The 61868-nt window shown below is 46.1% G+C and overlaps 5 protein-coding genes across 7 annotated transcripts; 1 reads left to right on the top strand and 4 right to left on the bottom strand.

Annotated features, from left to right (window-relative positions):
* On the top strand, positions 1177–3520 carry LOC8062875 (deSI-like protein sdu1). The gene is made up of 4 exons (XM_002467545.2): positions 1177–1587; positions 1734–1995; positions 2778–2845; positions 3061–3520. The coding sequence occupies exons 1-4, from the start codon at positions 1453–1455 to the stop codon at positions 3331–3333; spliced, it is 738 nt and encodes a 245-aa protein (XP_002467590.1). The 5' UTR covers positions 1177–1452; the 3' UTR covers positions 3334–3520.
* Positions 3763–7392, bottom strand: LOC8062874 (uncharacterized GPI-anchored protein At1g61900). Of its 2 annotated transcripts, none has more exons than XM_002464980.2 (8): positions 7004–7392; positions 6570–6708; positions 5112–5951; positions 4765–5010; positions 4652–4666; positions 4417–4557; positions 4225–4272; positions 3763–4135 (listed from the first exon to the last, which is right to left on the bottom strand). In XM_002464980.2, exons 2-8 carry the CDS (start codon positions 6601–6603, stop codon positions 4068–4070), a joined length of 1392 nt encoding a protein of 463 aa, XP_002465025.1. In that variant the 5' UTR covers positions 6604–6708; positions 7004–7392; the 3' UTR covers positions 3763–4067. The 2 variants fall into 2 exon arrangements, with proteins under 2 accessions (XP_002465025.1, XP_021304848.1); XM_021449173.1 differs by having other exon boundaries at positions 6570–6703.
* LOC8062871 lies at positions 15693–16959 on the bottom strand. Its single transcript, XM_002464977.2, has one exon. It carries the CDS (start codon positions 16840–16842, stop codon positions 16069–16071), a length of 774 nt encoding a protein of 257 aa, XP_002465022.1. The 5' UTR covers positions 16843–16959; the 3' UTR covers positions 15693–16068.
* LOC110434298 (probable RNA-binding protein 18) lies at positions 22316–24148 on the bottom strand. Of its 2 annotated transcripts, none has more exons than XM_021458123.1 (5): positions 23942–24148; positions 23361–23376; positions 23212–23285; positions 22991–23117; positions 22316–22902 (listed from the first exon to the last, which is right to left on the bottom strand). In XM_021458123.1, exons 2-5 carry the CDS (start codon positions 23361–23363, stop codon positions 22603–22605), a joined length of 504 nt encoding a protein of 167 aa, XP_021313798.1. In that variant the 5' UTR covers positions 23364–23376; positions 23942–24148; the 3' UTR covers positions 22316–22602. The 2 variants fall into 2 exon arrangements, with proteins under 2 accessions (XP_021313798.1, XP_021313800.1); XM_021458125.1 differs by having other exon boundaries at positions 23859–24142.
* LOC8062870 lies at positions 29428–31833 on the bottom strand. The gene is made up of 3 exons (XM_002464976.2): positions 30106–31833; positions 29869–29998; positions 29428–29794 (listed from the first exon to the last, which is right to left on the bottom strand). Exons 1-2 carry the CDS (start codon positions 31609–31611, stop codon positions 29888–29890), a joined length of 1617 nt encoding a protein of 538 aa, XP_002465021.1. The 5' UTR covers positions 31612–31833; the 3' UTR covers positions 29428–29794; positions 29869–29887.

Raw genomic sequence — 61868 nt, 5'->3', positions numbered from 1 at the left:
GCTCTATTGTATTCTTGTAAATCATGTTGTGACCATGATTATTTCTACGTGTGACCAAATATGGTATGCTTTTTACGATTTTGTTATTATTGACCAACCAAGCTTCTTTTCATTTCCTTGACACATTCTATTTAGCTGTTCTCCTTGTTGATTTGATGGTGATGCTAAAACTTTCCAGACATGAACACATGAAAAAAGTAGATCAACAATCTTAGGGCTATGACTAAAGAACAATTTGAGATGGCAAAGCTTTACTACACTATGGGGGAATGAATGACATAGGAATTTAAAGCGCTTGAATGTTTGTTGTCGACATGCCATTGCCAAAGGTATTGGTGGCTGGCTTGGATAGCTCTTTTGCATGCGTTTTATCCTCCCGTATAACATTATTTGTATTGTATACCACGAAAAAACAAGTTGTAATGCTATTTGTATTATATACCATTGTCTCACTCTATACTTGAATTCATACTAGATTATCCTTTACGTATCTTTTATTAAATCTAGATGGTTATAGTCTTGACCTAGCAATTTTTTGATTAATATGGTGGTTTATTTTAGCACTTGAGAGCGAAAGAGAGTGGGGATTTCTATTCCTCAGCCCACTGAATTTTGTGATCTTTTCAGGCAACGATCAACAACCCTTGGATATGAAACGAAACTTCAAATTAGATCGCGCACTATTCATCTTCTTCCTTGCGTCCCTGTTTCTCTTCCTCCTCGTGTCTACACCAGCCGCCGTCCACCACCGCTCATCGCCCTGCGCGGCATGGTAGGGTCTTGCTGGAGCTCCGTGCCGTGGAGCTTCGGCGAGACCCTACCGTGCCTGCAACGACCTCCCCCTCCCCCTTCCCCTCCCCCTCTTGCCGTCGCTATGGCCATCGTCGCCCCCGCCCCCTAATCTGATCCGACGCCTCCTCTACCACTAGAACCCTAACATTGACCTTTTGCTCGTTCCCACCTCTTGTTCGACCTGCCTTCTCCAGTCCCCTCCTTTCTCTAAGGTGTGAAGATCTTAGCAAAATCGCTACCACTACTCTAAGCCCGAGAGAAGACGTTGGGAGAAAGAAGTCCCCATCTCCTGAGCGTGCCCCAAAAACCAGGCGACTGGGAAATGTGAAAAAGATTATAGCAACACACTAATATTTATATGTGCAGGCGGGCCCAGTCGTCATTGACTCCAATCCAACAAGATCAAGCCTAAAAAAGGGTTGATAAGAGCAGACCAACCCGACCGGCTCTCTCCACCACCACCACGGCACCACCGTCTCCTGTCTGTCTCTCCTCTCCTCTCCTCTCGGCTCTCTTGCAACTGCAAGCGACCACCACCCACCCGCCGACGCTTCGATCCCCTCCCTTGCTTTTCCGTGTTCCCGCCCAAACCCCATAGGCGCCGCCGCAGCCGCAACCGCCGCCGCCGCAGCCGCCGGAGGCCGGGCCGTGGGTGCTGAAATGAAGGAGGTGGTGCTTCACGTGTACGACGTGACCAACAGCGACTCCGAGAAGACGAACAACACCATCCTCCAGATCAACCGCATCTTCAAGGACCGCATCGGCCTCGGCGGCATCTTCCACAGCGCCGTCCAGGTAGTGGGTCTAGCTCCCGTCTCCCCCGCCCTTCCCTTCCCTTCCCTCGCCACCCGCTCAGATCCCAGGGAGCGACGCTTGCGTGCAGCTTCTCCAGATCCCTAAATCTCACGCCCATTTTTTTTTCTTGAACCCCTCAACGCCAGGTCTATGGCGAGGAGGAGTGGTCGTTCGGGTTCTGCGAGAACGGCAGCGGCGTGTTCAGTTGCCCCGTGGGGAAGAACCCCATGTACACCTACCGTGAGCGCATCGTCCTCGGGGAGACCGAGTGCGGCATCGCCGCCGTGAACCGGATCCTGCGGGAGCTCGGCCGCGAGTGGCAGGGGCAGTCGTACGACCTCCTCTCCAGGAATTGTAACCATTTCTGCGACGTGCTCTGCGAGAGGCTCGGCGTCCCCAAGCTCCCAGGTAAGGACCACGGGGGGGCATTCCATTGTTTTCTTCTTCTGAATGGCGACAACCTGTGCAAGGTGTACCTCATAGTGGCATTATTACATTTCTCGAGTTCAAAAAAGGACACTGTGTCCTCGAATTGGTAGGAAGATTGCAAGTTCCAATTAGATGGCGATTTACATTCTTGCTAGGAAAAGAATGAGCAAATGTGTGAACTGAGCATTGCAAATAAAGCATGTGTTTGCTACCACTGAAGTATTGAGCAATTTAACTGGTGTTCTGTCACACTTGAAGCTTTGATGATATGGTTAATGTAGGACTCAACTTTGGAGCATAAGACCATGTACAACACAGACGTTTAGCAGGCTCTTAGAGGCAGTTTCATTGTTTTCCTTGCCACTGTGGACCTGAGCACAAGCTCATGTGTGGGTGACTGGCGTTGCCACTTGACGAGGTTTTTGATGCCTGACTTGGAACTTATATGCGTGACGGATGTCTCCCAAGAACAGTAATTAGCTTAATTATTTCATTACCTTAGCAAAATCGTTTAGTTTCCATTTGAGACAAGGCTCTTTTATGTGTGCTTCATGATTCATGTCCTAATGCACCAACTTGTGTGACAATTTGAAGAGGCTGAAGATTCCTGTAGGTCAAGTCGTTGCTAGTCATTTCTGGTCATAATGTTGAATCCATTGAATTTTTTTGTCTATGTTGCTAGCACTAGCAGCCTAGAATGATTGTGTTACTTAGGTTTGAAATGCCATGAACTTACTCTTTTATTCGGTCTAACCTTGCAGGTTGGGTTAATCGCTTTGCCAACGCAGGTGATACTGCTGTGGTTGTTGCTGAGAACACAGCAGTTAAGGTAATGTCAGAATGTGTTGCTGTGATACAATGTGTTATCTCCAATTTATTTAATCCTAGCATGAAATTATGATTGCTCCTTGCTTTTTTATTATTTTCCCTAGTCTGTTACTCATGTTTTAGATCTTTTTTTTCCCGCCAATACAAACATCCCTTGTATGCATAGGGTTTTCTGTTTTATCTTCATTGTTTTCCTTGTGAATTTATGTTTTGCAGTTCAGGCAGGCTAAAACAGAAATTGTGAATGCCAGTAGAGTAGCATACAGATTTATGGCAGGCCTGGCTTCAAAAAATCAAGCCTCACCCGAGTCCCCGGGTAACAACCAAAACAGAGGCAGCCCTACTTTCCAGGGGGCTTGGTTCAAGAACATCATCTCAGCTGGTGCAAAGCCTTCATCGAGTGAATCAGCTCCCTCACATTCACAGGATGCTGACGATGGCACTCCTCTGCGGCGGCAAAGTTCAACAGAACAATCAACACAGTTGTAGCTGCTTTCCCAGCAGATCAATCAACAGTTGAATTGAATCTGTCAATCTGAAGTGTAACATTAGATAATATCTGTTCGAAACCTGTTGTTAAATTGAACTTGTAGTGTAACAGTTGCTGATATTTGTTGAAAAACTGTGATTTGGCATTTGCCCAAGAATCTATTCTTCCCAGCATTGTTGAACGCCATGGTGTTAAGAGAGCTACTGATCTGGTTTTATGTATTGTTTAGCGTTGGGCAAAGAGATCTCTGCTTTATTGCTGTGATATCAGCCATGCAAGAGGGTGCTGGCTAGAACAGGGAAAGTGGCGGTGATGATCCCAACCAAGATCCAGCTGCTCATTCTGGTGGTGATTCGTTAACAGTGTATCTGGTAATTCGATAGGGCATTTCAAGACATCTGGCGGCCAACGTAACCTCGGTGATGGACTTTTTTTTTTTTGAAACTGGGTGGATTCCATTACTCAGATGCTAACAAATCGTTAGCAACACATACATGAACGCCTTCAGGGATAGAGCTCATCTCTGGTGAAGCTCCAGACCTAGCTTACTCCAAAATGGTACAACAGTCCACTCTAACACAACAGTTATAGGATCTATCCACTGGACCAAAAAGAGACAGGGGAAGGCTCATTTACAAGAATGTAATTCATACAATTTACATGCGGGCCTGCACAGAAGGGAAAAATACAACAGGCGATAAAGAAGCTTCTGGCTCACTAGATGAAGTATTCCTCAGATAGTGATGGTCGTCGTGAGGAATACAAGCGGCAACAAAACACCAATCCCAGTTCTGGAGGGCCCTACAGGTGAAGAAAAAGGATACAAGTTCAATTTGCTGAGAATGGAAAACAGTAGATGATACCTCAGCAGCAAATTGTAACTTAAGTACCTGAGCTTTCTGATTTCGGTGAGACAGGCAAAGCAGGCAGCGACATTTCTGGATCCAAAAGAGGATGCCAATGTGATTAGACAAACAGTAGTACTGAACGTGTTAAAGAAAGTAGTGAGAATCATGTTGTGATTTCGGAAAGTGTAGTAATGTGTTGTTTTTGTGGCCCAAATTAGAATACATGCTCCTTACCTGGAGCACAAAGTGACAATGATTGGACAGAAGATGAGGAGGGCCATGGTGCTGCAATATTGTCACTCAAATCGCATGTAAAGCTAATGCCAGTAGTGTTGTCAAACACAATATCTGTAGGTAAGCTCCGAAGTAGACAGCCTACAATAGTGAAGGTTGGAAATTAGCATCAACCATCAAGTCACGGAAGTCCATGGATCAAAGTACCAAACAAAGTTGATTGATTGACACTGACCTTGCTGTCCAAAAGCTGCTTCGGTTAAGTGGTGCCAAGGGGGGGAAAACAGAGTTATAAGAGGGTTCGATGATGAATTATTGAAGATAAGTAAACAGGGCTTCAGTGCATACCTTGCAAGCTGAAATCTTTCAAGTCAATGTCACAAAGCCCATAAATATCATCCACCACACCAGCTTTCTGTAGCATTGATCCAAACTTTGTTGCGCAATTAATTGCTTGCAGGTTTGTGACAAATATCTGTTTCTGCCTAGTTCCGATGTAAGAGTGCAATGCTGCGCAGCATGAAGGCGTTGAAGATGATGCCTTGCCACATGCCTTAACGACTGAGGAAGGTTCATCAAACTCCAATGGACAAACTACAACATTTAGAATAAGAATCAGGCAATTCACTTGGTTTTGTGCATGATAACAATGAAACTTACAGTATTGACCACCTAGAGAGTATGACATCACTTACCTTTGTTCACCTTACAACCAGATAATACTCTGAAAGCACTATTAGCTTCCTCTGATGAAAGCTTCATAGATAACCAGGAGTGAACTACCCCTTTACAGTCACTAACAACATCAATCCCAACAGCGCTCCCTGGCATGCTAGAACTTCCAAACGTGTTAGCTCCACCTGAAGATATGTGAATAGCTGCTTCTGCTATAGCAGGTTGGCAAACTGGCCTACAACACTCTTTCAGTGGGTCAACACTGCTGCATGCATCTAGGAGTTTACTGGTGTTGACTATTTTCTCAAAGGAGCTAACATCCTTCACAGGACAAGAAGCATCAGTAAGATTTGATGGCCTCAGAGTACATAACTCAGGGATGTTGGTGTTTGCCCCTTTGCTTGCAAGGATGTTCACAATGTCAGAGAAACAAGCATTTGCTGAAGCCTGGTTGAGAACTAGGGTATTGTTTCCACTGCCATATGCAGCTTGGAAAATATTCATCAAGCTATTAACTTGGGGGCAACATATAACATCAGCAACTAGTGGTGCTAAAGGAATGGAGCAATCATATGCTGTCTTCTCCATGACATAAGAGAGTGCAGAAAAATTTACATGGCATTTTCCAGTCAAGACTGGATCATAGGATGTGTAATTTGGATACATAGGTGACAGTGGCTCAACAGGGTTAGGATTGTGTGGAAGAACAGATGGTGAAATCTCTATGGGATCAAAGAGGCCAATAGGTGGATCAGACAGAAGGAATTTATCTTTTGGTTCAAGTGTTGTTTTCTGAGACAGAACATGCTGGGTGCCACAAAGCCAAACTGCAAACAGCACAAGCCAGTGATACAATGTACCTGCAATGTGATGTTCTATTCAGCAAAGCATATCAAAGACAAAAACATAGAATGCACTTCAATTGCATCACTTTCGCTTAAAAAAAAACAAAATATGTAGCATGTCTATAGTATTTCCATAACAATCCACAGTAAACTCCATCTTATTTCCTCATAAGAAAGGAGTTATTTACCTAGAATGACTAGCAACCCAGCCATACTCATCATATTAGATAAGTTGCAAGGAATATCACTATATATTGTGTGTTAAGTTGCCAAACCAGCTTGTCCTCCTAAATGTATATCCATGTTGAACCATTTCCCATTGTAGCATGAAACCAAAGACTTTGTTTAACTATATCATTGTGAAAATCAACCCCAATTATTAGCGGAACATAAATGAATTCCAAATTAATGTTAGTACATGACTCTAGAACAACATACAGCTAATGGCAAGGTTACAATTAAATCACATGTCTAGCATTCAACAAGAATCACTGGAGATAGCATCAAACTTTCAAGCAGAAATCTACATTGTATTGTTAACACAATTAAACTTACTTGAACCTCACAAATTTGATTCCTGTAATCATTGTGAGTAAACAACTCCAAACAACATAATGGGGAAAAACTACTCACCCTGGCCACAAGAACCAGAACTGGAACTCTCCATTTCCTTTAGCCTGAAGATGTATGTGCATGCATGAGCCAATGTGTAAAGTCCTCAGTTCACTTCAATCAAAGGTCCACTCAGGGGATCACAAGAGAGAACACTGCACTTGAAGGGGATAAAAATAACCTAGATATAAGTAAACTGGATGGTAATGCACAAGGTGGGAAAAGGATCTCAAGCCAGTATGGCTAATAACAACATTTTTGTGAACCTAACTCAGTGGTGGAGCCAGGATTTCATAGCTGGGTATCCCATATACTAAAACAAAATCGATGCAAATGTGCAATAGTAATAAGCAACTATGCTAAAACCCTTCTTCTTCATCTATGTTACAAGAATCCAATAAAAAAATATAAAACGAAAACTCCAATTCTTACTCAGTGGATCTGACTGTGCTCACCTTTCTTCGACCTTCAAGTCGGAGCTCGAGCTGAGACTGGGAGGGCCGGAGGGGGGCCTAGGGGAAGGGCCGGACCGCCGGCGGGTGCTGCTGCTCTGCTGCAGCCTAAAGAAAACCCCAGCGTCGCGGCGTCGCCGCTGCCTCCCGGCGTCGGCCGCTAGGGCTGGCCGGCTGGGCGCAGGTCGCGCGGCCGTGCAGGGGCGCTGGCCCAAGGGGGCGAGGGGGAGAACCGGGGAGGACCGATGGGGAGGCTACGTGTCGCTGCGCCGCTGGCCGCCGCGGCGCCGCCGCCGCCGCTTCCGTCCTCCTTCTGCGGCAGCCAATGCGAGCGAGTACAGCCTAGAGAGCGACGCGAGCGTGGTGTCGTGATGGGCTAATGGGGTTTCTGTCTCTCCCTTCATAGGCTGCTACTGCTGCTTTCTACTGTGCTCATGGACATATTTGCACAAACTACATATGCTGTATACATATATTTATGTCTCTTAGCAAATATATGGATATTCCATGAGGCTTTCACTAAGGCCTTGTTTAGTTTACCCAAAAATTAAAAACATTTTAAGATTCTCCGTCACATCGAATCTTGCGGCATATGCATATGACATTAAATATATATAAAAACAAAAACTAATTGCACAGTTTGTCTGTAAATTGCGAGACGAATCTTTTAAGCCTAGTTACTTCATAATTGGATAATGTTTGTCAAATAAAAATAAAAGTGTTACAGTGTCAAAATCCAAAAACTTTTTAGATCTAAACAAAGCCTAAATTGTGTTGCCTACCTACTCTTTTTTTAGTCGTGCCTTACGACTAGAGCATCAATGACAAATGGAGTTTTATTTGGGTAATGCCACTTATACGTCCAGCAAAATATACACACTATCTTTTTAAAACATGGACACACCTCCGATCTTTTTTCCGGATTTGGAAATCAAGGTGCGCAAATTGAATCAAATTCTTTGCATGGTTGGTCAGGAGACAATATCTTCTCGTTGTGAAAGATGAGAACTATGTCATGTGTCCAAATAATGAGGAAGAGGACATTGATAAAAGCCCTAGTTTGGTTTTTAGAAATTGAGGGACAACTAGTAGACTAATGCTTTCAACAAGTTTGATTAAGGTAGGGTCCACATACTGGATTTGAGCCCAGATGGTGGAGATGATAATCATGACCATTAAGCAAGTGCTCAACCATGGAGCCAAGATGGAAAGCAAGCCCGAAGAAAAATGTATATTCATATGGGTTTTGCTTTCAACGACCACGATAAAAATAGAGTGTACGGTTAGGACGAGTATTAAGAGAGAGCTTTATTGTTTTTACAGTGGTCTAAGTGTCATTAGGTGAGAGTTAACAATGCATGTGCATTAGGCCTAGCGCTGTTGTGAGGGAGCAAAGTGGGAATACTTTGAAAAATGTTTTTGAAAAGCTCACTCAGTGCCTAAGGTGACGGTGTTCTTGTTAGAACACATATGAGGTTAGCAGTTTTGAAAAGCATTTAAGAAAAGCTATCATGATAGGATTTTACTCTCACTGGAATTTTTTAGTGCCCTAGCTGGGCTTCACCAAAGAACAAGGTCAGTGCATGTGCTGTGTTGAGTGTACTATGTTGTGGGCACCAAAATTCCGGTGCTCCCATAAAGGGCAGCACCAGAGAAAAGCCCGTGCTATGCTGTGTTAATTGCGGACCACCTAATTTCTAGTGGTACCCTTGTGCTAGGCACTAGAAAAAGTGACCCTGGCATATTTTTATGCAACACACAAAAATTCAAAATGGTTGACACTTGTTCCGGTCTGAGACACCAAACTTTTCTAGTGACCCCCTAGAGCTATTGATGTAAGTTTCTAGAAAGGTTCTGGATGTACCAAAATATTTTCGTGAGGGCCACAAAAGAACCATTGGAAGGAGGGTTTGACCATTGCTTTCTAATAGTCGTCTACATAGCGGTTAGAGCTTAGTGGGGGCTACCATATTCTCGAATAGTGGCCCATCTATAGGCACCAAGAGAACCTGATGAACACTATGCTTGAGATCAAAATATGATCACTGGATCTCTAACATTTTTTCGATGGTCACTGAAGTTTTTGATGACCCTGTCCTTTGCTCCCAGTGGTTAGTTGAGTGGTTGAGGCTATAAATATATAGGTGGCTGGCCTTGTGAGTTCTTTTGGCATCCTTGGTTGATATTCTTGGGTACCTAGAGCTTGAGAAACACACTCCACTCACTTGCTTTGCTAGAGATTGCATTTGTGTGAGATTGGGGAGGATTCTAGTGTTTTTGCAATGAGAGTTTGCACCTAATGCCACTTGGGAATCATATTGGCAGTGAAGTTCTTGTTACTCTTGCTAGTTACTGCCACTTAGATGGCTTGGTGTTGTGGTGGATCATGAGCACTGCTTGGTGATTGTGCGAGGGCTCCGACCGGTGGGGTTTTGTGCTCATCCCTGCAAGAGTTTCGCAAAGAGTAATTCTATTGGAATGAAGAGGCTTAGAAAGGTCCTTGGTGATCCACCGACTTCCGCACTAGTTCCCATGTTGTAGGGGCTAAGTTTGTGTGCTTATGAGGCTGGTGAAGTAGTGATCTAAAATCTAATAGGATCTGCCTCAATGCTAGGATTAAGTTGCTGACAAGCAACTGGACCTTGGGATAAAAATCTTACGTCACTCGCCTTCGTTGGTTTGCTCCGTTACTACACTTGTATTTAGTTTCTTACTTGTGCTTGTGTAGTAGTTTGTGTAGTTGTAGCTGTCTAGCCAAGTAGAAGTAGTTTGCTTAGTTGCTTACTCGTGTAGCTCGGTTAGTAGTACTCCTAGCTTCGAGCAGCTTGTGTGGTTTAGTTGGAACAAATAAATTTGCTACGAGAATTATATAGGAGAGCTTGCATTAAAGTGAGATAGGTTATGTTTGTAGTGGCTACTAGTATTGTTCGTAGTACTAATCACTTGCCCTAGTATTTTGTCTTGATGGAATTTTTAATATGTTTTCATCCTGTAGGCATCTGATCAACTTTTGTTCTTATGCTCGTTTGCTCGCTGAGGCTGTCTCCAAAACGAGACTCATTGCAGAACCCAAAACCAAAATAAATCTCCAACACAATACTTATAGCCTCCAACAGAATACATAGAAAACCTATTTTGGTTGTTAGGAGAGCTATAACCTAAATTTGGGTATCCTCTCTCCTCAAGACTCATTTGCAGACGGTGTTGTCTTTTAGGTGTTGTTGTTGGAGAATACTAAAAACAGGTACGAAACCTTTTGTCAGCAACGCTACCTAAAGGACGAATGAATCTTGTATTTTGGATCATAGTTGTTGGAGATAGTCTGATGCAAGTAAAGAATTAAAATGTCCACTAGGATGATTCACCGAGCCTAATGCCCTGAATATCTTTTACCAGGAGCCACCACAACCTACCATTCTTCGGGGAAATTGTGCTCACTTCAAGCTCGAATATCGGGAAGATGAGAAACAATAGGATCTTAGAAAAAATGGATGAAAATCTGTTTGTTTGAACTTATCAGCCGAATCTATCTGTCATTCAGCAATATTTTTTTCTTTTATAATAAATTAATGAATAGTACTTTCTGACATGACACCGTTCTTCATGGAAACCATGCTCATAGCAAGCTAGGGAATCTAGAAGATGAGAAGCAACGGAATCTTCAAAAATGGACGAATCAGTCACAACACTTGGGGCTTGTTTGATACAGCTCAACTTCATCAGTGAAGTTGTTTTTTTAAAAAATAGCTTCATGAACAACTTTATAGGTGAAGGTAAGCTATTTTGAAAAATGTGTTTAGTAAAATAGCTTCACCAACTACTTTATGCATAGATGAAAGAGAGAAATGGGAGAGAGTTGCAATAAGCTACTTTTTTCAGTTTCATTCCAACTCATGTCTTTCTGAGAGGAGAAGAAAGAAATATATGTCTTTCTGCAGCGCTGCTGGTGCTGGACGGTCGAAGAGGTGGCGGGAAGAGAAGGACTAAATTACCCTTAAGTACAATCAAGTAATTTTCGTAATTAGTAGGTGCGGTAAATATTTTTCACGGTTCCTCCCAAGCACCGTAACAAAGCTCTTTTTTTTTTATATAGAAAAGTCCTGAAAAATACAAAGGTCTAGCCCGTCGGTATCACCAGAGAAGCCTGTTCCCGTCGAAAGCAGAGCACGTCCACGCTGCCTCGATGGCGGACCTCCCTGCAGCTGCAGGCCGTGGCCCGCGCCAACTCCAGCCCAGCAGCACAAGTAGTTCACGCGCATGGCCAGTGGAGTGGGAAAGCTAGGCTCGGCGCGGTGCCCCGAGGCAACGACGCTTTCCCCTCACGCGCATGGCTCCATGCACCGGAGGAGCCCTCTGCTCACCCGTCGCCATCCATCCATCCCGGAGAGGCGGAGACCCGGGGCCAACGACCGCCGCCCCAACGACCATACACGCCGGACCCAGCTCGGCCATGCCCACCCGCGCCGTGCCATCCCTGTCCTTTGTCCGCATCTTTTGGCCGCTCGCGACGACACGATCCGGACACTCCACTCCACACCCCACACAGAGAAAGCACGGCCGACCTCGAACGTTCAGATGATAAGGTACGTCGTACACCGTACGTGTGCCGATGCCGATACGATACGCATGGCGCCATCTCATCTCATCTACGATCGAGAACGATCGCCGCGCCGGTCGGGAGCCGGGCGGCGGGGGCGATCGATACAACAACCCAAGCTCCCATGCATCGGCCGGCCGCCGGCGACTCGTCGTCGCATCGGCCGGCTGGCGCCTGGCGGACGCGTCTTCTTGAAGATTTAAACGTGGCGAGCAGACGACCGTATCAGTGAACGACTGGCCCCGTCCGTCTGCACGTCCTCTCATGCTGAATTGCCTTCCGGACATAATGCGTTTTCACTGCACATCAGAGCATACATGTACATACATGCGACGACAACCGTTGTGCTGTGCAGGTGCAGCAGCAGTGTGTGTGCACGACAGGACCGGAGCCGGAGGTGTCCAGCGTGGTAGTATGTACAGAACGTCTTGGTGCTTCGCGCGCGGCAGCAGGCGCTGGTGCAGATTGACACGTAACGCAGCAGGGTCGTCCATGCGTGCCCCACTGCTCCGACGACCGGCACAATGATTTCCGCGCGCGCAGCCGTGCGGCCAGCCAGTGAGCGGCGAACCGGTGATAGGTGAGTGACCGGCCGTCGTCGCTCCATGCAGTCGCGCGCCAAGGCATCAATCAGTGCGCCCAGCAGCGTACGGATAGATCAGCATCGCCACACTGTTCACAAAGTCCTCCCACGTTATCGTCAGGACACCGTCGTATCACATCCTATGTTTGCTAAGCTCCAGGTCTCGTTTAGGTCTAAAAAGTTTTTGAATTTTGATCCAGTAGCATTTTCGTTTGTATTTAGTAAAATTCTAGATTCAAAAGATTCGTCTCATAAATTACAGACAAACTGTGAATTAGGTATTTTTTTATCTAAATTTAATGCTTCATACATGTGCCGCAAGATCCGATGTGACGGAAAATCTTGAAAAAAATTTGGATTTTGGGATGAACTAAACAAGCCCAAGAGTAAACTCGTATCCTGGTCCCTGGAGTAGGCTGTAGGTAGATTTGCAGGGTAAGATAGATTTTCTTGAGCTGATGAGCGTTGGGTGAGAAAATCTGCAGCTCTAGCAGCTAAGCATGTGCTCCTAGGTTTTAGCTAGGTGGCATCATCATCAAGAAGAAGGTTGCCAAGTGAAGCAATGGTGCCAATTGTCTTTGAACACTCGACGTTCCTCTTGAACGTTGAAAAGTTCGATAGAAAATGTCGGGGGAGTTAGAAAAATATCTTTTCCTTTGGTAGGATAATCTTGGGTTTCATGTAGGCGGTTCTTGATTTTCAAACATCATTTTTACACGAGTAAAACTTACCGCTGGTCCCTAAACTTGACCGACGGTGTTACAAAAAATAATACTCCCTCCGTCCCAAATTATAAGTCATTCCAAGAATCTTGGAGAGTCAAAGTTTTTCAACTTTGACCAAATTTATATAGCAAAATAATAACATTTTTGGTACCAACCAAGTATCATTAGATTCTTTGTTAATTATATTTTCACAGTGTACCAATTTTATGACATAAATCTTTATATTTCTCTCTATATTTTTGGTCAAACTTGAAAATGCTTTGACCCTCCAAGATTCTTGGAATGACTTATAATTTGGAACGGAGGGAGTAGTAATTAATCCTATAAATCTACGAAGTTGCTAAAGAATTAACTATTCTTCTTAATTAACGATTTCTTATATAGCGAGAACGACCCTCAGAAATTGTAAATACTAATTTGTTAAGAATTAATCGAATTGAAGTCATAGTGTCATCATTGGCAGGAATCGACATATTCGCAAGATCTGGATCACAATTTGTATCGACTAAAGAAATAGTAAGAATCCCCAAAATGGCACATTTCCGAAGAGCTATATACTCCCTTTGCTGATCAAGGACGATCACAATGTCAGGCAACCTTGTCATATATTTGATCCCGCCGAGATATCTTTGCAAGTTAGATAATTTTCTTTAAGATTGCCGAATCTCTTTTTGGAAGATGGTGGAATTTTCCCATTTTTTCTTCTGCTCTTAAGTCTCTAAATTGAGAAAGTCTAGTTTTGGTAATCGACCAATTCGTTAACATACCGCTGAACCACTTTTTATTAGCATAATGATAACAAGACCTTATTACAGCTGATGCTACTAAATTCGTTGCTCTTTTTTTGGTACCAACAATTAAGAAGCTTTTACCTTGACTTGCTGCATCAAAAACTAAATCACAAGCTTCTGATAAAAAACGAGTTGTTCTAGCAAGATTTGCAATATGAGTACCTTTACACTTTGCCGAGATGTAAAGGGCCATTTTGGGATTTTATTTCTTAATACCATGACCAAAATAAACTCCCGCTTCTATCATTTCTTTCTAATTGATGTTCCAATATCTTCTTGTCATTTTTCCACACTTTCTTTTTCTTTTTTTCTTTTTTCATCTTACCATTACGAAATTAATTTCTTTTCGAAGATTAAGAAAGAGCCGAAATAGCTTGAAATAAATAATAATTGTTCCGATGGAACCTTTTACTCATAATTGACCATTGATACACGATATAAACATAGCCTTAATAAAATAACTGACTTCTTTTACTTATTAAAATACAATTCAAATTCAAATACAAAATCGAAAATCCGACTTGTTAGCATTCTAAGATCAAAAGTTAGTTTAAATTAAAGTAAAAAATTGCTTTATGTATACTCAAATCGTATAAATAGGGGTAACAAGATCTTTGATGTTTCATAGAAATTGTTTGTTACGTCAAAATCAGAAGAAACTAATTCTGTATGGAGAAACAAAATATCTCTTATTTCCGACGCGAATAGATTTTTTTTGAATTTTGAAATAAAGGTTCTTGTCTTGTGGGGAACGATGCACAAATTTTTGGAATCCGGTACCAACAGGTATAATCCCCTAGAACTATGCTTTCTTTCAGGCCTTTCAACCAATCAATACAACCTTGTAGGGCAGCTTTTGCTAAAACTCGAGCAGTTTTTTGAAAACTTGTTTCAGATATGAAACTTTGGGTATTCGGAAAATCCCTTATTATTTGCAATAAGATTGCCCGATAATAGATCGATTCATCAATAGCCTGCCCTGCTCGTTCCGCTTACAATAGTTCTATTAATTCCCTAGGTAAAAAAACATTAGACATTCTATCTTCAGAAACCCTTACTTTTGATGTTACTTGGCGTATAATAATCTCTATATGTCTATTATGGATCAATATCCCTTGGGATTGATAAACCTTTTGGATCTTATTAACCAAAGAGATACGACTTTAGGCTATGATTAGCTCAGCTCCAATCAAGAATCCCCATGGAACCCCAAGAATTCTTGGTATATGTTCATTCTAATCCTCAATTCTCCTTTCAAGATTCGGCGACAGTGAATCAATTGAACGTGCTTCGAAGATTTGTTCTATTTTTGGAAGACCTTGCGTTATATCACTAGATCTCAATTTTTCATATATAAATGTAACTAACTTATCTCCTTTGTAAAGGATTTTTTCCATAATGACCATGAACAGTTGCTCCTATAGTGGCCAAATAAGGCTTAGCTGCTCTTACAACAAAGGAGTCCATATTAACAATGAAAATTTGACCAGATTTTTTTATGTGTGATTTAAATAGACATAAATTGTCCAAGGTGAATTATTGTCAATGTCTCTTCCCATGAGACATGATGGAGAAAGTGTCAATTCAAATGGAATGGCTCCAACATGATGTTACTGTTAAAATTCGAAATCCTTTTATTTTCAACCGGCGGTGTGAGCTTCTAAAGTGATGTCTGTGAGTCGGTTTCGAATCTCATATGCGTCAAAATAGTTACATCAAAAAGTAATTCATAACTTTTTCATATGAATTTGGGACCATAAACAGTTTCAATTCAAAAATTTAAAAGTTTACAAATTCTGAAATTTAAAGTTATCAATTTAGTAGAACAAACTTTGAATTTCAAATTTCAACCATTACATTTATCAAACATTAAATTTCAAAAAAACATTAAATTTGAACATTAGACTTTGATATTATTGTAAGTTTATCAAACATTAATATCAAATTTCATACATTAAATTCATCAGCTTCATGCCAGGGAAAAACACATGGGTTTGGTTTGTTACAAGAAATGAGATGTTTAACAGATAATAGTCGAATTTGTGCTGTTAATGCATCGTTCCAGCTCTTTGCCCTGGCCCGATGCATGCATATAGTTACACAGAGCCAGGGCGAAGACAGAGGCACAGAGCACAGAGAAAGCCGTACCTCTACTGTACAAAGACAGTAAACTAAATCGCCTCACAAGATCAAATTCCCATGGGCACAATTCCTCACCACTGTACTGCATGTACACACATGCGAAATCAAAATTACGTGAAAAAAAAGACTAACGAAGTATTATTATATTCATCTTCCTCTTGAATCATGTCGCTTCACCAAAAGTGTTCTTGCAAGAGGCCATTCTTGCATGTCCCGGCCCTTAGCGTTGTTCAGCATTCGGTGCGAGCGGTCAGCAACGACTTCTTGCAGTGGAGGATGGCGTCGCGCACGTCGACGTCGGCGTTGCCGTGGCACCAGTACTCCGCGGCGCCAGACGAGGAAGCGCTGGACGACGTCGATCGGCGCGCTGGCGTCGTGGCCAGCGCCCTGGAGGACCGTGGCGCGGAGAACACCCGCCCTGGCACTGGCACTGGCAGCCGCCGCAGCGCCCTGGCCTTGCGGCACAGTGGCACGAGGAAGCGCAGGTACCTGAGCAGAATCCTCCGCGTCGCCAGCAGCGGCTTGCTGGCGCCGCCTGCGCCTGCGCCTGGGCGCCGCGACCGCGAGGCGGAGATGATCACGGACGCCGGCGTGCTGTGCGCCGTGTGGAACGCCGCCGGCGACGAGCACCCCGACGACGCGGCGTCGGCGTACGACGATCCGCCAATAACGTCACGGACGCCGCCCTCGCAGGGAAGGTGAAGGAGGCTGTCGTCGGAGAAGACCGCGAGGCCGGCGCTGCTGGCCAGCAGCGGGGAGCACGCGCGCGGCGGCAGGCCGAAGTGGAATCCGTCTTCCTCCGACGTCGTCCACCGCATCGAGAACAACAGCTCCTCGGGGTCCATGTCAATGAAGGACGCCGTGGAGCCGCTGAAAGACTCGCCGAGGGTGGCGGCGGCATCGACGACGACGTCCAGGCGCTCGAAGGACGACCGCGGCTTCCACCTGGGCCATCCGCCGCCACGGGAGAAGCTGTCGCTGCGAGACGGCGACGAGGCCTCCATGGAGATAGAGAGAAAGAGCAAGCGCACAGAGAAGCTAGGTGTGTGTGAGCCGAGACGAGGCTAGCGGCGAGCGAGGGAGTGAGTGGGGCGACGAGGATGATATAGGGGCAGGGCGGCAGGCAGGCGGGTCGCCGATGGGTGTGGTCTGTGGTGTGGGGGGGCGCGACGCGAGCTGGTGAGTGAGAACAAACAAGTAGACGTCTGGCGGGGACAAGGCGTTTGGTGCCTTGTCCATGCTGTCTCCCGCGCCCCCTTGCTCTTCCAAACAGTGCGCTTTCACGGTCCCAGACCCTAGGTACTACATTCTGGCCATGTGATTTCCTCAGCATTCGAACGATTTCATTCACTTTTCATGTAAAAGTTCGGCAAAACTTGTGCATTCGATGCCAGGCCGATGACATGTGGAGATGCACTCAGTTCAGACTTCAGACTGAAGCTTGACGTGCTAAATCTGGTGCAAAACAAGAACTGGGCTCCCGTAAAAGTTGCTGCTGGTGAAAGATGAATGAATATACCCGAGACATGCATGGTTGGTATGTTGTGTTGTGTCGTGCTGGAGCTGGGACCAGAGCGCCAGACAAATGACAAAAGTGTGTACTACACTAGTAGCAATAAGCAGTGCTCTTCCAAACCCGTCAGAGACAAAGGTCATCAATGTTGGCAGCAATAATACGGGGATTAGTCGGGTGGGTGAGATAATCCTGACAAAAGACCGGGGCAGCATTTCAGCAGGCAGCATCCAATCCAACCCATGCATGCCACTGCAGCCTCCCACACGGAACAAGGCTCAACGCTCGTCGGCCTTCATCACATCACAGATCTGTTAGCAATTCAGCAGGGAAGATTAGATAATCTATGGTTCAAGGCAGCACGCCAGCAAGCATCGGGCAAGATCCATGGTCCTCACATGCGAAGGGAGACGGTCTCTGCAAGCCGCTGCAGGGCATCTTTTATGCGGTTTTCGTCGTCGTGTCGCCGGATTCGAGCCACACCTGCAATATTCAAACCATGGAGCAGGAGCAGTGTAAGCTGACTGGGGAAACAAGTTCAGATTCTCAAGGGAAGATCAAAATGGAGTTCCGTGAACCTGGACCGACCAAGGGAGACAGGGTTCAAGCAGACCCTTGAACAGGGGACAGTGGTCTCTGTAAGCAGCCAGGGGAACTACTGCAATAACGACATGGGGCTACAGCAGCAGCCTAGACCTCAAAGTTAACATGACATGATCTACTAACTGCCTAACATAATACAATAAGGTTTAGTTTATTAGTGGCGTAGACCTGCTTGTAGCACACAAAACAAGCACCGGTCTTGACTCGTCAAGTAGGCCACATGGTGCGGTCTTAATGCACATGGAAGATCACACATAAGTATACACAAAGGCGCTGAGCATGAGCTAGATCATACAATCTCTAAATAAAACCAACAGTATTCCTGTAAATGAAGCATCGAAAGTTCAAAACTACACGAAAACGAATAGAATGTATACTCGACAATGGTTTACTTCCATGTTCCTTTCTTAAACTAGAAGATTCTACACCCTTAGCCCTTGGGCAATGCCAGAAAACTCTTATTGTTTACTATCAGCATCTCAGTTGCCTACTCTGGTAGGTAATGTCTAAGCCACTTTATGTTTACTATAAGCATCCCGGTTGATTAAAATAACACTCTTGATTTTAAGGAGCAATGACCTCTGTTACTATAAAGGTAAAAGGTGTCCATGATATCATAAAACTTAGGCCTTGTTTAGTTCCGAAAAGATTTTGGATTTCGGTACTGTAGCACTTTCGTTTGTTTGTGACAAATATTATCCAATTGTGGACTAACTAGGATCAAAAGATTCGTCTCGCGATTTCCAACTAAACTATGTAATTAATTTTTGTTTTCGTCTATATTTAATGCTTCATGCATGTGCCGCAAGATTCGATGTGACAGGGAATCTTGAAAACTTTCTGCTTTTTGGGTGAACTAAACAAGGCCTTAAAATGAGACGCACAAGACACAGTAGCTATCTAAATGATTCATGTTAGGCCTTGTTTAGTTTGAGAAAAATTTTGGATTTCGCGACTGTAGCACTTTCGTTTGTTTGTGGCAAATATTATCCAATCATAGACTAACTAGGATTAAAAGATTCGTCTCGCGATTTACAGATAAACTGCGTAATTAATTTTTATTTTCGTCTATATTTAATGCTTCATGCATGTGCCGTAAGATTCGATTTGACAGGAAATCTTGAAAAATTTTGGAAACTAAACAAGGCCTTAGCCGATACACAAAAGACAGCTTTGCCACGTATAGACATGAATGACATTGCTGCTGTGTTGTCATTGATCTTCTGGTCTTTGTTCCGAAACTTAGAAACAGATTAGACAAGGCAACTATGCATCAACTACTGTCAACCATAATATGACAGATTCTAAACTTCTGATTGTACTTTATCGAACATCATAGTACATTTTGCCCCCACCAGTCTTATCCCAGTAGCACAGATCTGGAGCCCTTTCACTCAAAGAACACATCATCATTAAGACCATGACCCTGGATAACCCATGGATGTCAATGATCGCATCATTACCATTATAACCATATCAAACAGAAACTGGAGCAACAAACAGTCTAAACCACTCCACCTAAATACAAATATAACAGAACCAGATAAACATTTTTTTGCCAAGCACTACTAATACCAAGTGTCAGTTTATAGAACATCTAGTTCATAATGTGAATTTGTCATGGCTTGAATTTTCATGAAAAGTATTCCAATAATGTACTCCCTCCATCCCAAGTTATAAGTCATTTCAAGAATCTTAGAGAGTCAAAACATTTTAAGTTTGACCAAATTTATATGGTAGGATAAGAACATTTATGACAACTACTCCCTCCATACCCATAAAACAAGTCGTTTTGGACAATGACACGATCTCCAAAATCTAACTTTGACTTCTTATTATTATAAAAAATATTTATCCAAAAGTGGTATAGATATATTTTTATAAAAGAATTTTTCAAGACAAATCTATCCATATAGTTTTCATATTTTTAAACTCAACAACTTCATGATTTATATTCCTAATGTTTAATCCAAACCTTGTCTAAAACGACTTGTTTTATGAATATGGAGGAAGTAAGTATCATTATGTTCTTTATTACTTATATTTTCATAATATATCTATTTGATGCCACAAAACTTTGTAATTTTTTTATAATTTTGATCAAACTTAAAATGCTTTGACTCTCCAAGATTCTTGGAATGACTTACAATTTGAGATGGAGGGAGTAATTTGCAATTTGAGGTAGCAGCAGTTAAACTTTACCAGGATGCTTCCAATAATTGGACGTTCAACATTACAGAAGTGGTGACAAAACTCATTTGTGGTATAAAAATTGGACACATATAGATTTCATCTAATGCTACTCCAAACATGCATACAAAAAACCATGGACATTCTCTATTTGAAACCAGACATATGATATATATATCTAAAAAGTTGAATATTTGCCAATATCGTCAGATGTCAAATTTTGTAACCGAGCAAGTGCCAAAATCAACTCAGTATATTTGAAGAGATATACTAGTAAATAATGGGACTGTAGCACAAATAGGACAATATGAAGAAAACTGGTTAGTCGAACTTCGCTAGATACTGTTCAACTTTCAGGAAGTAATTGGAAATTGCCATGGATTCTGTTCGCCTAAAAATTATGGCAGTGGTACTCGTAAATGTAAGGATTTCACTGATATTGAATTACTGACTGATGCAAACACACATTTTTGTTTGTATAACAGTAGCAATGTAGCTTGTAAACAGTAGCAATGAACTAGAACTCACAGATCAGCACATTATCAATGCCAACTGCCATGTCAATATATTGTCACAATGCTTTTTCAGAAACAGGTAACACGCACAGACCATCATAAAATATGGAGACGACCTGCGAGGAATGTACACATGTGACTTGACTAACTCCCTAAAGCTAAAATTATAAAATGGTAGCTGCTTTAGGATGTCACCAGCATGACAGGGCACAAGCTCCCAGCATTTCGAGGAATGAAAAAAAAACTCACTTCAAACCTGTTGTGCGTCGCCTGGTGTCTGTCAAGTCATTCGGTGTAACACTACAACTCTCTTCCTCCAGAGATTCTAACTTTGTTTTAGTTCTAGCTAACTAGCTATCGTTGCAGCAAGATCAGTTCATTTGGATGTGCCTACCGAGCAAAGTCAATAATTCAATGCACGGTAAAGATGTGCATGATGTCATAAAACTCAAAATGAGATTCATAGTACATAATTAGCTGTCTAATTATTTCATGATGGGCAATGCAGAAATGACAGCTTTTCCAGGTGGAGACATGAATGGCCACAATTGCTTCATTTTGTCAGTGATTTGCTGGTGCTTGCTCCAAAACTTAGGAACAGATCAGACAGAGCAACCACATGTCAATTACTGTCCATGATAACATGATACCATCTGAATGAACATTACAGTACATTTTGCCCCCACAAATCCTAGAGTTTAGAACTATAGATTTATTGACCCTTTACTCAAAGAACTGTGCATCATCGTTCAGAAGATGACCCTGGACAACACATGGATGTCAATGATGGCATGATTATATCCATAGCAAACAAACCCCCAGAGTACAAAGGCAAAGGATAGTTGATACTTGATAGTTTAAATTACTTCATCCAATTGCAAATGCAAGTCATCACATTTTTGGTTTGGACTGCCAAGTATCAGTATACAGAAAACAAATTAGATTAATAATATGCAATTGGTATGACTGTTGTATTTCAATAATGTACAACTGGTTTTTAAATATCGATGATCAAAGTGATATACACGGTACCAAATAAATTAGTGGTCAAAGTGATATAATGTCTCAATGGTCAAAACGATATACACTTGCAATCAAACATATATACCTACATGCTTCAAAAAGAACCTGCGAGATTCCAACGGACTAATAAATATGAGATTTCACCTAAGGATGCTCCACTCACATATACACAAAGAAGTAAAGAACAATAACAATTCTATGTTTGAACCAGAGAGATGATATAAATCTGATTACTTTTCAATATGGACCCACATACTATCATTGAGCAAGTACCAAGACTGATTCAATGGTACTCAGAGCATTTAATGCATGTCAGGAACTATAGCACCGACAGGGCATTGCGAAAGCAAATGATACTCAATCTTTGCTGGATGCTATTATGCTTTCAGTTTTCAGGTTATCGTTGTGGGTTTTGTTCTACTTGCAGGTAGACATGTGCAGATGAACTAGTTTCTCACAAAACTTTACTGTACAAGAATGTTCTTACAAAACCATGAAAGCACATAAAACCCCAGAGGCCTACCTGTAGAATCATAATGCATTATTGGAATGACAAACAAAATGGTAATATAATATTTCTAGAGAAGTGATGTCAGTGATTTCAATACAGGTGGATAAACTAATGCAACACAATTAAGTTGAGGAAACATATCTTCCACAGCAGCACACTGATAATATGTTGTCAATAACAAGACAGTATGTAGTCACAATGATTCCCCCATCAAAAGGACGATTCATTCAGGAAAAAAAGATGATTGGTACAAACTATTGTACATATTTGAGGCACTGTGGAAACGCTACATTTGTGACTTGACTAACTAACTGAAGCTAGAATTATAGAATAGCAGCAGCTTTAGAAGTGTCACCAGTATGAGAGGGCACAAGCACTCAACGTTCCGAAGAATGAAAGAATCCTCGCTTCAAAACTTCTTATGAGACTGTTCCCTGATTCCTGTCAAGTTGTCTGGATTAAGTCTTGGTTTTTTTGTGCTACATCCCCCTTCCTCCAGAGATTTCAACTTGTTTTTTATAGCAGCTATCTTTGCAGCTCGATCAGTATATTGTGATTTGCCTCCTGAACCACCCGTCAGCTTTTTGTCTTTGACTGCTCTATGTGAACTTGAAGAGTCTAGAGAACTTTTCTCACTAGCAAGGTGAACTACCATTGGGCGTCCGCAGACTAACTTTCCATTCATCTTCTCCTTTGCTAACTGAGCTTCCTGCATGCTTACTTCAGGTGGCAAAGGTGAGAACCGAGAATACCATAACCAACTGTCATTTGCCACAGGAGATGTATACTACAATTACCTCTTTAGTGGTGTATTGAACAAAGGCGTAGCCCCGGGGCTCGCCTCTCTTTGGACCACGTGTGTGCCACAGGAAATCCTCAGCTGTAATCTTTCCAAAGGGGGAAAACATCTTGATTATTTCGGACCTGAAAAATTAACACAACAATGTTAATTTGCAGAACACAAGGGCAAACCTTGAAAAGAACAAGCAACTAGATATACAAGAAACAAGTAACCCACTCTGATATCCTGAAGTCCAGGTTCCCTACATAGAGCCTGCAATCCAGTTTATCTGCCTCAAGACGTTTAATGTCCTGCAACTTAATTTGGTTAGAAACAGCATTTATCCACGCTGAACATCAACTATCTTCTAATTCAGAGCAACATACCATTTCTGCTTGCAGCCTAAGATAGCCAATTCAGTGAAAATACATCCAGGGGTGGATGGCGTACACCCGGTATTTTTTGCAAAAATATCAAAGTTAGTAGGCAGCATAATACATGTATATGCTTGAATAATTAGATAAGACCAATGTTATCAGATCGTCTAACCAATCCTAGTGCATAACTGATCGTCATGGAACTGATGACTTGATAACACTGGATCAGGCGCTTACGTTAGGGTTTGGGTTCTGGGTTGAACCACCCAGCTCATATACCATAATTCATAATGCTAAGGATCAAATGAATACTTTAGTCGATCACTCATTTTGCATTGCTAGCTCCTGTCCCGACTCCCAGACTGTTGGTTGTTCTTCTACGCCTACTGTTTCAGGTTCTTATATAGAAGGTTGGCTTCACCGGCGGAGCCAAGGCCCGGCCACACTGGGTAGCTGGCCGGGCTCCCACGGTACAGCAGAGGCGGGAGGGGAGAGGGAGATGCGTACGCCAGGGTCGCCGGCCGGTGCGCGGAGGACGGAGGCGAGCGCCGCGACTGGCGAGAGGCGGGAGGGGAAAGGGAGGTGCGTACGCAGGTTCGCCGGCCGGTGCGCGGAGGGCGGAGGCGAGAGCCGCGACTGGCGAGAGGCGGGAGGGGGAGCCGCTGACGCCGCCGCCGAGCCAGGGACTGCCCCTCCGTCGCTGAGGGCCGGAGCGCCGCTGGGCGCGAGTTGGGGAAGGAGATTTGGAGCGTCGGAGCTGCGAGGAAGGGGAAAGACTATAGTCTTGTTTTCCAAAGTTTTCCAAGATTTCCCGAATCTGAGGCTAAATACATAGAGCATTAAATATTAATAAAAAAAACTAATTAATTGTATAGTTTATTTATAATTTGTGACATGAATATTTAAAATCTAATTAATTTATAATTGAATAATAATTATCAAATATAAACGAAATTGTTATAATAATTAAATCTAAAAATTTTCACGAATTAAACAATGCCTATGCAACGGTGTCTGAGTTTGGACTGACTGAATGGATTTATAGATAGACCACTAAATGAAAGCCTATACAATTCTTTTTTACTTTTCTTTTCCATTTCTTTTTTAGCAACTTTGGGCTGATTGAACGGATTTGTAGATAGGCTTTATATTGGTTGTAAAACAGGTGGAGAAATAGGAGTAGAATACAAAATTGACTTCAATATCTTGGTCTCCTTCATTCTACAATTCCAATGTTGCACAAGTCCAAGAAAATTGAGGAATTTAGGAGCGAAGTAGATATTGTAGTATCCAAAGTGGATTATAGTACTTGTCCCCTTCTGAAGTTGTTGCTGGCTTCCTGCCCAGTGGCCTCCCGCTGGCCGCTGGAGTGCTGTCATGTTGCACCCTTTAGTCCTTCACTGCTGCCTGTCTGCCCAACCCCGGTGTCCGATGCTCCACGCACTCCAGCGAAACCCTAGCAGCCTCCCGACGCCCCCTCGAGTCCCCAATCGTCGATCCGTCCTCCAACGGACTGCCTCCCACTTGCCAACTGTAGATTTGGTCACCATGTTGGTTGATTTGGCTACTCCGGCCACCGAACGCCACTAGGCCACAGGGTTTTTGACGGTCTACAAGGGCAGGCGGGCAGTCGCCGCGGCCCACGGGAGAGGACGACTACGTGGTGCACGCACGCGAGGGCAATGCGAGAGAAGGGGAGAGAGATGAAGAAGTTTGTCGATCTTGAATGGAACGAGTTTACTCCTGCACACTTAAGCCTGGCCGCACATATGGCCATATCGAGTTTGGGCTAAACTTTCAAGGGGTACTAGGGGTTTTATTTAGGTCATGTCTCAATGTAAGGTTCCACCTCCTGGTTTTTATTAAGACATAAAACATAACGTGAAATGAGTCTTTCTCCACAGTGCAAAGTTTCATTACATATTTTCATATGTTATTTTATCCTTTTTGTGGGTTCCACCATGCGCTCTATCTCTCTTTTGTTCCCCACCGCTAGATGGCTCTGCTCATGGCATGGCTTTCTTTCCTGCCACCGGCAAGGCACCCGCGGCAGGTGGAGCCGCGGCTCACGCCGCTTGTCCTCACTCTCGTGGCCTGGTGGATCTCACCCTCACGCCCGCGGCAGAGCTCGAGCTCATGGTAGGCGTAGCCGCGCCCGGTGGTGCTCGCACCTGTGGCTGGCAGGAGCCCGCGTGGTTGAGCTTGCCTGCTGGGAGGGGCGCTCACACTTGTGGCCTGCTGACACTCACCCTCACGCTTGCAGTGGAGGTCGAGCTCGCAGTAGGCGTAGCCGCGCTCGCGCTCGCGACCGGCCAAAGTCCACTGGGAGCAGAGCTCATGCTCGCCGTGCTCAGGGGTTCTCCTACTCGCCACACTAGGAGGGCTGAGCCTGCTCGGCACTCGTGCTTGCCGCGCTTGGAGGGATAGATGCCGCACTAGGAAGGGGGCGGAGCCGCCCGCTCTCACCGCGCCGGCAAGACTCGTTGCGTCGTGTGTACCGTCAATGGCGTGCTCGCCACTCTTCGCCAGCTCTGCGTCAGCAAGGCCAACTCGTCCCCAATGAGCGCCTACATTCGTGGTTGCGTATAGATCCACACGCCCTCATGCAAACTCGGCCTCCTGTGCCGCCATCCCCAGTGGCAGCGGCGGTCTCGTCCACGTCCGGTGGTGACAGCCTCACCCGCGAAGGAGAAGAAAGCACACAGATGAAAAAAGGGAGTCTCTCAGTGGGAGTTTCACGCGGTTTCCAACTTCTTGGAAACGAGGCTGATACGTTTCATGGGGACGAAACATTTTCCTTCCGTGTCCTTGTTTCATGCAAAAACTTTAAATCTACTCATGTGGCAAACCTATTTAATGTACATGACACTTCCTATAAAACTCCATTGAGACTGGCCTTACTGGCCCTAACGAAGCCTACTAAACGTATTTTGTAACAACAAACTCAATTTATTTCAAAAACAACGAATTGTTAGGAGTTTGAAGAACTCCTAGTTTACAGCAGCAAGTGCTTCCCTTAAGGGTCATTGAGAGTCCAATTTCAATACGGCCAGTCTCAATGCATGTTTCATAGGAGTGTCATGCATATTAAATAGGGTGCCACATAAGCAAAATTGCTGACTTGACAGAGTCATTAAATGAAGGAGTTTCATCAAATGAGAGAGGAGTTTCATCCCCATGAAACTCTTGTGGCTCGGTTACCTAGTTTATAGTCTTGGTAACCGTGTCATAAAATTATACATTGAGACTGGCCTACTAAATCGTTTAACGGATTTAAACTAGACAAACGATCGGACTACATGATCTCTCCTTCAGGCACGTCCTTTCCTTTTCAGTCCATAGGGAGTCTATATTTCTGCTTAGTTTTCACCTAAAAACATTTCACCCTATCACATTAAATTTTTGGATACATGTATAAAGTATTAAATATAGATTAAAAAAACTAATTACACAGTTTGTATGTATTTTACGAGACAAATCTTTTAAACCTAATTAGCTTATGATTGAACATTAATTGCTATAGTTACAAGTGTGGTACAGTATCCAAAAAGCATTAGATATAATTAAAAAAACTAATTATACAGTTTGTATGTATTTTACAAGACGAATCTTTTAAATTTAATTAGCTCATGATTGAACATTAATTGCTATAATTACAAATGTGGTATAGTATCCATAAACTTTTCTTTTCGCCGATCGTGCAATGAAAATGATGCGGTGATCCATTGGATCAACGATGTCACTGTTGATGTAAGCGAAAAAAGCAAAAGATTTACTTTCAGTGTGTTCTATATGACGAGGCGAACAAAACTAGACCTCACTTGTATATGTTTCGAATAATTTTTGTTTCTAGTAGCAACTTATATGTATTAACTTATAACATATAACTTATACATATATAACTATATATAATAACTTATATACACAAGTTATGTTTGATAACTTTTGTACATACGTTATATTTCATAGACTTTTTGTTTCTAAATTCAAGTTTTGGTATAAGATTTTCTACTTAACTTATTAAAATTCATTGGTATTAATGTTTTTATGAGATTCTTCGATCGATGGTGTTTTTTAATTTGCTTTATATATTTGTTCTATATAGTTTTTTGTGGTGCTACGTTAAATAACATAGTTTTTAATTTGTTTTTATATTTCTATGTTTATGTTGCCTAACTTAGTCTATTAAGTTATTCTACATAGTTATGTATCAAACTTGTACTTTTATATATATGCTACCTAACTTATTTGATTAAATAACTGTACAAAGCTATGTATTTAACTTGTGTTCTCATGTGTATGCTACCTAACTTATTTGAATAACTTACTTTTCAGAGATATATTTAACTTGTGTTTTTTATGTCTATATGCTAGATAGTCATCTTACTTTTCCTATTAACTTATGTAACCTAAAGAGAATGTTATTCTCGGAGCTATTTTTAAAATGTAAATTTTATGCTAAAAGAAAAATTAATATTGTATAACTCAGCTTCGTCGAAGTTATGATGTGTAACTCAGTTATCTAAGTTATTCTAACAGGTATTTTTGAAATGTAAATTTTGCGCAAAAAGATAAGGTATGGTAAGTTATTCGTTGAAGTTAGTCTGTGTGATTCAGTTTTCTAGGAGCGTGTGAGATCTAGCACGTTTGCCAAAAAACAAAGAGAACTAAAAAACTTGCGTGCGCCCCCACATCCGCCCCAAAAGAGAGCGAGAAGTGCTTCCCTCCATTTTTGTTTACTTGACACATATGACCACTTTTTTTATTTGGTAATACTTGTCACCAGATTTTATTATTCCAATTTTACCCTTTGTGGGTCCATGTGAAAATAGTTAGTATTCTTATAATAGGAAGTTTCTAGAGGTGAAACTTCTAAAAGGTGCTTACGTGTATGAATAACAGGACAAGTGGTATTATGGTAATTTTGAATAGGACAAACGTCCACCGTAAAACGAAGTGAAATGAGAAGGGAATGATTGATTTTCTTTTAAGGTGATTGAGCTGGTAGGAAATTGACAGCTCGTTTTCCCTCTATAAGGGCCCCTTTGGTTCACAGGGTAGGGCAAAGGAATTTTGCAGGATTCAAGATCCTAAGGAATTTTGCAGGATTCAAGATCCTAAGGAATTTTTCCTTTCCTAGCCTTTGGTTCACTGCAAAAGCCAAGAAATTATTCCATAGGATTGAAATCCTATAGGTGAATTCCATAGGAAAGGAAGCATGAGCTCAGACTGCATGGAAAAATTCCTGGCGGGAAAGAAATCGTGCGCGTGCATGTTCCGGCAGCGGGCTGCGGCAAAGATGAGCGCCAAAATCGCTTAAATGAATGTTCATGATTTAGTGGCGTCGCATTGAGAGGCATGAGACGGATTTAACGTAGTATAGAGTATCAGGGAGAAATTAAAGCACATGTTTATTAAAAAAAAAGACAGAAAGCACATGGCTACGCGAGCTTGCGCTTAGCTAACGGGTGAGGCGTGTGATTAAGGTTCCTCCCAATCTTGAAGATGTTGTATTGGTTACTCTGTTGCAATCGATGAACTTCTAAGTACGTACTTTTATCCTCCAATTTGATGCTGAAGAGAAATTTGTATTGTTCAAGGACACTAGTTCTTGATTATCCGATACGTAATTTGGGTTTTGAAGATTGATCAAAGAAGTAACTGATGTAACAAAAGCTAGAGTTGCCGCCTCTGCCATGATCATTGATGTGGTGTTGCTCATCCTTACCTGTATGCATATGGATTGTGTTGTTTGAACCAAGAATGTCGATAAGCTAGAGCCTAGCAGCTTCAACACATATAAAGGAGCGCCTCTAGGAAAGAGTACATGCATGGTTTTCCACCTCATAGAAGATAGTGGCGCGGTGAAAGTTTGTTAAAATTCTTCAAAGGACACCTCATCAGGCTTCGTTATCTTGATGAAGTCTGAGCTTTTTCATCAGTATATCTTTCTTGCCTGGCCCCAAGACTTCGATGCTCTGTCTTGTTTTTGGCAGCTAAATAGGCGCTGCGCTTGGGATGGCTTGACAGCGAGTTATTGAACACATTGCATCTCATATTAGCACTTGAAAACGAATTCGTCATATAACTGCTTCGTATAGAGTTTTTCATTCCACAAACTGGTTGCTAATTAAACACAATCCGTCCCCGGAATCCGGCACACAGGACGGCTCACTAAGACTAAACACGCATGAAGTTAAGCACCATCCATGCTCCTTCCAGCTATTGCAAGTCAACTCAAAACGGGGGGGAGGCACAGCTGCTGTGACGTTTCAGACAAGATCGACCTGCTCGATACGCTGAGACTACTGAGCTACGGAGTATTACTAATAGCCTATTAATTAGTCGGTCCAAAATTAGCTAGCTCTCCCTGCTGTTCTCGTTCCGGCCGGGACCTCTTCTGCCGCCGCTAATTCCTCTTTCCCTCTCCTAATCCCGTCCCACTGCGAAGCAGAATGTTAGGCCAGAGGACTAGGATTATCATGCATGCACAGCTGTGTGATTGATTGGCACTTACCTATGAATTAATCAATTAATTAAACCTTGGCGAACTCGCCGTCCCTGCACACACCGACGTCGATGGTCATCGACCGGTCCTTCCCCTGCTTCGGCGACGACACCACCCTGCAGCAGTTCCTCCTCGGCGACTGCACACCACAGGGCCATGCATAATATGTAACCAACTTAACGAACCAAACCAAACCAATCCGGGGTCAACTGATCTACTACTGCCAGAGCGCACGCACGCACGTACCCTCTTCCAGAGTTCCGGGTCGGGCTTCTTGAGCACGACGATGCTGTCGAGCAGCGCGCTGGGGTCGGCGATCCGCCACCTGCATCCGGGGTGCTTCACCCGGTGCCGCTCGTACTCCGTCACCGTCGCGTTCCTGCGCCGGTCCATCCTGCTCCCGCGCATGTAGTACACGTGCGGCTTCTGGCACGGCTGCCGCGCCACGGGCCGCGTGTTGAACGAGTAGGCCGTGTAGTCGGCGCGCTTGTACCAGTTGAGGAAGCTCCGCATCGGCGTCTCCATCTCCCTCGGCGACAGCACCCCGCGCACCACCATCACCGCGAACCCCCACGACACGGACACCGTCCACTGGTGCACGTCGTCGTAGCACACCGACTGCTGCGCCACCGCCGCCGAGTCCAGCCGCACGGGGCCCTCGAACAGCCTCCGCAGCGCCCCCGCACGCGACGGCGTCGTCGGGAACACCGGCTCCAGGAAGTCGAGGTGGTGCAGCGTCACCAGCGGCGCCACGGGGTGCGCGCCCAGCAGGCCCAGCACGTCGCCCCACAGGTCGCACTGGTGGAACCCCGGGTGCCGGGTCAGCGGCACCCCCAGCTCCGACATGCACGCGTGGATGCGGTCGTCGCTCCCGTACAGCGCCGGGTACCGGTGCAGGCACCCGTCCTGCATCTTCGCCAGCTCCGACGCCAGCGCGCGGCTGATGGCGAACCCGCCGCCGCCGAACGCCATGCCGTACGAGAAGATGAGGTTCTGGATGTGGCTCTCCGACGGCGAACCGATGTAGTACGGCTGCCGGTGGTCGTACTGCGACAGCACGTGCACCAGGTTCTCCGGCAGGAACACCGTGTCGTCGTCGCCCATCACGAACCACCGCACGCCGGGGAGACCCAGCCGGAACGTCTCCGAGACGATGCGCGAGATCCGGAGCGCCGACCGGCTGCCGGCGCCGTGGGTGTAGGGGAACTTGGACGTGTCCGAGCTCACCATGATCGCCGGGAGGCCCGTGCGGGAGCTCTTGGAGTAGAACTCACCCACGGGCTTGTCCATCCAGACGAAGCCGCGCATCCGCCCGGGACGCCACCACAGCTTGATGTACTCCTTCCGGCTCTCCCACAGCGACGCCGACGCGCCGATGCCGAACACGATGTGGCGTAGCCCGGTGGGCGCTTCCTCTGCCGTCAGCCTCGTCGTCTTGGACGCCGGACCGGCCGGTGGTGGAGGAGCTGACGACGACGAAGCGTTCAACGAGGAAGCGTTGGGCTTATTATTAGCCACCACGAAATGGGTCGCCGCCATGGCGTTGCCCTCCGGCGAGCACCGAGGGTTGTAGAACTGCGACGCGGCAATGACGACGAAGTACAGGACCAGCACCGGCAGGACGACGTAGAGGAGGAGGCCGTTGAGGAAAGATGTCTTGGCGGCGGCCCCCTTCCCCGTGGCGCCGGCGCCGCCGTGCGCGGCATTGGCCTCCTTGTGGTGGAGCTTCTCTCCAGCTCCTCCTCCCCTCATGCCAATGCCGTCGTAGTCTGGATGGGTCGAGGCTAGCAAATCGCGATGGTGGATGCTGACGAGTTTCTAAAAAAGGGCATGGTAATTGAGTGGGTAGACGTTCTCTTCTCTACGGTGCGGAGGACGCCAAGCATGCTTGCATGCATATATTTTCCCACTCGTGTGATCGTGTCCTGGTCAATGGCTGCATCACTTATTTTGGATCTTTCTCATACAGAGGCAGAGCGCTAGTGTTGATCAAGTCCATACCGAGACAGCATTAAGCATATCCCAATGTTTATATTGGAGGATATATATATATATATATATATATATATATATATATATATATATATATGCACATAACAAAACGATGAAAACATCTTTTGTTTCACTATATATCTAGCATAATCTGTTGCAACCTCCATTTATGTTGTTCACAGTTTATATAAGGCGTCTATTCTCTTACTCCGTCTGTCTCATCCCTTGCTCCCATCCTTCTTGCTTTGAGTTTAGAATTGCAAAAAGTATTTATTAGTCAAGCCACCCATGGCATGACTTGGCCACCCGAGAGCATTCATGTTGCAGCGCCCGGGCCAAGCGTGTGTATCGCCTTCGACTTTTCTTAAGCTCACAATGTGCACGCAATAACCATATGTGTTTAAGTTTATCAATATTCTCTAAATTCTCTGTACATTACTTTTTTATTCCACTAACATTTATTATGGATCTTAGACTTTATTTGATTTAACATTTGTTCAGACCCAATTAAATTGATCCAAAATAGGTAGCTTATTATTATTGGCACGAGCATCATGCAATAAACTATACTCTCTCTATCCTATAATAAAAAACCTTAGACATGAGAATTAAGAAGAAGGGAAGTTATAGAATTGAGTATGACTAAATGACCATAAGCTACATGCGTGTTTGGATGGTGACTTGGGCTAGGCAGCAATCTGGATCCCAAGCGGACAAAATCGACCGTCTGGATCTGCTGCCTTCGCCAGGTAGCTTTGCCAGGTCCCGAGCAAACAAGTCTAATATTGTACGGCCTCAGGCAGTCCCAACAAGTTATTAATGGTAGTTTCTATTCCTCTTAATTACACTGATAATTTAGTAATTTGCTGACGTGGCGAAAAAGTTAATGTAGAGAGAGAGTATAAAGACGTGGCGAAAAAGTTAATGTAGAGAGAGAGTATAAAAAGAAGAAATCGTTTCCTCATCAGGAAATGATGTCCTCACGCGGATCAATGTACGAAGAAACTAGAGAAATCACGTTGGGGGAGAAACCACCGGTTTCCATCGCTCTCCTCCGGATCCGGTGCGCTGCCGCAATCTGCCAAGGCCCTGACATCGCTTCGCGCAACCTGCATCTCCCGGCCCCCTCTGGTGCATGCTCTGTTGCTTTCCTCTCGGCGGGCCATTGTGCCGGTGGCCAGCACTTGCGTGGCAGCGCGATGGAGAGGTAGGTGCAGGGGAACTCTCTCCGGTGCGCATGCTCTTCTACTTTCCGCACGATGGCCGACGACATCGTTGATAGCTTTGCGGGGCTGGAGCGTGCAGTCGCGGCGGCCATCACTACTAGACAACTGGCTTTTCGTTGATGTGCCCAAATACCTTTAGTATCAATATTTTTAGGGATCGGGACAAAAAGTGTCTTTAGTCCCGGTTGGTAACACCAACCGAAACTAAAGGTCCCTATCCAACAGCTCTGTCGTCAAACGCTGTCGGGACCCGGTTGGTGGAACATTTAGTCCCAAAACTTTTGTCTTGACTTGCAGCCGAGACTAAAGGCTTGTTTCAACCGGGATAACAAGCCCTTCGTGCAGCGGCTATGGATGGGGCCATGCCCAAAACCGTGGTGTCCGTGAAGCAGCAGCAACAGTAGAGATTCGCGCAGGCTTAAAGCAGTAGTAGCATCAGACATTTGCATAGGCTAGCTTGAAGCAGCAGCAGCAAGCCAGCAACAGAACTTGTGGCAGGCAAGTTCATGAGTAGAAGAGAAGCAAGTAAGATTTGAGAAGATCCGAGAGAAGCTGCATACAGCGAACGGACACAAGCAACAGAGGACGGGAAGAATACATGAATGATTGCACAGAGGATCCGGTGACGGAGAGAGAGAAACGAGGTGAACGATGATTGGGTAATTTTTTGTCTCAGCTTAATTAGTAGAAAATCTTGTATTGTGAAGAGTAGTTTCTTGGTATGGTATTCTATATTATAAAAACTGCTATAGTTTTTTTTATTGGGACTGCTCTTAATAATTATGTATAATGACTTAATGACCATAACTTGCACGTATATTGTACTGTCTTATTGTCACATTCTCTGCTTATGTGTATCAGTGTATACTGTGTGCGTCACAGGTTACTACACGGACTTGGAATATCCATGTTATGTGAACTGAAGCTGATAGGGGGATTGACAAATCTAAAGTAACATGCTCTTCCATTTTAAGTCACCAGTGCCAAAAACGTTAGATTAGGACAATGATTCAGACATAGCATACATGCATCTGAGACTGCCAGACATGTACCGTGAGCTTGTATAGGAATATAGGATGAATAGGTGATACACTTTGCAATCCTCGTTGAAGCATTGAAGCCTAGTTTGAAAATGCTCATAAAGTCATAATGGCACATAGAGTCTAAAGTTATTTATTATCCCGAACAACGTGGACTTAGAGTTTAAATAAGACTTGGAGTTTTATTTTTTCTACTTCTTTCTTCAATAATTATGCTACCACATCAGCAAAATATCATAAATAATATATAATTAATTGTCTTGGACTCTGTGATAGAGTCTTGCATTGTGAGTGCCCTAAGGCAGGAGTAACAGCCGTGCAGGACGCGGCTCTACCCCAACCCAGTTATTACCAGTACTACGGGTCCCAAACGCACTAAGGTCAGTCTTAATGCATGTTTTATGAGAGTGTCATACACATTAAATAGGGTGCCACATAAGCAAACATGCTGATTTGGCAGGGTCATTAAATGAAGGAGTTTTATCAGATGAGAGAGAAGTTTCATCCCCATGAAACTCATGTGGCTCGATTACCTAGTTTTGGTAACTATGCATTGAGATTGACCTAAGTGTAACGCCGTATCAACCTAGCGCAAAACTGCAAACATCAAAGTGATACTCTGTCAAACGAACAAGTGCTATGTTACTGGAAGATATCTTACGCGTTGCTGTGGAGATTTATCGAGACATGTTCACTTCAATTTACAAGCATTACTTTTTGATGATATTTTTCTCTCACAATAAGTCAATATCAGCAGCAACAACCGAAATTCAGCGAGCCTAACAGGGATAGAGATAGTGTGGATAGTTTGTATTAAGAGGTTGAATATTAATGACGTGACATGGCTATTAGTGAAAGATAATATGGATGGTTAGTGAGAGATGATATGGATGTCTTGCATATTAAGATAGAACTTATAGTAGAAATTAGCTTTATAAGAGATATATATTAGGCAAAATTTGCTATTGGACATACCAAGTGATGACTCTTTGCTAATGGACACATATTTTTGAGAGATTTCTAAAAAACACTCTAGTTCTTAACAAATCAGACACCATGCCTAACACAATACTTCTATAAAATGGCAAAATTTGCTATTGGACATGCCAAGTGATGGCTCTTTGCTAACTGACACATATTTTTGAGCGATTTCTAAAAAACACTCTAGTTCTTAACAAATCGGTTGGTGGACACCATGCCTAACACAATACTTTTATAAAATAGACATAAAATCATATAAATGCCGCAAAGTTATACTATAAAATCTTCTAGACTCTACATGATGAGAAACACATAGTAAATATTGCTTTACACTAAAAATAACTATTTTGTCTCTCTTCATAAATAAACAAAGTTAACCTGTGGTTAATTTGTTCATGTAACAATAGGACACTAGAAATCTTGGAAAAATCATAGATTATGTACATTGCCAAATAATGACTATGCTAAAATGCCAAATCATGACTATGTTAAAAATATCACCTCAAAATAATATTGTTTCATATATAAATTAAGCTTGACAGGAGATAAATCTATAACTCAGTTATGCTAAATATATTATTATAAACTTTATTATTTTGAGCTGATATTTTTAGCATAGTCATAATTTGGTGATGTATATATTCTATAATTTTTCTAAGATTTTTAGTGTCCTATAAATACATGAATAAATTAACCATGGTTAACTTTGTTTATTTATGAAGAGAGACAAAATAATCATTTCAGTGCAAAACAATATTTTACTGTGTGGTTGTCATCATGTAGAGTCTAGATGTTTTATGGTATAATTTTGGGGCATTTATATGATTTTATATCTATTTTATAAAAGTATTTTGTTAGACACGATATTCACTAACCAATTTGTCAAGAACAAAAGTGTCTTTCAAAAATCGCTCAAAACTAGATGTCCACCAGCAAAGAGCCATCACTTAGCATGTCCAATAGCAAATTTTGCCTTATAAAATAGATATAAAATCATATAAGTGCTCCAAAGTTATACCATAAAATCTTCTAGACTCTATATGATGAGAAACACATAGTAAATATTGTTTTGCACTAAAAATAACTATTTTGTCTCTCTTCATAAATAAACAAAGTTAACCATGATTAATTTGTTCATGTAACAATAGGACACTAAAAATCTTGGAAAAATCATAGATTTTGTACATCGCCAAATCATGACTATGCTAAAATGCCAAATCATGACTATGGTAAAAATATCACCTCAAAATAATAATGTTTCATATATCAATTAAGCTTGACAGGAGATAAATCTATAACTCAGTTATGCTAAATATATCTTTATAAACTTATTATTTTGAGCTGATATTTTTAGCATAGTCATAATTTGGTGATGTAGATATTTGTTGACGGTTCTTAAGTATCAATTTTAATTATCAAATAAACATGATAAAAGACCAATATGCAACCATCACCTAGAATTAGGGTTTGATCTGACAGAATTCCACGAGTTTTGTTGTTTATCTATTTCTGCAGGGGGTTATCAGGAAATAAGGAAGAAAGGCCCACATGTCGGGATTACATAGAGATATCAACGCACCGCGTAATTTTACATCATCTAGAAGACTCCAGAAGCCACGAGACCGAAGCGGAGGCGAAGCTGGGCCAGGCCCAGGGCGCCCGCCCCCCTGCTGGAGCCAATTCAGGACTCCTTCGCTCGGGATATTCCACCGACCTATTGGATCAAGAAAAACATAGTACCACCTCGGCTATCGACCCAAAAACGCATAGAAGGGGAGGACTATATAAGCAAGGCCCCCTGGCCCTGGAGAAGACATGAAGAAATTATCATAGAGACTGAGGGGTGCCCTCGAAGGAAAACCTCTTCTCTAATTAATATTTCTTTTTAGGCTTAGCAATCAATGTAAGGTAGAAATAGATCTTCTAGTTTCTACTAGATTGAGAGAGATAGAGTGGAGGTGTAGAGTGGAGGAAGCCCGGCCTGTCGGTGTCTACTCCAAGCTTGTACCTGCGGGATCAAGTTCTCCTAACCCGAAGCTTGCTCCTAGGATTCTTCAGTAATTCGACTTCTAAATTCTAGTAAGTTCTTGTTTTATTGTTCTTATGGTTTATGAGTTTACTTTAATCTCTTCGCGTAGAGTTTAGAGTAATCATTGCTGGCGTAAACGTGGTGTTTAGGCTGGGGTACTCATAGATATTCCCTGACTAGCTGGACCGTGGTAGTAGTGAGGAACGTGACAATTCCGAGCTACCTTTGTAGATCACATCTCGTTAGCAGGAAGGATAGGGTTTATAGGTGCGGGTCGAACATCCTTTGTGTTGTCTAGATTCCGTTAGCCTCCCCATTAGAACAATAGATCATCCTTACCAAGGTTAGAAGGAGACTACGGTTGCAGTCTTCTCTATTTATCACTCACATCGAAAGACATTCTTTGTGCCTAAAGGGATAGTAGCAATAGATTTGGTTAGTCAGATGCACCCTTTCTCCCAGTGGTAAAAATATAAATACGATACTCTGGAAAACCTCCCGGGTGAAATGCTCACCGATATCCGTGCGCTTGCGGATCATTTCCTTATTGCGTTACCAAATATCAACAAGCATTTCTGGCGCCGTTGCCGGGGAGAAAGACGGTTTGCTGAGATAACTTTGAGTCTTGCTATTATCTTGTATTATACTTTTATACTTTTATTCTTTTATCTTTTTATCTTTATGGATAACTCAAATTCCATACCTATTATTAAATTCTTTGCACCTTCGGAGACCAGCCATAGACCATGGGAGTCAACACGTCCTGCCCCTAATTATGATCTGTGTCCGGAGTTGATTGCAATAGGTCAAAACCAACCCTTTTCTATAGCCGAGGTCCTATCTTTTAATCAAGAAGATAATGCACTTTTAGCTACACCTAGGGAATCTTTTCATCTTTCTATAAATTCTGGTTTAGACCTAGCCTTGCAAGACCATGTTTTTCCTAGATATTTTCACATTGGTCTTAATCATATAACCTTTGGTAGAGTCTTTCTTTCTTTATCTATTAGTAAAGGAAGGTATGTCTTCATTCGTGGACATCCTTCTTGTACTAGTCTTCATAGAAAAATCATAGAGATAGAGAAGGAATCATCTCCCATACAAGGAGAGGAAGTTTCAATAGCCGATTTCCAAACTTTCCAATCCCATGATTCGGCTATCCAACCCATCCTTGAGCCTAATAATCTCTACTATGCTCTTTCTCTTGAACCTCCCGATAATCCTATGAATCTCTCTAGACATCCCATGCATAAGGAGGATCGAGAAGAGCAACATCAATGGCTAGAGGGCATTAAAAATTCATGTGCTATCACCACATTTGAGATCTCCAACCCTCTCTTCTTTTCTATTTATAAAAACTTTAAAAGAGCGGTTGTCGATGCATATGTTTATAATAAATATTGCAGATCTCGTCGAGTTAATTGATGGTTTCCCAAGGACAAGCTTAGTGTCCTAAAACAAGCACTTATCAGATTGTAACATGAACTTCTAATTACTTGTAACATTACCTTGTGTATTGAGCATATAAAGATAATTGTAGAAATATTCCTTCGGGTATTCTTGTCACTAACCTTTCTAGGATTGGAGCAAGAAGACCGGATGAATGACAAGCGCAAGGTATGCCCAACCAATCAACATGCAACATTGAATTAAATTCATCCAATCTTGAATTTTGCAAAATTCAAGCTTAGAGGAGTACTTCACATAAAAACATCCTTTGCCATGTTGCTATGTTGGTTGTCCTTACCTTTGAGACATGCTCAATTTGTTAAATACTAATCACACTACTTCATCTCCACTTAAGTAGATCTCTATAAATGCCATCACGCTACCTTTGTTTATCCTAGTAAGTGTTAGTTTGGAAGTACTGCACATACTTCTATTGGCTTTTAAATTAAGCATGGTGCTTAGGTTAAACAGCCTTCCTTAATCTGATTAGACATGGAGTCTAGTTCGGTTATCGAACTAAAAATTGCTTGTATAGACATTGGTATATTTTGTGGGACTAACCCCTGCAGGAAAACTTTCAATATCAACTTGGGAAGTCCTGAGATAAACTCACATTGGAGATGAAGAAAGTGACACATGAAGTTTAACAATTTGCACAAGAAAGATGTAGCTCATAAGAGATGATCCATGGAGGGAGCCACAAACACGATGCACAACCGCTAGAAAGGAAAGCTTCTACAAGGTGATACTGTACCATCACTCTTCAAAGGTAACATCTTAAGGTACTTGACTATCCTTTTATAAGTTTCTCCTTGGTTCTGGCGTTCACATAAATAAAGAGACAAACATGTATGATTTATAACTCTAAATTAACCAACCTAACTGATTCAACATGTTTAGTCCCTTAATCTTTGTTCTTAGTACTACCTTCGTAATCCCACGCTCCTAAACCTATAAGCTAATATGTTGCACATTCAATCTTTGGAAGATAAAAACAAAACATAAATATAGATAGATTATCTTTCCATTAGGTTGAGCCATCTGATCTAACAAATGTTTTAAATGCTACACTCATGATCCATCAAACTTTGTCTTGCTCACTATGCTTAAGGTTAGAAAAGAACAAATACACTTTTGGTTCTGTTGGTGTTTTCCACCAACAGAGCCCATGCACTTGATCTCTGCCTTATCTCTATGAGCAGGACACATTTTGAGAAACGTGAAGGCGTTTTACAACTCCCAGATTCCATTAAGTGAAGAACCGGGATCTACGAGCACAAATACAATGGAGATCAGACACTTAGTTTCCCAAAGGAAATATTAAAGAACCTCTGTGTCCAAGTTGGTACCTTGTACGCTCCAGCAAACTTCGTGGTGGTAGAGACTGGTACTGAGGAGAGGGCACCCATCATCTTACGGAGGCCATTCCTAAACACCAGAGCTGTCATCTACGCTAATGATGCCAAGATCAGTCTCTACATCAAGGAAGAAGGAGACTTTTCTTCAAGAACAAGACTACATAAACTTCAGAGCAATCCCAACATGAACCAAGGAAGAGGACCAACAGGAGGAACAGGAACAAGCAAATGTGGACCGAGTCAGCTAAGATGGTCACTGCAGCTCAAGGAGGTCAAGATCGTCGACTCAAGTCACCTTTCTTGATCAAGAAGGACGACCCTGGTGTTCCAATCATCGAGTGCACAACCAATAGATACTCTTTTTAGAAAACACTCTACGACACCGGATCTAACGTCAACATAATGGCCGCAGTCACTTATCAGCTCCTGCATGGAACCATGCCCCTACAACCAATATATATTTAGCTCCAGATGATTTTCAGAACATTGATATGGGAGAAGACGAGTACGATCCACCCATCATCCTTGGAAGACCATTCCTCAACACTATCCAAGTTATCATCTACATTGGAACCGGAGAAGTCCACGTGTATTTCCCCTCTGAGAAGGTACGCCATTACTTTAATGATTCTAACTATATAGTTGAAGATTCTAAGCAGGTCAGGACAAGAAGAAGACGACGCAACCGCAACCAGAGGAGGCAAATCATCAAGGACGGATGGGCAGACTACGAAGGAAAAGTTGTAAGGTCAGAAGACGTTGAGTTTAAACAGAATTATCCAGAGGAGACCGAAGCACCAAGTCAGGTGTGGAAAAGGAAGATAACTATACATGAAGAGGAGGCGCTGCCGGAAGTACCGACTACGCCACCCAATGAACCTCAGGATAATTGAGAAGGAGGAGAGTCCCGTTCGGAGGACTTAAAAACACCGAACGCCTTGCCAAGAGGTAAACTTGGTAGTTATCCTTTCTCTTTCAATTATTTCAAGTAGTTCACTTAGTTAATTAAGTTCTAAACAGAAAGAAAAAATGTGAAAAACAGTAAGCCCCATGTGAGGATACGAGTGGCATAAAACCCATAAGTACATTCACTGTGGTGGCATAAAAATAAAACAAAAATATTTTTCTGCTTTATAAAATAAAAATATAAAAACAGGGAGTAATAATTATTAAGGAGTCTCAACATGATAAAGGCTAGATATTTATGCTAACACTTAATTAGTTCCACAAGCTTTGTTGTCTATTTGAGCTCCACAGAATCTAAGAATCAAGAAGACTGGCAGACGGAGGATATTCTAATCGCTGTCACAATGCTGCTGACTTTCAAATACACCTCTGCCATCTGCTAGCTACATCAAGAGAAATTACGTCAAAATTCAGCTTGGGGGAGAGCACCCCATTTATCTCGATAAGTATTTCTATCTATCTATCTATCTTTATACTTATATTATTTTAGAATATAAATATACATAACTATGAAAAACCAAATAAAGATTTTATGCTTATATATATGTCTTTTGCTTAGTTTGTTTAATAAATAAATAAAGTGGCTATGCTAATCTGTATCTAAATAAAACTCAAGCATGGAAATGATGAATAGTTGCTCTGCCTAATTTGCACATTTTAAGTTCTCTCTCAAGTTTAGACATAACTGTTATAATTTAAAGCTTGCTCTAGACCTAAACTTGTGGGATGAAAACTTGATCTGAAATCTAAGTTGTTAACGGATACGATATGGGAAGGTTGAGCTGCTGTTTATCTGTTTCTAGAGATGCTAGAATTCTGGAGAATTTTATCTTTGGAAATCTTTAAAATGTTGCATGATGAGTTCCTGTATGATGAGAGTTTAAATTCCTACCACAGCCATATATACATGCTTGCTAGACTTCGAGCCACACAATTACTTTTTACTGCTTATGAGCATTGAGTGTGGTCAAGCTGTGTAGACCCTTAGGAGCTTGTCATGTGGTTAAATCAAGATTCACTTGCACGTTCACTCACACATGCTACTTCTACTCCGGAAGTACCATCCACATATATCCATACATTTCATCTTCAGAATCACCCAAAAATATTCTACTCCTAATCCGGGAGAGAATAGCCAAAAATAATTTTGTTCTTCCTTGTGTAATAAATGCCTCAAGATCAATAAAGAGTATTATTATTATGTCTTGTGTGTCTCTACTTTATTTTTGTGCAAGAAAGCAGAAAACAAGTATGGGGGAGATCCCTCGACATGCTAAACACACTCCGACTACACCACTCCACGATTCAGGTACACACTCTGCACACTTTACTCTACACATATATATATATTAGATTATGCAGAATATTGTTCCCGACATGATAAAATAAAAAGATTAAAATATTTCTAATCATGATTAATCTCAATCTGTGATATTTCCTGAAAACTTGCAATTAGTATAAAATCATTTTTTAAAACCCTGTGTTACTTAAGTCAAGATGGAATATGTGATGGTAGAGTATGAGTTTCTTATTCTTGATATCATTGTTGCTTGGAGAATTTATTTCAAAATGTTCAAATTCCTAGCTACCATCCTCAGTGTTTTATATGCCTGATAAAACTGAAATATTAAATATGATTATAAAAGCTATCTGCTCTGTATTGAGTTTGTTCAAAATGAGTTAGACCCTTGTTGAGAGATTTATCATGCTCCTAAGATCAAGACATTATTTCAGTAAGATTCACTCTTCCGAAGTATTATTGCATTAGAGGCATGGGCTATGCAAAAATAGAAGATATTTCGAGGAAATAAAAAGGAGCAAGTGCTCGACAACCTCGCAGAAAAAAATGGACAAGTGTCCGGCAGTAGAATTAGGGGTACCTCGGTATCCACTTAAAAAAAAAGAAAAAAAATGACAGCCCATGGTCCCTCTAATAAGCAATATGCCAGCAAGAGTTGACAAAGTTTTTAATTTCCAAAGTCTTTGATCTAAGAGTATGACATTTCCCTCCTCGGATCCCGTTTTGATCAGGCAATAAATCCAAAGTAAGTATGCTTGAGAATTTTTGCAAAATAAAACAGCCTCAGTGAGATATATATATAAAAGATAATGAGTGATCTGAGAGAACCTATGAGGATCAAAAAGGTATGCTAACTTTCTTTCAAAAATATACAAAAACTCCAAGTGACAGGATTGAAAAGAAAGAATCTTTACACTTAACCATACACATCCCTGACTATAGTACACAGTGGAATTTTTAACACCCTGCAATTATAAAGAGAATGTTTTAAATGTTTACCCCAGATATTATTCTTAACCATCCTTTTCTCGAGGACGAGTAAAAGCCTAAGTATGGGGGTATTTGTTGACGGTTCTTAAGTATCAATTTTAATTATCAAATAAACATGAGAAAAGACCAATATGCAACCATCACCTAGAATTAGGGTTTGATGTGACAGAATTCCACGAGTTTTGTTGTTTATCTATTTCTGCAGGGGGTTATCAGGAAATAAGGAAGAAAGGCCCACATGTCGGGATTACATAGAGATATCAACGCACCGCGTAATTTTACATCATCTAGAAGACTCCAGAAGCCACGAGACCGAAGCGGAGGCGAAGCTGGGCCAGGCCCAGGGCGCCCGCCCTGGTAGCCTGGGCGCCCGCCCCCCTGCTGGAGCCAATTCAGGACTCCTTCGCTTGGGATATTCCACCGACCTATTGGATTAAGAAAAACATAGTACCACCTCGGCTATCGACCCAAAAACGCATAGAATGAGAGGACTATATAAGCAAGGCCCCCTGGCCCTGGAGAAGACACGAAGAAATTATCATAGAGACTGAGGGGTGCCCTCGAAGGAAAACCTCTTCTCTAATTAATATTTCTTTTTAGGCTTAGCAATCAATGTAAGGTAGAAATAGATCTTCTAGTTTCTACTAGATTGAGAGAGATAGAGTGGAGGTGTAGAGTGGAGGAAGCCCGGCCTGTCGGTGTCTACTCCAAGCTTGTACCTGCGGGATCAAGTTCTCCTAACCCGAAGCTTGCTCCTAGGATTCTTCAGTAATTCGACTTCTAAATTCTAGTAAGTTCTTGTTTTATTGTTCTTATGGTTTATGAGTTTACTTTAATCTCTTCGCGTAGAGTTTAGAGTAATCATTGCTGGCGTAAACGTGGTGTTTAGGCTGGGGTACTCATAGATATTCCCTGACTAGCTGGACCGTGGTAGTAGTGAGGAACGTGACAATTCCGAGCTACCTTTGTAGATCACATCTCGTTAGCAGGAAGGATAGGGTTTATAGGTGCGGGTCGAACATCCTTTGTGTTGTCTAGATTCCGTTAGCCTCCCCATTAGAACAATAGATCATCCTTACCAAGGTTAGAAGGAGACTACGGTTGCAGTCTTCTCTATTTATCACTCACATCGAAAGACATTCTTTGTGCCTAAAGGGATAGTAGCAATAGATTTGGTTAGTCAGATGCACCCTTTCTCCCAGTGGTAAAAATATAAATACGATACTCTGGAAAACCTCCCGGGTGAAATGCTCACCGATATCCGTGCGCTTGCGGATCATTTCCTTATTGCGTTACCAAATATCAACAATATTCTATAATTTTTCTAAGATTTTTAGTGTCCTATAAATACACGAACAAATTAACCATGGTTAAATTTGTTTATTTATGAAGAGAGACAAAATAATCATTTTCAGTGCAAAACAATATTTTACTGTGGGGTTGTCATCATATAGAGTCTAGATGATTTTATAGTATAATTTTGGGGCATTTATACGATTTTATATCTATTTTATAAAAGTATTTTGTTAGGCACAGTGTTCACTAACCAATTTGTCAAGAACTAAACTGTCTTTTAAAAATCGCTCAAAACTAGATGTCCACCAGCAAAGAGCCATCACTTAGCATGTCTAATAGCAAATTTTGCCTATATATTAACATGATTACCATTTGAAAAACTATGGTAGCTTGTATCTGGATTGTGTATACTTATATTATCGATGTTGTTTGGTTTCCGTCCGATTTCTAGGTCGGCTGACTTTGTAAGCCAGGGCAAGTCTAGCCTGCTTGGCACAAGCCATAGACCTTTGTTTGGTTGGAGTGACTGTCTAAGCCTGGATACAAAATTGTGTGTTTGGTTGTTTGGTTTTTCTTGAATAGAATCACTCCATTGCTTGAATAGAATCACTCCTTTTTGAGCCAATAAGTCTACCCCTTTAAAACATTTCATCGAACAAGTGTGGTGCATCACCTACAAGCAGTGGCAGCCGATGGTGGTGCAACCCAGTGGTGGTATGGAGAGCTTTGTGGCTGGCGTGAGCTATGGCATGGATGACAACCACAAACAGTGTGTCGCCGGTGGTGGAGGAGCCGTGCCAGATGGTAGGCACAAGCTCCGTATCGTCATCCCTATCGGTGGAAGGGAAGAGAAAAGCAAGCGGCACAATGGAGCAAAGAGGAAATGCGACGATCGGTGTCACGACAAAGCCCTCGTAGTAGCCATGGAACTGTCAGCGCTAGTGGAACAAAGGAGAAGGGTGGGAGGTGCTGCAACCATGGATCCGCCTACACTGGTGGAAGGGAAGAGAAAGTGAGGCATGGTGGTGGTGGACTAGCGGAACTTGTGGAGATTGAGAGGTGAGCCATGCGCTAGCCAAACCTGTCTAGTGGGAAGTGCCCCCGCCGTCGTGTTCCTAGATAGACAGACACATGAGCAGTCGCTACTCTTGCCGAGCTAGGCTAATGGGCCTAATCAGCTCACCAAACATCCTCAAGGTGGTTTCCTAGAGCATGATTAGCCACCCAACCAAACAACTCAATAACAACTAGCAAACATATATTTGCGATGCAACAAAACATAAAGTTTAAATTATCTGTTCTAGTGTCTTAGAATCATGCCATGGTAGTGTGTAGATGTATGTTATTCTATCTCATATAAGCACGAGCATGATCACGAATTTATTTGTAGTTAAAGTTTAAATATTTGACTCAAGACAACCTCAAAACAACATTCTTTACAAAACCGGAGGGAGTATATGGCAACCTCGATGTTCTACCCTGCAGATTTGTCTTACAGTAGTCTTCACCAATTAATTTCTTGAAATGACAAGAAAATAACATGAATTGACTCTAGTAAAAATCACAGATTTAGTTAGCAACTGCATTACTTCACAACGATTGCCTAGTTACCTTATTACCAGGAAAGGAGCATCACAATCACCACGTAGAAAACTAGTCAAAGTCTACCAATGGTACATACGACAAAGAAAGCCAATGAAACATCATTCATCGCCTGTACCATGTTGAATCGTTGGCTCTTGTTAATTCCCTTGCTACTTTTTCATCCATATCAATTTGTGAATCTAAAATTTGCTTCATGGGGTACAGTACCACACTAAGGCTTGTGAGGAACATAGGAAGACATAAAACTCTACCATCAAAACTGTAGGTACTCACAATGATGACACTGTTGACTACTATGGCACAATCACAAATATTATTGAGTTGACTTATGCTAAGAACAACAAAGGACATAGAACTGTTATCTTATTACGGTGTGAATGGTACAATCTTGAGGGAAGGACATACCAGATGAAAGATGATGGTTATTTCAAGAGCATTAACATCCAAGGCCGATAGTATAAGAATGATCCTTTCATTCTAGCCACAGAAGACACAAGTATTTTTATTGGAACAACGTTAGGTCCATGTTGGCAAGTGGTATAAGAATTTGGCCACCAACATATATTTGATGTAGAAGAGTCCGACATAAACCAACCAAGTCATGAATAAGTACATATGAGATGCCAGGAGGCATACCAAGAGGAGAATACTTCCACCATAGATGGTACAGTGGGAGATATTTATCCTAATATGGATTTAATGCACATGGATAATGAACTAGGCAGCCCTATTAGTACAGACCTTGTCATGAACATCTATCGACATCAACATAGAGCTCAAGATGAAGAAATAGACAACGAAGACGAAGATGAAGATGAAACTTTCCTTGAGTACCATAGTCCAGATGAAGGCAACATATCAGAAGAAGAAGATAGTGATGATGACTAACCATCACTAACCACAAGCAATGACATTTGGGCAAACAAGACTAAACTTTGGGCAATGCAAAGTCAAGCACTTCACTAACATTTCTATAGTTCTTCCTGGGACACTTGAAATATCTCTTTCTAATATTATTGGAGTACATGGTAGTGGCAGCAAACACCCTCCCATCCATGCAATCCGGGCACATAATCAATGGCAACCCGGTCACATCATCGATCGACGCCTCCAGATCGACACCAGTGGCCAAAGTGCTTGCAACAACAACAACAAGAGGTCTGGGTTGCATGACATCCCTAGCTATGCTTGACCGCCGAGTGTGAGTAGTAGATGATGAGGCCTGTGACATGAGCCCTGATTGATGCACATAGAAATGATTAGGAATTGCACATCAGCTTGGCAGTACAGCAGTGAGCAGAAGAAAGAGGAACGAGGAGGAGGATGAGGGCGCCACTGCCGACCGAATGGAGGGGAACTGGGAGGGGATTAACGGTGCCACTGCCCACCATGTGCCACTGCCTAACAATTTGATGCAATGACGACATTCACCGAGGATCCACACTCGACGGTTGGCCTTGTGGTGGATCTCGCGCTGCCTCTGCCCACTGTGGTGCGCCGTCACTTGAGGAGAGGGTGAGCCGGCTCTGCATAGAGCCTAGCTGTGCTCTGCCCAGATGGCACACACCACTTGCCGCCCGCCGCATCGCCACAGGCCTTCCTTCGCTCATCGTCGTCTTAAGTTGGGTCGGGGAGATGGGGAAGTGAAATTGGTCAACATAAGGAGGTAGGGTCCACCTGCAGGGGGTACATTGACGTTGGGGCTGGTTATTATTTCAACTAACATAAAGTGACGCTGAGATAGAAAACAATGTTGTCATAACTTCTACTGGGGCTCATAAAGCTTAGCAGCCTGGGAACGGGAACATGACCCACGTTCCCGTTCCTATGTTCCACGTTTCGGGAACGTTTATGTCGGCGTCTAGACTCGTGGTCTAGGCACTAATAAGGATAAATCTGCGTGAGTACCCAAGTTTGGATGGTGATGCAAGTGAGACACAGAGGGTTTATACTGGTTCGGGCCAAGAACGCCCTACGTCCAGTGTGGCTGTGGATTCTGTATAACCTTGCACCCAAAGGTGCTTATAGTAGGGGGTACAAGCTGGTTGCGAGAGAGGGCTAAGTCCCAGGTCTCGGCTTAGTGGTGGACAGAGTGGTGATCGCTGCTCTGTGGAAGAGTATGACGGTAGTGTGTGTGTTCCTTCTGAACCCGTCCTTAGTTGTGAACCCTGGCTCCCCTTTTATAGCCTCAAGGGAAGGCAGGTATTTACATGAGTAGATTTCTTTTTATTGAATGGTGAAACCACAGTCCCGACCCTGTTGAAGCTGGTCCATCTCGTCCTTGAGGGATGGTTGACAGCATGGCTGTTCCTGTAGAGGGTTACCGAGCCCTGTAGGGGTCGCGGGGGTCGGATCGCCAGCACTGCTGCACATCCTGTCAATAGTGGGAAAAGACCTCAAATAGTGGTGCTGATAAACCTCTCCCATTCCCTTTCTACTATGCGGCAGTACGCCACAGTGAAAGAGGTAAGGTCACACAGTGAAAGAGGTGAGGCTGCAGTGCCCAGGGTGGTTGGAACAGTCGGCACCCTGCCCTGCTACGGTATGGGTGTCATCGCGCTTGTCACTTCGCGTGTACAGGCGCCGTATGGTGGAAGTCTCGTTGACCTGGTGGATCGGGATCCGGCGCCCGATCCTGGAAGGGGTCGGGCGAGTCGGAACCGACGTCCGAGGCCCTGAGGGGTCGGGCGAGTCGGAACTCGCGTCCGAGGCCCTGAGGGGTCGGGCGAGTCAGAACTCGCGTCCGAGGCCCTGAGGGGTCGGGCGAGTTGAATGAACTGGGGCCCGTACCCCGTTGATTGTGATTAGTATGTTTTTTGCGTTTTTCATTGCTCTGATTTGGGTATCCCTTTTTACGGTACCCAACAGTAGCCCCCGAGCCTCTGAAGGGGTGAGGTCACCTCTTCAGAGGTTCTTTCCCATGGGACTATCTGTTGACTGGGAGCTTTTTTACTTTTTCTACGGAGGGTGCGCGCGAGCGCACCCGCCGGGTGTAGCCCCCGAGCCTTTTGGAGGAATGGTGTTATTCCTTCAAAGGCTTTTACTCCTGTCAGCTATAGCCCGGAGTATTTTTAGGGATAGGTTGGGTGTTCTTTACACGTAGCGCCTGTTCCCATGGTGCAAGGAAGCCCCCGAGCCCTTTCCCCAAAAGGGTCGATCAGGTTCTTTCTCGTCTTATAATTACGTCCCTCATTCTTCCTTTCGCTCGGAGGAGGGGTGGGTCGTGCCGTACTACCCTCGATGGGCGAGCGACGACGCTTCCCGGGAGCTGCAGGCGGGTAAATCCGAGTGGATGTCCGAGTCCCATTCGATAGGGGTTGGCTAGTGGCCTTATGGGCACATCTCAAAAAGTACCCGAGGGCAGTCACGGTGGATGTCGGAACCGTTCGCTAGGTTCCAAGGGCTCGACGCCTCCCTCGATGGGATCCCACTCGCGTGACACCCGCATGGGTCTCGGATATGACTTGTAAAGATGCACCGACTCCCCATGGGGTTCGGACCTTGGCCTCTATTGTGCTCATCTCCAGTCATCCCTCGCTCAGTCATCCTGAGGCGACTGTTTGAACCTGTGTCGCAGGTCAGTCTCGCAACCTCTGGAACGTAGGTGGCCATGGCCTGGGGATTTTGGGCCTCGAAAGGCTTTTTTCAAACTCGTGTCGGGGTCGGGCGAGACGGAATCTGCGCCCGACGGGAAACCGCCTTGCAGTTTTAGCTCGGGGTTTTGATGGGGTCGGGCGAGACGGAAAACTGGGCCCGACAGAGACCTTCCTGCGACGCTTGGTCAGCTGGGGGTCGAGCGCCGCGTCCCCCGGAAGGAACCGCCCTGGCATAACTTTTCAGGGCGCTTCTTTTGAGGCGTGGTGCACGGGGAGTCGAAACGGCCGTGTCGTTTCATGCTGGCTGGATGGGACGCTTCGCCTGCGAAATAAATGCGCACGTGCGGCGGGCGCGAGAATCGGAGGGAGTTGGTGCTTCAAATTTTTCACCTGGGGAGTGGGCGACGGTTGCTCTTCCTCCCTCTTGGCCTTCTTCGCAGGGGGCGTGGTCGTGGCGTGCCCCTTCTATAAAAGCGGCCGCTGGGGGCTTGGTTTCTTTCCTCTCGCTCCTACGCCACAAAGCCCTTGCCTCCTGCTCTTTCTGCTGCCGCCATCTCCTCCACTTTCGCCGCGCAGACACTCCTCTTCCTCCCAAAGCCATGGCCGGCGTTGAGGCGTGGCCGCCCTGCAACGTGACCAAGTCCGCGCTGGAGGCGCGCGTGAAGGCCGGGATTCTCCGTCCTCTCAAGGACGTCGGGTTCCCGGAGTGGATCGTTCCCTCGGCGAACGACAGGGAGCCAAACCCGCCGCCGGGCTATGTGGTCTGCTTCCTGTCGTTCTTAGACCGGGGGTTCGGGATTCCAGCCGGTCGCCTGATCAGGGCTATCCTCCACTACTACGAGGTGGAGCTGCACAACCTGAATCCCAACTCGGTGATGCAGGCCGCCGTCTTCGCCACGGTTTGCGAGGGGTTCCTGGGGGTTCCTGTCAATTGGAACCTCTGGCTTCACCTCTTCAAGGCGGACATGTCGGCCCGTTACGTGGGGAAAGAGAAGATCCCCTTGCGAGCCGGCGGCTGTACGCTGCAGCTTCGTCAGCAACGGTCTGGATTGTACATCTGGAGCTCGATGCCGTCGTCAAACCGGGGGTGGCAGAGCGCGTGGTTCTACCTCCGGAACGACGGTGGTCTTCTACCGAAGTACACCGGGAAGATGGTGACGGAGGCCCCCCAGAAGTGGGCGTGGGGCGCTCCGTCAGAGGAGCAGAAGAAGCTCGCCCCGCTTCTTGCGGGGCTTCAGAAGCTGCGAGAGGCCCGAGTCACTGCGGCCACGGTGGCAATAGCGTTCCATAAGAGGAGCCTGCTTCCGCTGGCGCAGCGCCGGGTGCCCATGTTCGAGATGACCCGGGACGTCCCTTGGGCAGGGACGAAGATGTTAGCCGAGCCGATATCGGCCTCGGACATCACTGCCCGGGTGGAGAAGACGACGCACCCGGAGATGAAGAATTCCCGAGTGGTGCCGATGCGCCCCGAAAAGGGCTACATTTCCCTGGTAAGAAGGTGTCCTTTGTTTCGGTTTCTTGCTCCTGTTTTTTTCTTTCGCCTGACTCCTTGTTTATCTGCTTGCTCCACAGGGGATGGGGGCCGTCAGGGATTCCCCACCCCTAGTCCCTGAGGACAAGGAGATCTTGGCCAAGAATAGGGCCCGGAATGAGGAGCAGAAAAAGTTGAAGGAGGACAAGAAAGCCAAGGCGGCGCGAAAAGCGGAGAGGCGGGAGATCGCCTCCAAGAACCGCCGTGAAGCCGAGAAGGCGGGGGTCGCCCCGCCTCCGTCTCCTAAGACTTCAGTCTCGGAGATAGAGGGCGGAGGAGATAACGCCGACTGGCTCGACGAGCTGGCGGAGGAGGATGACGTGATCCCTCCTACCGGCGGAGGGATCGAGGCCCCGGAGGGGTCGAAGGCCCAAGGGGGGTCGCAGGCCCCCGCGGGGATCCAGGCGCCGGAGGGCGGACTGGCCGTCCCCCACATCATCGTGGATGACGAGGACAGCGCTCCTGGTGAGGGTTCAGCCCCCGTGGGTCCTCAAGAGGGGGAGAAGGCGTCGGGGGTCAGATCCGAGGCGCCACCTGAACCGGTAGTGCCAAAGGCTCTGGCCGAGCCCTCCCTGGCGTCCGGGGCGGGAACCGGCGTCTCGGTGGAGGCGTCGCCGGCTGAGACCATCGTGGTGCCTCCTGCGCCGTCGGCGGGCGAGACGGAGGTCGGACCGACGGCCTCTGGTGCTGTGGGAGGCCCCCAAAGAGCTCCGAGCTCCCAGAAGAAGTCTGCTCCCCGAGCGAGGTATGTATAGGATTTCTGATCCCTCTGCTGATTTTTTGTTTTTCTCTTTCTTCTGATTTGGAGTTGTTTCCCCAGCCGTAAGCAAAAGGCCCTTCGGTAGTGCTGGCCCCCCTGAAGGCTGTGAAGAGGGCTCAGTCGACTCCTGGGTCGGCTAGGCCTGTGTCGCCGCCGCCGTCGGGCTACGAGGAGGGAGGGCGCCACCAGGGGAAGGACACGGGGGCGCCGAAGCCCCAAGGACCGGAGGAGACGGCTCCTGCCCCCGAGGCTGCGTCTCCTCCGGAGGATGCTGACCTGGGAGGTGCGGCCCGGCCTGCGCATGCTGAGGAAGGCCGAGCCATCGTGGCGTCCAGCGCGGCGCCCGAGGCCCCCACGGCGGGAAGGGAGGAAGATGCCGGATGGGGCAAGAGCCCCGTAATCTGGCCCCAACCTCGGCGATGTCGAGGGGGGAGCCAGATTCGTTCTGGACGACCCGTCGGAGAATTACCTCTGGCAGGGTCTGGAATCATGTGGGCGTGCCAGCGTCCAGGCCATCAACCGAGCTTCTCAGCTCGTGGCCCGGGACATGTTCAATTTGGCCCAGGTAAAGTTTTCACCCATGTTGTAAAGTAGTTTTGTTCTTATTTTGCAATGCTAACTCCCTGTGTGACTTCCGATTCTGTAGGCGCTCAAGGCAACATCCCTGGAGAAGTCCATTTTTCTCCGCCGGGAAAGGGATGCCTGGGCGTCTTATGAGAACGAGAGGGCTGCCAGGGAGGCGGCCGAGGGGGAGCTCGCGAAGGAGTCCGAGATTTCTGCCGAGCTTCGGCAGAAGTGCTCGGCACTGGCCACCGAGGCTCGGGAGGCCCGGGACAAGGTCGCCCCCCTAGAGGAAAGGATTGGGGTCCTTGCCCGGGAATCCGAGGCGCAGAAGGCGGCGGCTGAGGGGTATAAGGGTGAGGTCGCTCGGCTTGAGGCTCTGCTCGCCGAAAGAGACCTTGCCCTGAACCAAACTCAGGCTGACCTTGACGGGGCTCTGAGCCAGGTGGCCCGCTGGCACCAGAGCTCGGCGGAGCATGAGAAGCGAGCCGAGGGTAAGACTTGCGCCTTTTACCTTGGCCCCCCTTTGTACTCTGAGTTAGTTTTCCTAATCTTTTTGTTTTTTCTGCTTTTTAACAGAGTTAGAGAGGAAGGTGGTCGAGGCAACCTCTACTGCTGAGGCCCTGCAGAAGTCCCTTGACGCCAAGGCTTCGGACCGCTCGGCTCTTGAAGCCGTGGTCACCTCGGCGTGTGTGGGGCTCGGGGTGTCGGCGTCGGGGTCGTCGCTACGGAGTCGGGTCGAAGCCCTTTACTCCCGGGCCGGGGAGAGGATGAGGGAGGCGCTCCACGCCGGGGTGAAGAAAGCCCTGGCGGTGGTGAGCTCTCACAATGCCGGCATTGACTTGCCGGCGGTCTGTGAGGGCTACGTTCTCCCGGATGATGAGACTGAGGCCCAGGAGGAGGTGCAGAGGCTTGAGGACGCCGCGGCTGCCCCCGGAGATGCCTTGGCCGCCTTCTTTGATGACGAGGTGGAGCTTCCGTCCCTTGGGGCTCAAGGACCTGGGGAGACAGGGCAGCAGGACCCTTAGTTTTCTTTTTTCTTTGTGTGGGTGTTGGGGCCGGTGGGCCTTGTATCATATATACAATGTTAATGTAGATATTTGTGTAATTGCTCTTTTTAAGCTTTTTTCCTATGTGTCTTGTTTTCTTTTTCCTTATGCCGATCCGACCTCGGCAGCGCGAGGTCGGGTGAGCTACTTAGAGTTTTGCGCTAGCCAGAGTCCCCGAGCCTAAGTCCTTTTCCTTTTTCCTTAGTAGTTTTTTAGAAGTCCGAATCCGTCCCCCGAATCTACGGTGAGTAGGAGTGGTCTTTGCTCGTGAGCGCTGACCTTTCCTAGAGCTCATGCCTTAAGATTTATGGGGTGAGTTTCCCGTTTCTTAAATCTTTTTAGGAGAAAGGAGGAAGACCTTGGGTCGGGGTTCTTTTAACCTGCGTGAAAGAAAAGGAAAAAGATTTGGAGTTGGGGGGTTCCCCCTCATGTAGCCCCCGAGGGGGGCTCGGATTCTGCTGGGCAGGTCCGAGGCTCCCTGATAAGAAAAAAGGGCCATATAACTTAAACTTTCATTTATTCCTCCAAGGTGATGAACAAACGAAGGAATTTTACAAAGTTCTAAGGGTAAAAGCGACGTAGCTGTTCTATGTTCCACGCGTTTTTGAAGACCTCCCCAGCTTCGTTGGCGAGCTTGTAGGTGCCGGGTCGGAGAACTTCGGCGATGACGAAGGGTCCTTCCCACGGGGGTGTGAACTTGTGACGACCCTTGTTGCTCTGTCTGAGCCTTAGCACCAAGTCGCCGACTTGAAAGGCTCGGCCTCGGATCCGTCGCGCATGGTATCGGCGGAGGGCCTGCTGGTACTTGGCAGAGTGTAGGAGGGCTACGTCCCTGGCTTCATCCAGCTGGTCCAGCGCGTCTTCTTGGAACATTCTGCCGCTATTTTCGTCGTAGGCTTGTACCCTTGGGGACCCGTATTCCAGGTCAGTGGGGAGGACGGCTTCCGACCCATAGACCATGAAGAACGGGGTGAAGCCCGTGGCTCGGCTTCGGGAGGTTCTCAGACTCCAGACGACGGCCGGTAGCTGTTTGAGCCACCTTTTCCCAAACTTGTTCAGACGGTTGAAGATCCTGGGCTTCAGACCCTGGAGGATCATGCCATTGGCACACTCCACTTGATCGTTGGTCTTGGGGTGAGCCACTGCCGCCCAGTCCACACGTATGTGGTGTCTGTCGCAGAATTGCAAGAACTTTCGCCTGGTGAACTGTGTGCCGTTGTCGGTGATTATGGAGTTCGGCACTCCAAATCGATGGATGATATCTGTGAAGAACAACACCGCTTGTTCGGCCTTGATCCTTGCAATGGGTCGGACTTCGATCCACTTGGAGAACTTGTCGATTGCGACAAGCAAGTGGGTGAAGCCTCCGGGGGCTTTCTACAGAGGCCCGACCAGGTCGGGGCCCCAGACAGTGAAAGGCCAGGTGATGGGAATCGTCTGCAGGGCCTGAGCGGGTAGATGTATCTGCCGAGCGTAAAACTGGCATCCCTCACAGGTCCTTACGATCTCTGTGGCGTCGGCCACGGCGGTGGGCCAGTAGAAGCCTTGTCGGAAGGCATTTCCTACCAACGTCCGAGGTGCGGCGTGATGGCCACAAGCCCCCGAGTGTATGTCCTGCAGGAGCTCGATTCCTTCCTGACGAGGGATGCAACGCATGAGGACGCCCGAGGGGCTACGCTTGTACATCTCCCCGTCAAGGAGGACGAAGGTCTTGGCACGACGGGCCACGCGCCTTGCTTCAGCCTGGTCTGGGGGCAAAGTGCCGTCGACGAGGCGTTGAAGCAAGGGGTAGCGCCAGTTAGGCGAGTCGTCAGACGCAGGTGGTTCTGGCTCGATGTCCATGACCTCCTGCTCTGGAGCTGCAGTGTCTTTGGGGTCGGAACTCTGTTCGCTTAGGGGTTCGTCCGACCCCCCGTCGTCCTTGTAGTCGACGGAAGGCTTGTAGAGGTCGCTAACGAAAACATCCGGGGGGACCGTGGCCCGCTCGGATGCCATCTTGGCGAGCGCGTCGGCGGCCTCATTATATTTCCTTAACACGTGGTTAAGTTCGAGGCCGTCGAACTTTTCTTCCAGGCGTCGGACCGCTTTGCAGTACGCGTCCATCTTGGGGTCGTGGCAGCTAGACTCTTTCATGACTTGGTCGATGAAGAGTCTAGAATCGCCTCGGGCGTCGAGCCGTTTGATCCCAAGCTCGATCGCGATGTGGAGACCGTTAACAAGGGCCTCGTACTCTGCTGCATTGTTTGAGGCGGGGAAACGGAGCCGGATTGCGTATCGCATCCTTACCCCGAGGGGTGAGATGAAGACAAGGCCCGCGCCGGCCCCAGTTTTCATCAAAGACCCGTCGAAGTACATGGTCCAGCACTCGTGTTGGATTTGTGGTGGTGGGAGCTGAGTCCCAGTCCACTCTGCCACAAAGTCTGCCAGAACCTGGGACTTTATGGCTTTCCGAGGCTCATAGTTGATCCCATCGCCCATGAGTTCTATGGCCCATTTAGCAATCCTACCATTGGCCTCTCGGTTCTGAATCACTTCTCCTAGAGGAAAAGACGAGACCACTGAGACTGGGTGAGATTCAAAGTAATGGCGGAGCTTGCGTCGGGCCAAAACTACTGCGTAGAGTAATTTTTGGATCTGGGGTATCGGGTCTTTGTGTCGGATAGTACTTCACTGATGAAGTACACCGGTCTTTGGACCGGCAGGGCGTGCCCTTCTTCCTTCCTCTCGACCACGATAGCTGCGCTGGCCACCTGATCAGTGGCTGCGACGTAGAGAAGTAGTGGTTCCCCCTCGGCGGGGGGCACCAGAATGGGAGGGTTGGTGAGCAGAGCCTTGAGCTTGTCAAGGGCTTCCTGGGCCTCGGGGGTCCAGGAAAAATGCTCGGATTTCCTAAGTAACCTATACAGAGGCAGCCCTTTTTCCCCGAGACGAGAGATGAAACGGCTCAAGGAGGCTAGACACCCCATGACCCTCTGTACTCCCTTTAGGTTACGGATTGGGCCCATGTTTGCGATGGCTGAGACCTTTTCCGGATTGGCCTCGATTCCTCGTTCAGACACAATGAACCCGAGGAGCATGCCTCGGGGGACCCCGAAAACGCATTTTTGGGGTTGAGTCTGATCCCCTTTGCCCTAAGGCATTGGAATGTTTCTTCCAGGTCGGCAACCAGGCCGCTTGCTTTCCTGGATTTGACGACAATGTCGTCTACGTAAGCCTCTACTATTTTGCCTATAAGGTTCCCAAAAACCTGGAGCATACATCGTTGATATGTAGCCCCCGCGTTCTTGAGGCCAAAAGGCATGGTTATGTAGCAATACATTCCAAAAGGGGTGATGAAAGAAGTCGCGAGCTGGTCGGACTCTTTCATCTTGATTTGGTGGTAGCCGGAATAAGCATCAAGAAAAGACAAAATTTCACATCCCGCGGTAGAGTCAACTATCTGATCAATACGAGGTAATGGAAAGGGGTTCTTTGGACATGCTTTTTTTAAACTAGTATAGTCTACACACATCCTCCACTTCCCATTTTTCTTTTTTACTAGCACGGGGTTGGCTAACCACTCGGGATGGAATACCTCCTTGATGAATCCGGCCGCCAGCAGCTTGTGGATCTCCTCCCCGATGGCCCGACGCTTCTCCTCGTCGAATCGGCGCAGGCGTTGCTTCACGGGCTTGGAGCCGGCTCGGATGTCCAAGGAGTGCTCGGCGACTTCCCTCGGTATTCCAGGCATGTCCGAGGGACTCCACGCAAATACGTCGGCGTTTGCGCGGAGAAAGTCGACGAGCACCACTTCCTATTTGGGGTCGAGGCTGGAGCTAATCTTCAACGCCTTGCCCCCAGAGGTTCCAGGGTCGAGGAAGACTAGCTTGGTTTCCTCCGTTGGCTCGAAGCTCCCGGCGTGACGCTTGGGGTCGGGTACGTCCTGGTCGCAGTCGCCGAGGCCGGTAAGGATGGCCAGCGACTCAGCCAGAGCCTCGGCTTGCTCAATGCACTCGACGTCGCACTGATAAGCGTGTTGACTGGTCGTGCTGACGGTGATGATGCCCTTTGGCCCCGGCATCTTGAGCTTGAGATAGGTGTAGTTGGGGATGGCCATGAACTTGGCGTAGCATGGTCGTCCCAGGATTGCGTGGTAGGTCCCTGGGAACCCGACCACATCGAAAGTGAGAACCTCCCGCCTGAAGTTGTTGGGGGTTCCGAAGCAAACGGACAGATCGATCTGTCCGAGAGGATGGGCACGATGCCCCGGCACCACTCCATGGAATGGTGCTGTGTCGTTCCTCAGCCGGGACTTACTAATCCCCATGAGGGTTAGAGTCTCGGCATAATGGATGTTGAGGCCGCTGCCTCTGTCCATCAGGACCTTGGTGAGGCGGGTTTCTGCGATGATTGGATCAACGATCAGAGGATAACTCCCAGGGTTGGGGATCCGATCCGGGTGATCCTGTCGGTCGAACGTGATCGCGTTCTCGGACCACTTAAGGTACGAGGGCGTGGCCGTGGTGACTGCGCAAACCTCTTGGAGTTCTCGCTTCCTCTGACTCGCAGTGAGGCGAGCCACACGTCCCCCAAAGATCAAGAGACAGTTCTTGATTTTGGGAAAACCCTCCCCTTGAGGGTCGTCGTCCTTGGGGGGTTCTTCGGTGCCCTCCTTGGAGATGAGGTCGGTGTAATACCAACGCAGGACTGTGCACTCCTCAAGGGTGTGCTTGGTTGGTCCTCTGTGATAGGGGCATGGTTTCTTCAACATCTCGTCGAAGAGACCGGGGCCAGCGGGAGCCCGCTTGGGGTTCTTACGATCGGCGGCGGCGACTAAGTTGTCGTCCGGCTGTCCCTGTCTCCCCTTGCGTCCCTTCTTCTTCTTCTTGGGGTCGCGTGATCCCGAGGCCTCGGTGGCCTCGGCCTTCTGTTTCCCCTTGGCCATGCTGTCGGAGAAAATGGCGCCAACTACCTCTTCGCCTGAGGCAAAGTTGGTGGCAATGTCAAGTAGCTGGCTAGTGCTCGTGGGGGTCTTGCGTCCAAGCTCGTGCACAAGCTCTTTGCAAGTGGTGCCGGAAATGAAGGCTCCGATAACATCGGAGTCCGTGATGTTTGGGAGCTCAGTGCATTGTTTAGAGAATCGCCTGATGAAGTCTCGGAGGGACTCATCGGGCTTCTGCCGGCAGCTCCTAAGGTCCCAGGAGTTCCCAGGGCACACGTATGTGCCCTGGAAGTTCCCAACAAAGATCCTGACCAGGTCGGCCCAGTCGTGGATCATGCGCTCAGGGAGGTGCTCGAGCCATGCCCTAGCCGTATCGGCTAGATGCAGCGGGAGGTTGCGGATGATGAGCAGGTCGTCGTCCGCTCCACCTAGCTGGCACGCTAGGCGGTAATCTCCCAGCCAGAGCTCAGGGTTGGTTTCCTCTGAGTACCTGGCGAGGTTGGCGGGCTGTCGGAATCGTGTCGGGAACTTAGCCCGGCGTATGGCCTCGCTGAAGACGCGGGGACCTGGAGGCTCTGGAGACGTGCTGCGGTCGTGATCGGGGTCGTACCTCCCGCCTCGGCGCGGTCGGTAGCGTCGGGACTCGGCCTCGTCCTTGTCACGTCGCCTGGCCTCGAGGGTGGCCCGCACGTCCGCGTCGGCTCCGACGCGCTCGTGTACTGACGGGGCCCTGTTACCCCCATGCGGGTTAGGGGCCGGCGGACCCCGTTCCGTTGGTGCCTTGTTAGGAGGCGTTCGGTTCTCATGACGTCTCGTGCTGTGGGATTGTGAGGCAGAACTCTCCGCGTTCTGCACCACAGCCTGCTCCAGGAGGCCACGCAGCCCCTGGCGCACTCTTCTTCCCTCAGGAGTCGACGGCTCGGGCATCGCCCTGAGGAGGAGTGCAGCGGCCATCACATTCTGGCTGGCCGTGCTGAAGACTGGGGCATCACCCCCTTGGTCCTCGACAATACGACGGCTGACGTCACGGGCGCGGCGTCTAGCTTCGCCCCCGTCTCCGCGGCCTGACGGGTCTCGGACCAGGGCCTCGCGGAGTTGGCGGAGGCGTGTGCGTTCTTCTTCGAGCCTGGCCTCCAGCTCATCGAGCTGTTCGAGGTCAGGACGGTGCCCTCCAGCTGGGCCGATGCTACCCCACGGGCTCCGAGATCGGTTCCGGGGGTTGGGTTGGGAGGCGGAGTTGCATTCTCTTGCCTAGAGGGCCCTGCGTCCCCCTGAGCGTTATGCGGCGTGCCTCCGACTTCCAGGTTGAAGCATTCTCGTGACGGGTCGTAGCTTCCGTCGTCAGAGTCGGAGTAGCCGAGACAGTAGTTGCTAGCTTCCAAGAAGCTCATGAAGGTCTCCGGGTCGCCACACCCGGAAAAGTCGGCGCCGGCCCACTCGTCGTTGCCCGAGGTAGGATCCTCTGGGTATGACGAAACGGGTGGTGTGGAGATGAGATCCAGTGTAGACCTCAAGTGGTGCCCTGGAAGTTCCGCGTACGCACTTAACGAAGTGCTCACGGAAGAGGCGTAGGTGGCGGCAGCGTTCCTGAGCCCAAAAGGTAACTCGGGAGGTGCTGCTGTTTCTCCTTTACCCATAAGTGGAGGAGGAAAGGATGTTGAGGCCCCTTTGTCCCCCTTGCGGGGGACGGGCGCGGGCCGTGCCTTCCCCTTCGAACGTGGTGGGACGGGTGGCCGCGATGATCCTCTGTTGGTCCTAGGGGCGGTGCTTGATGCCCCGCGAGCCCTTCCTCTAGCGCCTGTTGGGCCGGAGGAGCGGGCGACCTGGTGAGGAATATGCGGGGGGAGGGCCGGACGGAACCTGGCCTCAGTGGTAGGGTCGGAGATCCTTGATCTCTGACGCCCCCGCCGGGTGTTCCCCGCACGGTGTCCCGAACGGTTCCCACGCAGCGACTGTGGCGGGATCGGTTCGGGACTGGGCTCGGCATCACCACGTGGCGGGAGGAGGACCATGTCGTAGCCGGATCCGAGGGACATGAACTCCAAACTCCCGAACATCATGATGGTGCCGCGGCGGAGTGGGTGAAATCCGTCTGCCATCCAAACCTTCCCAGTAGGGACAGGTGAATGTCACGCAGAAGGCCCCTACCTGGCGCGCCAACTGTCGGCGTCTAGACTCATGGTCTAGGCACTAACAAGGATAAATCTGCGTGAGTACCCAAGTTTGGATGGTGATGCAAGTGAGACACAGAGGGTTTATACTGGTTCGGGCCAAGAACGCCCTACGTCCAGTGTGGCTGTGGATTCTGTATAACCTTGCACCCAAAGGTGCTTGTAGTAGGGGGTACAAGCTGGTTGTGAGAGAGGGCTAAGTCCCAGGTCTCGGCTTAGTGGTGGACAGAGTGGTGATCGCTGCTCTGTGGAAGAGTATGACGGTAGTGTGTGTGTTCCTTCTGAACCCGTCCTTAGTTGTGAACCCTGGCTCCCCTTTTATAGCCTCAAGGGAAGGCAGGTATTTACATGAGTAGATTTCTTTTTATTGAATGGTGAAACCATAGTCCCGACCCTGTTGAAGCTGGTCCATCTCGTCCTTGAGGGATGGTTGACAGCATGGCTGTTCCTGTAGAGGGTTACCGAGCCCTGTAGGGGTCGCGGGGGTCGGATCGCCAGCACTGCTGCACATCCTGTCAATAGTGGGAAAAGACCTCAAATAGTGGTGTTGATTAACCTCTCCCATTCCCTTTCTACTGTGCGGCAGTACGCCACAGTGAAAGAGGTAAGGTCACACAGTGAAAGAGGTGAGGCTGCAGTGCCCAGGGTGGTTGGAACAATCGGCACCCTGCCCTGCTACGGTATGGGAGTCATCGCGCTTGTCACTTCGCGTGTACGGGCGCCGTATGGTGGAAGTCTCGTTGACCTGGTGGATCGGGATCCGGCGCCCGATCCTGGAAGGGGTCGGGCGAGTCGGAACCGACGTCCGAGGCCCTGAGGGGTCGGGCGAGTCGGAACTCGCGTCCGAGGCCCTGAGGGGTCGGGCGAGTCGAATGAACTGGGGCCCGTACCCCGTTGATTGTGATTAGTATGTTTTTTGCGTTTTTCATTGCTCTGATTTGGGTATCCTTTTTACGGTACCCAACAGTTTATGTTTCAAAAACGTGAATGTTCCCGTTCCCCACATTATAAAATAACAACCTAAGTTCCCGTTTTCGTTCCCGTTCTGGAGACAGGGATGACAACATGGCTGCTATGCTCATAAGTTTATGTCTCCAAACAACTTTTTGTCACATTTTGTTACGTTATATGACGAAAACAAGCCTCATCATGAGGGATTTTGTCATAAAAAGAATGATTTTTTATAGT

This window comes from Sorghum bicolor, chromosome 1 (genome assembly GCF_000003195.3).
Source record: "Sorghum bicolor cultivar BTx623 chromosome 1, Sorghum_bicolor_NCBIv3, whole genome shotgun sequence".
In the NCBI taxonomy this organism is placed as follows: domain Eukaryota; kingdom Viridiplantae; phylum Streptophyta; class Magnoliopsida; order Poales; family Poaceae; genus Sorghum; species Sorghum bicolor.
The sequence above is the reverse complement of the archived record's forward strand: the minus strand, read 5'-3'. Positions and strand labels throughout refer to the sequence as shown.

Coding starts and splice junctions, on each gene's coding strand:
- LOC8062875 (XM_002467545.2), top strand. CDS start 1,453: ATGAAGGAGGTGGTGCTTCACGTGTACGACGTGACCAACAGCGACTCC. Junction 1,996..2,777: donor CGGCGTCCCCAAGCTCCCAG/GTAAGGACCACG, acceptor CTAACCTTGCAG/GTTGGGTTAATCGCTTTGCC. Junction 2,846..3,060: donor CTGAGAACACAGCAGTTAAG/GTAATGTCAGAA, acceptor TATGTTTTGCAG/TTCAGGCAGGCTAAAACAGA.
- LOC8062874 (XM_002464980.2), bottom strand. CDS start 6,603: ATGGAGAGTTCCAGTTCTGGTTCTTGTGGCCAGG. Junction 5,952..6,569: donor TTCTGGTTCTTGTGGCCAGG/GTGAGTAGTTTT, acceptor ATCACATTGCAG/GTACATTGTATCACTGGCTT. Junction 5,011..5,111: donor TGGTTGTAAGGTGAACAAAG/GTAAGTGATGTC, acceptor TAAATGTTGTAG/TTTGTCCATTGGAGTTTGAT.
- LOC8062871 (XM_002464977.2), bottom strand. CDS start 16,842: ATGGAGGCCTCGTCGCCGTCTCGCAGCGACAGCTTCTCCCGTGGCGGC.
- LOC110434298 (XM_021458123.1), bottom strand. Junction 23,118..23,211: donor CTGGACTTCAGGATATCAGA/GTGGGTTACTTG, acceptor TTAATTTTTCAG/GTCCGAAATAATCAAGATGT. Junction 22,903..22,990: donor TTCAATACACCACTAAAGAG/GTAATTGTAGTA, acceptor GTAAGCATGCAG/GAAGCTCAGTTAGCAAAGGA.
- LOC8062870 (XM_002464976.2), bottom strand. CDS start 31,611: ATGAGGGGAGGAGGAGCTGGAGAGAAGCTCCACCACAAGGAGGCCAAT. Junction 29,999..30,105: donor ACCCGGAACTCTGGAAGAGG/GTACGTGCGTGC, acceptor TGTGGTGTGCAG/TCGCCGAGGAGGAACTGCTG.